We start from the raw sequence: 72089 nt of genomic DNA on the forward strand, positions 1-72089 counted from the left end.
TACACTATAGCAAAATACACCATGAGAATACACTAATAGGGGGTTCGGAAAAAAGCAGTATATAAAATAAATAGGTAAAATCATCATCCAGATAACAAACAAAACCATGTTTAATGAAGCATAAACCTAACCTATAAAATGGAAGTAACATTTAGCTGCTTTAGTTGCAAAGACATGTAACTAATCTCAATCAATTGCTTACCTAAATTTGTGGAGTTCTTTTGCAGGTTCAACTTAAGTAACTGATCAATTGTGAGTGGTTGTCTCTCTATTTGTATGTCTGAAACCAATCTAAAGTTTTGTGTCACTCCCCTTAGTTAACAAACAGACCGGTTTTGTGAACAATGGGTGGATCAATTCAATTATCAAAATGTTAATGCCTAACACGTAAGCGCCTTGCTAAAATGTTTTACTTTTACCTGTAATAAAATAAAAATTTTTACTTTAGGTCTGTGTTGGTATATTACTAATGAAGAATATAAAGGTACAACAATTGGTAATATATTGGTATTTGTAGCAACATTCCATAGTTTGCATTTTCTCCAAAATACGACTTGGAATAGGGATGGAAAATGTTGGAAAGCGAGTTAACCAAACAGGAAGCACTTACTACATTTTAAATTAAAGTGAGTGCTTTGGTTTGGCCATCCCGTTTCCACTAAGTTACTTGCCATGTTCAATCGAGGTAGAAGTTTTATAATATGATATCCGCACTGAAGAAGATCCATGGTAAAAGTGCTAATACACAGAAAGCACTTACCTAATTTTAAATAAAAGTGAGTGCCTTAGTTTGGCCTGCCCGTTTCTGTTTTACTCTTATAAATATTTTCAAAATATCATAGAAAAATAGGGAAGCTCAGGATGGTGATGTATCGGTGCTAATATATGGCTTTCAAATGAACTAAACAGGAAGCACTTACTGATATTGATAATGCAAGGAAATGCCTTAGTTTAGTCTGCCTGTTGCCACTGAATATCTTTTTTTCTCTCGTTACACTATAGCAAAATACACCATGAGAATACACTAATAGGGGGTTCGGAAAAAAGCAGTATATAAAATAAATAGGTAAAATCATTATCCAGATAACAAACAAAACCATGTTAAATGAAGCATAAACCTAACCTATAAAATGGAAGTAACATTTAGCTGCTTTAGTTGCAAAGACATGTAACTAATCTCAATCAATTGCTTACCCAAATTTGTGGAGTTCTTTTGCAGGTTCAACTTAAGTAACTGATCAATTGTGAGTGGTTGTCTCTCTATTTGTATGTCTGAAACCAATCTAAAGTTTTGTGTCACTCCCCTTATTTACCAAACAGACCGGTTTTGTGAACAATGGGTGGATCAATTAAATTATCAAAATGTTAATGCCTAACACGTAAGCGCCTTGCTAAAATGTTTTACTTTTACCTGTAATAAAATAAAATTTTTTACTTTAGGTCTGTGTTGGTATATTACTAATGAAGAATATAAAGGTACAACAATTGGTAATATATTGGTATTTGTAGCAACATTCCATAGTTTGCATTTTCTCCAAAATACGACTTGGAATAGGGATGGAAAATGTTGGAAAGCAAGTTAACCAAACAGGAAGCACTTACTACATTTTAAATTAAAGTGAGTGCTTTGGTTTGGCCATCCCGTTTCCACTAAGTTACTTGCCATGTTCAATCGAGGTAGAAGTTTTATAATATGATATCCGCACTGAAGAAGATCCATGGTAAAAGTGCTAATACACAGAAAGCACTTACCTAATTTTAAATAAAAGTGAGTGCCTTAGTTTGGCCTGCCCGTTTCTGTTTTACTCTTATAAATATTTTCAAAATATCATAGAAAAATAGGGAAGCTCAGGATGGTGATGTATCGGTGCTAATATATGGCTTTCAAATGAACTAAACAGGAAGCACTTACTGATATTGATAATGCAAGGAAATGCCTTAGTTTAGTCTGCCTGTTGCCACTGAATATCTTTTTTTCTCTCGTTACACTATAGCAAAATACACCATGAGAATACACTAATAGGGGGTTCGGAAAAAAGCAGTATATAAAATAAATAGGTAAAATCATCATCCAGATAACAAACAAAACCATGTTAAATGAAGCATAAACCTAACCTATAAAATGGAAGTAACATTTAGCTGCTTTAGTTGCAAAGACATGTAACTAATCTCAATCAATTGCTTACCCAAATTTGTGGAGTTCTTTTGCAGGTTCAACTTAAGTAACTGATCAATTGTGAGTGGTTGTCTCTCTATTTGTATGTCTGAAACCAATCTAAAGTTTTGTGTCACTCCCCTTATTTACCAAACAGACCGGTTTTGTGAACAATGGGTGGATCAATTAAATTATCAAAATGTTAATGCCTAACACGTAAGCACCTTGCTAAAATGTTTTACTTTTACCTGTAATAAACTTCCAATTTTTTACTTTAGGTCTGTGTTGGTATATTACTAATGAAGAATATAAATGTACAATAATTGGTAATATATTAGTATTTGTAGCAACATTCCATAGTTAGCAATTTCTCCAAAATATGACATGGAATACGGATAAAAAATGATGGAAAGCGGGTTAACCAAACGGGAAGCACTTACTACATTTTGAATGAAAGTGAGTGCTTCGGTTTGGCCATCCCATTTCCACTAAGTTACTTGCCATTTTCAATCGAGGTAGAAGTTTTAAAATATGATATCCGCATTGAAGAAGATTCATGGTGAACGAGCTAACCACACAGAAAGCACTTACCTAATTTTAAATAAAAGTGAGTGCCTTAGTTTGGCCTACCCGTTTCCATTTTACTCTTATAAATGTTTTCAAAATATCATAGAAAAAAAGAGAAGCTCAGCATAGTGATGTATCGATGCTAATTTATGGCTTTCAAATGAACTAAACAGGAAGCACTTACTGATATTGGAAATGCAAGGAAATGCCTTAGTTTAGTCTGCCTGTTGCCACTGAATATCTTTTTTTTTCACATTACACTATAGCAAAATACACCATGAGAATACACTAACAGGGGGTTTGGAAAAAAGCAGTATATAAAATAAATAGGTAAAATCATCATCCAGATAACAAACAAAACCATGTTTAATGAACCATAAACCTAACCTATAAAATGGAAGTAACATTTAGCTGCTTTAGGCTGGGTCCACACTACGTTTTGTCCCATACGGGAGCGCATACGGCAGGGGGGAGCTAAAAGCTCGCGCTCCCGTATGTTACCGTATGCGCTCCCGTATGTCATTCATTTCAATGAGCCGACCGGAGTGAAACGTTCGGTCCGGTCGGCTCATTTTTGCGCCGTATGCGCTTTTACAACCGGACCTAAAACCGTGGTTGACCACAGTTTTAGGTCCGGTTGTAAAAGCGCATACGGCGCAAAAATGAGCCGACCGGACCGAACGTTTCACTCCGGTCGGCTCATTGAAATGAATGACATACGGGAGCGCATACGGTAACATACGGGAGCGCGAGCTTTTAGCTCCCCCTGCCGTATGCGCTCCCGTATGGGACAAAACGTAGTGTGGACCCAGCCTTAGTTGCAAAGACATGTAGCTAATCTCAATCAATTGCTTACCTAAATTTGTGGAGTTCTTTTGCAGGTTCAACTTAAGTAACTGATCAATTGTGAGTGGTTGTCTCTCTATCTGTATGTCTGAAACCAATCTAAAGTTTGTGTCACACCCCTTATTTACCAAACAGACCGGTTTTGTGAACAATGGGTGGATCAATTCAATTATCAAAATGTTAATGCCTAACACGTAAGCGCCTTGCTAAAATGTTTTACTTGTACCTGTAATAAAATTAAATTTTTTACTTTAGGTCTGTGTTGGTATATTACTAATGAAGAATATAAATGTACAATAATTGGTAATATATTAGCATTTGTAGCAACATTCCATAGTTTGCATTTTCTCAAAAATACAACTTGGAATAGGGATGGAAAATGTTGGAAAGCAAGTTAACCAAACAGGAAGCACTTACTTCATTTTAAATTAAAGTGAGTGCTTTGGTTTGGCCATCCCGTTTCCACTAAGTTACTTGCCATGTTCAATCGAGGTAGAAGTTTTATAATATGATATCCGCACTGAAGAAGATCCATGGTAAAAGTGCTAATACACAGAAAGCACTTTCCTAATTTTAAATAAAAGTGAGTGCCTTAGTTTGGCCTGCCCGTTTCTGTTTCACTCTTATAAATATTTTCAAAATATCATAGAAAAATAGGGAAGCTCAGGATAGTGATGTATCGGTGCTAATATATGGCTTTCAAATGAACTAAACAGGAAGCACTTACTGATATTGATAATGCAAGGAAATGCCTTAGTTTAGTCTGCCTGTTGCCACTGAATATATTTTTTTCTCTCGTTACACTATAGCAAAATACACCATGAGAATACACTAATAGGGGGTTCGGAAAAAAGCAGTATATAAAATAAATAGGTAAAATCATCATCCAGATAACAAACAAAACCATTTTAAATGAAGCATAAACCTAACCTATAAAATGGAAGTAACATTTAGCTGCTTTAGTTGCAAAGACATGTAACTAATCTCAATCAATTGCTTACCTAAATTTGTGGAGTTCTTTTGCAGGTTCAACTTAAGTAACTGATCAATTGTGAGTGGTTGTCTCTCTATTTGTATGTCTGAAACCAATCTAAAGTTTTGTGTCACTCCCCTTATTTACCAAACAGACCGGTTTTGTGAACAATGGGTGGATCAATTAAATTATCAAAATGTTAATGCCTAACACGTAAGCGCCTTGCTAAAATGTTTTACTTTTACCTGTAATAAACTTCCACTTTTTTACTTTAGGTCTATGTTGGTATATTACTAATGAAGAATATAAATGTACAATAATTGGTAATATATTAGTATTTGTAGCAACATTCCATAGTTAGCAATTTCTCCAAAATATGACATGGAATACGGATAAAAAATGATGGAAAGCGGGTTAACCAAACGGGAAGCACTTACTACATTTTGAATGAAAGTGAGTGCTTCGGTTTGGCCATCCCATTTCCACTAAGTTACTTGCCATGTTCAATCGAGGTAGAAGTTTTAAAATATGATATCCGCATTGAAGAAGATTCATGGTGAACGAGCTAACCACACAGAAAGCACTTACCTAATTTTAAATAAAAGTGAGTGCCTTAGTTTGGCCTGCCCGTTTCCATTTTACTCTTATAAATGTTTTCAAAATATCATAGAAAAAAAGAGAAGCTCAGCATAGTGATGTATCGGTGCTAATTTATGGCTTTCAAATGAACTAAACAGGAAGCACTTACTGATATTGGAAATGCAAGGAAATGCCTTAGTTTAGTCTGCCTGTTGCCACTGAATATCTTTTTTTTTTCACATTACACTATAGCAAAATACACCATGAGAATACACTAACAGGGGGTTCGGGAAAAAAGCAGTATATAAAATAAATAGGTAAAATCATCATCCAGATAACAAACAAAACCATGTTTAATGAACCATAAACCTAACCTATAAAATGGAAGTAACATTTAGCTGCTTTAGGCTGGGTCCACACTACGTTTTGTCCCATACGGGAGCGCATACGGCAGGGGGGAGCTAAAAGCTCGCGCTCCCGTATGTTACCGTATGCGCTCCCGTATGTCATTCATTTCAATGAGCCGACCGGAGTGAAACGTTCGGTCCGGTCGGCTCATTTTTGCGCCGTATGCGCTTTTACAACCGGACCTAAAACCGTGGTTGACCACAGTTTTAGGTCCGGTTGTAAAAGCGCATACGGCGCAAAAATGAGCCGACCGGACCGAACGTTTCACTCCGGTCGGCTCATTGAAATGAATGACATACGGGAGCGCATACGGTAACATACGGGAGCGCGAGCTTTTAGCTCCCCCCTGCCGTATGCGCTCCCGTATGGGACAAAACGTAGTGTGCACCCAGCCTTAGTTGCAAAGACATGTAACTAATCTCAATCAATTGCTTACCTAAATTTGTGGAGTTCTTTTGCAGGTTCAACTTAAGTAACTGATCAATTGTGAGTGGTTGTCTCTCTATCTGTATGTCTGAAACCAATCTAAAGTTTGTGTCACACCCCTTATTTACCAAACAGACCGGTTTTGTGAACAATGGGTGGATCAATTCAATTATCAAAATGTTAATGCCTAACACGTAAGCGCCTTGCTAAAATGTTTTACTTGTACCTGTAAGAAAATTACATTTTTTACTTTAGGTCTGTGTTGGTATATTACTAATGAAGAATATAAATGTACAATAATTGGTAATATATTAGCATTTGTAGCAACATTCCATAGTTTGCATTTTCTCCAAAATACGACTTGGAATAGGGATGGAAAATGTTGGAAAGCAAGTTAACCAAACAGGAAGCACTTACTTCATTTTAAATTAAAGTGAGTGCTTTGGTTTGGCCATCCCGTTTCCACTAAGTTACTTGCCATGTTCAATCGAGGTAGAAGTTTTATAATATGATATCCGCACTGAAGAAGATCCATGGTAAAAGTGCTAATACACAGAAAGCACTTACCTAATTTTAAATAAAAGTGAGTGCCTTAGTTTGGCCTGCCCGTTTCTGTTTTACTCTTATAAATGTTTTCAAAATATCATAGAAAAATAGGAAAGCTCAGGATAGTGATGTATCGGTGCTAATATATGGCTTTCAAATGAACTAAACAGGAAGCACTTACTGATATTAATAATGCAAGGAAATGCCTTAGTTTAGTCTGCCTGTTGCCACTGAATATCTTTTTTTTCACGTTACACTATAGCAAAATACACCATGAGAATACACTAATAGGGGGTTCGGAAAAAAGCAGTATATAAAATAAATAGGTAAAATCATCATCCAGATAACAAACAAAACCATGTTTAATGAAGCATAAACCTAACCTATAAAATGGAAGTAACATTTAGCTGCTTTAGTTGCAAAGACATGTAACTAATTTCAATCAATTGCTTACCTAAATTTGTGGAGTTCTTTTGCAGGTTCAACTTAAGTAACTGATCAATTGTGAGTGGTTTTCTCTCTATTTGTATGTCTGAAACCAATCTAAAGTCTTGTGTCACTCCCCTTAGTTACCAAACAGACCGGTTTTGTGAACAATGGGTGAATCAATTCAATTATCAAAATGTTAATGCCTAACACGTAAGCGCCTTGCTAAAATGTTTTACTTTTACCTGTAATAAAATTAAATTTTTTACTTTAGGTCTGTGTTGGTATATTACTAATGAAGAATATAAAGGTACAACAATTGGTAATATATTGGTATTTGTAGCAACATTCCATAGTTTGCATTTTCTCCAAAATACGACTTGGAATAGGGATGGAAAATGTTGGAAAGCAAGTTAACCAAACAGGAAGCACTTACTACATTTTAAATTAAAGTGAGTGCTTTGGTTTGGCCATCCCGTTTCCACTAAGTTACTTGCCATGTTCAATCAAGGTAGAAGTTTTATAATATGATATCCGCACTGAAGAAGATCCATGGTAAAAGTGCTAATACACAGAAAGCACTTACCTAATTTTAAATAAAAGTGAGTGCCTTAGTTTGGCCTGCCCGTTTCTGTTTTACTCTTATAAATATTTTCAAAATATCATAGAAAAATAGGGAAGCTCAGGATAGTGATGTATTGGTGCTAATATATGGCTTTCAAATGAACTAAACAGGAAGCACTTACTGATATTGATAATGCAAGGAAATGCCTTAGTTTAGTCTGCCTGTTGCCACTGAATATATTTTTTTCTCTCGTTACACTATAGCAAAATACACCATGAGAATACACTAATAGGGGGTTCGGAAAAAAGCAGTATATAAAATAAATAGGTAAAATCATCATCCAGATAACAAACAAAACCATGTTAAATGAAGCATAAACCTAACCTATAAAATGGAAGTAACATTTAGCTGCTTTAGTTGCAAAGACATGTAACTAATCTCAATCAATTGCTTACCTAAATTTGTGGAGTTCTTTTGCAGGTTCAACTTAAGTAACTGATCAATTGTGAGTGGTTGTCTCTCTATTTGTATGTCTGAAACCAATCTAAAGTTTTGTGTCACTCCCCTTATTTACCAAACAGACCGGTTTTGTGAACAATGGGTGGATCAATTAAATTATCAAAATGTTAATGCGTAACACGTAAGCGCCTTGCTAAAATGTTTTACTTTTACCTGTAATAAACTTCCACTTTTTTACTTTAGGTCTGTGTTGGTATATTACTAATGAAGAATATAAATGTACAATAATTGGTAATATATTAGTATTTGTAGCAACATTCCATAGTTAGCAATTTCTCCAAAATATGACATGGAATACGGATAAAAAATGATGGAAAGCGGGTTAACCAAACGGGAAGCACTTACTACATTTTGAATGAAAGTGAGTGCTTCGGTTTGGCCATCCCATTTCCACTAAGTTACTTTCCATGTTCAATCGAGGTAGAAGTTTTAAAATATGATATCCGCATTGAAGAAGATTCATGGTGAACGAGCTAACCACTCAGAAAGCACTTACCTAATTTTAAATAAAAGTGAGTGCCTTAGTTTGGCCTGCCCGTTTCCATTTTACTCTTATAAATGTTTTCAAAATATCATAGAAAAAAAGAGAAGCTCAGCATAGTGATGTATCGGTGCTAATTTATGGCTTTCAAATGAACTAAACAGGAAGCACTTACTGATATTGGAAATGCAAGGAAATGCCTTAGTTTAGTCTGCCTGTTGCCACTGAATATCTTTTTTTTTCACATTACACTATAGCAAAATACACCATGAGAATACACTAACAGGGGGTTCGGAAAAAAGCAGTATATAAAATAAATAGGTAAAATCATCATCCAGATAACAAACAAAACCATGTTTAATGAACCATAAACCTAACCTATAAAATGGAAGTAACATTTAGCTGCTTTAGGCTGGGTCCACACTACGTTTTGTCCCATACGGGAGCGCATACGGCAGGGGGGAGCTAAAAGCTCGCGCTCCCGTATGTTACCGTATGCGCTCCCGTATGTCATTCATTTCAATGAGCCGACCGGAGTGAAACGTTCCGTCCGGTCGGCTCATTTTTGCGCCGTATGCGCTTTTACAACCGGACCTAAAACCGTGGTTGACCACAGTTTTAGGTCCGGTTGTAAAAGCGCATACGGCGCAAAAATGAGCCGACCAGAACGAACGTTTCACTCCGGTCGGCTCATTGAAATGAATGACATACGGGAGCGCATACGGTAACATACGGGAGCGCGAGCTTTTAGCTCCCCCCTGCCGTATGCGCTCCCGTATGGAACAAAACGTAGTGTGGACCCAACCTTAGTTGCAAAGACATGTAACTAATCTCAATCAATTGCTTACCTAAATTTGTGGAGTTCTTTTGCAGGTTCAACTTAAGTAACTGATCAATTGTGAGTGGTTGCCTCTCTATTTGTATGTCTGAAACCAATCTAAAGTTTGTGTCACACCCCTTATTTACCAAACAGACCGGTTTTGTGAACAATGGGTGGATCAATTCAATTATCAAAATGTTAATGCCTAACACGTAAGCGCCTTGCTAAAATGTTTTACTTGTACCTGTAAGAAAATTAAATTTTTTACTTTAGGTCTGTGTTGGTATATTACTAATGAAGAATATAAATGTACAATAATTGGTAATATATTAGCATTTGTAGCAACATTCCATAGTTTGCATTTTCTCCAAAATACGACTTGGAATAGGGATGGAAAATGTTGGAAAGCAAGTTAACCAAACAGGAAGCACTTACTTCATTTTAAATTAAAGTGAGTGCTTTGGTTTGGCCATCCCGTTTCCACTAAGTTACTTGCCATGTTCAATCGAGGTAGAAGTTTTATAATATGATATCCGCACTGAAGAAGATCCATGGTAAAAGTGCTAATACACAGAAAGCACTTACCTAATTTTAAATAAAAGTGAGTGCCTTAGTTTGGCCTGCCCGTTTCTGTTTTACTCTTATAAATGTTTTCAAAATATCATAGAAAAATAGGAAAGCTCAGGATAGTGATGTATCGGTGCTAATATATGGCTTTCAAATGAACTAAACAGGAAGCACTTACTGATATTAATAATGCAAGGAAATGCCTTAGTTTAGTCTGCCTGTTGCCACTGAATATCTTTTTTTTCACGTTACACTATAGCAAAATACACCATGAGAATACACTAATAGGGGGTTCGGAAAAAAGCAGTATATAAAATAAATAGGTAAAATCATCATCCAGATAACAAACAAAACCATGTTTAATGAAGCATAAACCTAACCTATAAAATGGAAGTAACATTTAGCTGCTTTAGTTGCAAAGACATGTAACTAATCTCAATCAATTGCTTACCTAAATTTGTGGAGTTCTTTTGCAGGTTCAACTTAAGTAACTGATCAATTGTGAGTGGTTGTCTCTCTATTTGTATGTCTGAAACCAATCTAAAGTTTTGTGTCACTCCCCTTAGTTAACAAACAGACCGGTTTTGTGAACAATGGGTGGATCAATTCAATTATCAAAATGTTAATGCCTAACACGTAAGCGCCTTGCTAAAATGTTTTACTTTTACCTGTAATAAAATAAAAATTTTTACTTTAGGTCTGTGTTGGTATATTACTAATGAAGAATATAAAGGTACAACAATTGGTAATATATTGGTATTTGTAGCAACATTCCATAGTTTGCATTTTCTCCAAAATACGACTTGGAATAGGGATGGAAAATGTTGGAAAGCGAGTTAACCAAACAGGAAGCACTTACTACATTTTAAATTAAAGTGAGTGCTTTGGTTTGGCCATCCCGTTTCCACTAAGTTACTTGCCATGTTCAATCGAGGTAGAAGTTTTATAATATGATATCCGCACTGAAGAAGATCCATGGTAAAAGTGCTAATACACAGAAAGCACTTACCTAATTTTAAATAAAAGTGAGTGCCTTAGTTTGGCCTGCCCGTTTCTGTTTTACTCTTATAAATATTTTCAAAATATCATAGAAAAATAGGGAAGCTCAGGATGGTGATGTATCGGTGCTAATATATGGCTTTCAAATGAACTAAACAGGAAGCACTTACTGATATTGATAATGCAAGGAAATGCCTTAGTTTAGTCTGCCTGTTGCCACTGAATATCTTTTTTTCTCTCGTTACACTATAGCAAAATACACCATGAGAATACACTAATAGGGGGTTCGGAAAAAAGCAGTATATAAAATAAATAGGTAAAATCATCATCCAGATAACAAACAAAACCATGTTAAATGAAGCATAAACCTAACCTATAAAATGGAAGTAACATTTAGCTGCTTTAGTTGCAAAGACATGTAACTAATCTCAATCAATTGCTTACCCAAATTTGTGGAGTTCTTTTGCAGGTTCAACTTAAGTAACTGATCAATTGTGAGTGGTTGTCTCTCTATTTGTATGTCTGAAACCAATCTAAAGTTTTGTGTCACTCCCCTTATTTACCAAACAGACCGGTTTTGTGAACAATGGGTGGATCAATTAAATTATCAAAATGTTAATGCCTAACACGTAAGCGCCTTGCTAAAATGTTTTACTTTTACCTGTAATAAAATAAATTTTTTTACTTTAGGTCTGTGTTGGTATATTACTAATGAAGAATATAAAGGTACAACAATTGGTAATATATTGGTATTTGTAGCAACATTCCATAGTTTGCATTTTCTCCAAAATACGACTTGGAATAGGGATGGAAAATGTTGGAAAGCAAGTTAACCAAACAGGAAGCACTTACTACATTTTAAATTAAAGTGAGTGCTTTGGTTTGGCCATCCCGTTTCCACTAAGTTACTTGCCATGTTCAATCGAGGTAGAAGTTTTATAATATGATATCCGCACTGAAGAAGATCCATGGTAAAAGTGCTAATACACAGAAAGCACTTACCTAATTTTAAATAAAAGTGAGTGCCTTAGTTTGGCCTGCCCGTTTCTGTTTTAAATTAAAGTGAGTGCTTTGGTTTGGCCATCCCGTTTCCACTAAGTTACTTGCCATGTTCAATCGAGGTAGAAGTTTTATAATATGATATCCGCACTGAAGAAGATCCATGGTAAAAGTGCTAATACACAGAAAGCACTTACCTAATTTTAAATAAAAGTGAGTGCCTTAGTTTGGCCTGCCCGTTTCTGTTTTACTCTTATAAATATTTTCAAAATATCATAGAAAAATAGGGAAGCTCAGGATGGTGATGTATCGGTGCTAATATATGGCTTTCAAATGAACTAAACAGGAAGCACTTACTGATATTGATAATGCAAGGAAATGCCTTAGTTTAGTCTGCCTGTTGCCACTGAATATCTTTTTTTCTCTCGTTACACTATAGCAAAATACACCATGAGAATACACTAATAGGGGGTTCGGAAAAAAGCAGTATATAAAATAAATAGGTAAAATCATCATCCAGATAACAAACAAAACCATGTTAAATGAAGCATAAACCTAACCTATAAAATGGAAGTAACATTTAGCTGCTTTAGTTGCAAAGACATGTAACTAATCTCAATCAATTGCTTACCCAAATTTGTGGAGTTCTTTTGCAGGTTCAACTTAAGTAACTGATCAATTGTGAGTGGTTGTCTCTCTATTTGTATGTCTGAAACCAATCTAAAGTTTTGTGTCACTCCCCTTATTTACCAAACAGACCGGTTTTGTGAACAATGGGTGGATCAATTAAATTATCAAAATGTTAATGCCTAACACGTAAGCGCCTTGCTAAAATGTTTTACTTTTACCTGTAATAAAATAAATTTTTTTACTTTAGGTCTGTGTTGGTATATTACTAATGAAGAATATAAAGGTACAACAATTGGTAATATATTGGTATTTGTAGCAACATTCCATAGTTTGCATTTTCTCCAAAATACGACTTGGAATAGGGATGGAAAATGTTGGAAAGCAAGTTAACCAAACAGGAAGCACTTACTACATTTTAAATTAAAGTGAGTGCTTTGGTTTGGCCATCCCGTTTCCACTAAGTTACTTGCCATGTTCAATCGAGGTAGAAGTTTTATAATATGATATCCGCACTGAAGAAGATCCATGGTAAAAGTGCTAATACACAGAAAGCACTTACCTAATTTTAAATAAAAGTGAGTGCCTTAGTTTGGCCTGCCCGTTTCTGTTTTAAATTAAAGTGAGTGCTTTGGTTTGGCCATCCCGTTTCCACTAAGTTACTTGCCATGTTCAATCGAGGTAGAAGTTTTATAATATGATATCCGCACTGAAGAAGATCCATGGTAAAAGTGCTAATACACAGAAAGCACTTACCTAATTTTAAATAAAAGTGAGTGCCTTAGTTTGGCCTGCCCGTTTCTGTTTTACTCTTATAAATGTTTTCAAAATATCATAGAAAAATAGGGAAGCTCAGGATAGTGATGTTTCGGTGCTAATATATGGCTTTCAAATGAACTAAACAGGAAGCACTTACTGATATTGATAATGCAAGGAAATGCCTTAGTTTAGTCTGCCTGTTGCCACTGAATATCTTTTTTTTCTCACGTTACACTATAGCAAAATACACCATGAGAATACACTAATAGGGGGTTCGGAAAAAAGCAGTATATAAAATAAATAGGTAAAATCATCATCCAGATAACAAACAAAACCATGTTTAATGAAGCATAAACCTAACCTATAAAATGGAAGTAACATTTAGCTGCTTTAGTTGCAAAGACATGTAACTAATCTCAATCAATTGCTAACCTAAATTTGTGGAGTTCTTTTGCAGGTTCAACTTAATTAACTGATCAATTGTGAGTGGTTGTCTCTCTATTTGTATGTCTGAAACCAATCTAAAGTTTTGTGTCACTCCCCTTATTTACCAAACAGACCGGTTTTGTGAACAATGGGTGGATCAATTCAATTATCAAAATGTTAATCCCTAACACGAAAGCGCCTTGCTAAAATGTTTTACTTTTACCTGTAATAAACTTCCACTTTTTTACTTTAGGTCTGTGTTGGTATATTACTAATGAAGAATATAAATGTACAATAATTGGTAATATATTAGTATTTGTAGCAACATTCCATAGTTTGCAATTTCTCCAAAATATGACATGGAATAAGGATAAAAAATGATGGAAAGCGGGTTAACCAAACGGGAAGCACTTACTACATTTTGAATTAAAGTGAGTGCTTCGGTTTGGCCATCCCATTTCCACTAAGTTACTTGCCATGTTCAATCGAGGTAGAAGTTTTAAAATATGATATCCGCATTGAAGAAGATTCATGGTGAACGAGCTAACCACACAGAAAGCACTTACCTAATTTTAAATAAAAGTGAGTGCCTTAGTTTGGCCTGCCCGTTTCCATTTTACTCTTATAAATGTTTTCAAAATATCATAGAAAAAAAGAGAAGCTCAGCATAGTGATGTATCGGTGCTAATTTATGGCTTTCAAATGAACTAAACAGGAAGCACTTACTGATATTGGAAATGCAAGGAAATGCCTTAGTTTAGTCTGCCTGTTGCCACTGAATATCTTTTTTTTTCACATTACACTATAGCAAAATACACCATGAGAATACACTAACAGGGGGTTCGGAAAAAAGCAGTATATAAAATAAATAGGTAAAATCATCATCCAGATAACAAACAAAACCATGTTTAATGAACCATAAACCTAACCTATAAAATGGAAGTAACATTTAGCTGCTTTAGGCTGGGTCCACACTACGTTTTGTCCCATACGGGAGCGCATACGGCAGGGGGGAGCTAAAAGCTCGCGCTCCCGTATGTTACCGTATGCGCTCCCGTATGTCATTCATTTCAATGAGCCGACCGGAGTGAAACGTTCGGTCCGGTCGGCTCATTTTTGCGCCGTATGCGCTTTTACAACCGGACCTAAAACCGTGGTTGACCACAGTTTTAGGTCCGGTTGTAAAAGCGCATACGGCGCAAAAATGAGCCGACCGGACCGAACGTTTCACTCCGGTCGGCTCATTGAAATGAATGACATACGGGAGCGCATACGGTAACATACGGGAGCGCGAGCTTTTAGCTCCCCCTGCCGTATGCGCTCCCGTATGGGACAAAACGTAGTGTGGACCCAGCCTTAGTTGCAAAGACATGTAGCTAATCTCAATCAATTGCTTACCTAAATTTGTGGAGTTCTTTTGCAGGTTCAACTTAAGTAACTGATCAATTGTGAGTGGTTGTCTCTCTATCTGTATGTCTGAAACCAATCTAAAGTTTGTGTCACACCCCTTATTTACCAAACAGACCGGTTTTGTGAACAATGGGTGGATCAATTCAATTATCAAAATGTTAATGCCTAACACGTAAGCGCCTTGCTAAAATGTTTTACTTGTACCTGTAATAAAATTAAATTTTTTACTTTAGGTCTGTGTTGGTATATTACTAATGAAGAATATAAATGTACAATAATTGGTAATATATTAGCATTTGTAGCAACATTCCATAGTTTGCATTTTCTCAAAAATACAACTTGGAATAGGGATGGAAAATGTTGGAAAGCAAGTTAACCAAACAGGAAGCACTTACTTCATTTTAAATTAAAGTGAGTGCTTTGGTTTGGCCATCCCGTTTCCACTAAGTTACTTGCCATGTTCAATCGAGGTAGAAGTTTTATAATATGATATCCGCACTGAAGAAGATCCATGGTAAAAGTGCTAATACACAGAAAGCACTTACCTAATTTTAAATAAAAGTGAGTGCCTTAGTTTGGCCTGCCCGTTTCTGTTTTACTCTTATAAATGTTTTCAAAATATCATAGAAAAATAGGGAAGCTCAGGATAGTGATGTATCGGTGCTAATATATGGCTTTCAAATGAACTAAACAGGAAGCACTTACTGATATTGATAATGCAAGGAAATGCCTTAGTTTAGTCTGCCTGTTGCCACTGAATATCTTTTTTTCTCTCGTTACACTATAGCAAAATACACCATGAGAATACACTAATAGGGGGTTCGGAAAAAAGCAGTATATAAAATAAATAGGTAAAATCATCATCCAGATAACAAACAAAACCTTGTTTAATGAAGCATAAACCTAACCTATAAAATGGAAGTAACATTTAGCTGCTTTAGTTGCAAAGACATGTAACTAATCTCAATCAATTGCTTACCTAAATTTGTGGAGTTCTTTTGCAGGTTCAACTTAAGTAACTGATCAATTGTGAGTGGTTGTCTCTCTATTTGTATGTCTGAAACCAATCTAAAGTTTTGTGTCACTCCCCTTAGTTAACAAACAGACCGGTTTTGTGAACAATGGGTGGATCAATTCAATTATCAAAATGTTAATGCCTAACACGTAAGCTCCTTGCTAAAATGTTTTACTTTTACCTGTAATAAAATAAAATTTTTTACTTTAGGTCTGTGTTGGTATATTACTAATGAAGAATATAAAGGTACAACAATTGGTAATATATTGGTATTTGTAGCAACATTTCATAGTTTGCATTTTCTCCAAAATACGACTTGGAATAGGGATGGAAAATGTTGGAAAGCGAGTTAACCAAACAGGAAGCACTTACTACATTTTAAATTAAAGTGAGTGCTTTGGTTTGGCCATCCCGTTTCCACTAAGTTACTTGCCATGTTCAATCGAGGTAGAAGTTTTATAATATGATATCCGCACTGAAGAAGATCCATGGTAAAAGTGCTAATACACAGAAAGCACTTACCTAATTTTAAATAAAAGTGAGTGCCTTAGTTTGGCCTGCCCGTTTCTGTTTTAAATTAAAGTGAGTGCTTTGGTTTGGCCATCCCGTTTCCACTAAGTTACTTGCCATGTTCAATCGAGGTAGAAGTTTTATAATATGATATCCGCACTGAAGAAGATCCATGGTAAAAGTGCTAATACACAGAAAGCACTTACCTAATTTTAAATAAAAGTGAGTGCCTTAGTTTGGCCTGCCCGTTTCTGTTTTACTCTTATAAATGTTTTCAAAATATCATAGAAAAATAGGGAAGCTCAGGATAGTGATGTTTCGGTGCTAATATATGGCTTTCAAATGAACTAAACAGGAAGCACTTACTGATATTGATAATGCAAGGAAATGCCTTAGTTTAGTCTGCCTGTTGCCACTGAATATCTTTTTTTTCTCACGTTACACTATAGCAAAATACACCATGAGAATACACTAATAGGGGGTTCGGAAAAAAGCAGTATATAAAATAAATAGGTAAAATCATCATCCAGATAACAAACAAAACCATGTTTAATGAAGCATAAACCTAACCTATAAAATGGAAGTAACATTTAGCTGCTTTAGTTGCAAAGACATGTAACTAATCTCAATCAATTGCTAACCTAAATTTGTGGAGTTCTTTTGCAGGTTCAACTTAATTAACTGATCAATTGTGAGTGGTTGTCTCTCTATTTGTATGTCTGAAACCAATCTAAAGTTTTGTGTCACTCCCCTTATTTACCAAACAGACCGGTTTTGTGAACAATGGGTTGATCAATTCAATTATCAAAATGTTAATCCCTAACACGAAAGCGCCTTGCTAAAATGTTTTACTTTTACCTGTAATAAAATAAAATTTTTTACTTTAGGTCTGTGTTGGTATATTACTAATGAAGAATATAAAGGTACAACAATTGGTAATATATTGGTATTTGTAGCAACATTTCATAGTTTGCATTTTCTCCAAAATACGACTTGGAATAGGGATGGAAAATGTTGGAAAGCGAGTTAACCAAACAGGAAGCACTTACTACATTTTAAATTAAAGTGAGTGCTTTGGTTTGGCCATCCCGTTTCCACTAAGTTACTTGCCATGTTCAATCGAGGTAGAAGTTTTATAATATGATATCCGCACTGAAGAAGATCCATGGTAAAAGTGCTAATACACAGAAAGCACTTACCTAATTTTAAATAAAAGTGAGTGCCTTAGTTTGGCCTGCCCGTTTCTGTTTTAAATTAAAGTGAGTGCTTTGGTTTGGCCATCCCGTTTCCACTAAGTTACTTGCCATGTTCAATCGAGGTAGAAGTTTTATAATATGATATCCGCACTGAAGAAGATCCATGGTAAAAGTGCTAATACACAGAAAGCACTTACCTAATTTTAAATAAAAGTGAGTGCCTTAGTTTGGCCTGCCCGTTTCTGTTTTACTCTTATAAATGTTTTCAAAATATCATAGAAAAATAGGGAAGCTCAGGATAGTGATGTTTCGGTGCTAATATATGGCTTTCAAATGAACTAAACAGGAAGCACTTACTGATATTGATAATGCAAGGAAATGCCTTAGTTTAGTCTGCCTGTTGCCACTGAATATCTTTTTTTTCTCACGTTACACTATAGCAAAATACACCATGAGAATACACTAATAGGGGGTTCGGAAAAAAGCAGTATATAAAATAAATAGGTAAAATCATCATCCAGATAACAAACAAAACCATGTTTAATGAAGCATAAACCTAACCTATAAAATGGAAGTAACATTTAGCTGCTTTAGTTGCAAAGACATGTAACTAATCTCAATCAATTGCTAACCTAAATTTGTGGAGTTCTTTTGCAGGTTCAACTTAATTAACTGATCAATTGTGAGTGGTTGTCTCTCTATTTGTATGTCTGAAACCAATCTAAAGTTTTGTGTCACTCCCCTTATTTACCAAACAGACCGGTTTTGTGAACAATGGGTGGATCAATTCAATTATCAAAATGTTAATCCCTAACACGAAAGCGCCTTGCTAAAATGTTTTACTTTTACCTGTAATAAACTTCCACTTTTTTACTTTAGGTCTGTGTTGGTATATTACTAATGAAGAATATAAATGTACAATAATTGGTAATATATTAGTATTTGTAGCAACATTCCATAGTTTGCAATTTCTCCAAAATATGACATGGAATAAGGATAAAAAATGATGGAAAGCGGGTTAACCAAACGGGAAGCACTTACTACATTTTGAATTAAAGTGAGTGCTTCGGTTTGGCCATCCCATTTCCACTAAGTTACTTGCCATGTTCAATCGAGGTAGAAGTTTTAAAATATGATATCCGCATTGAAGAAGATTCATGGTGAACGAGCTAACCACACAGAAAGCACTTACCTAATTTTAAATAAAAGTGAGTGCCTTAGTTTGGCCTGCCCGTTTCCATTTTACTCTTATAAATGTTTTCAAAATATCATAGAAAAAAAGAGAAGCTCAGCATAGTGATGTATCGGTGCTAATTTATGGCTTTCAAATGAACTAAACAGGAAGCACTTACTGATATTGGAAATGCAAGGAAATGCCTTAGTTTAGTCTGCCTGTTGCCACTGAATATCTTTTTTTTTCACGTTACACTATAGCAAAATACACCATGAGAATACACTAATAGGGGGTTCGGAAAAAAGCAGTATATAAAATAAATAGGTAAAATCATCATCCAGATAACCAACAAAACCATGTTTAATGAACCATAAACCTAAACTATAAAATGGAAGGAACATTTAGCTGCTTTAGTTGCAAAGACATGTAACTAATCTCAATCAATTGCTTACCTAAATTTGTGGAGTTCTTTTGCAGGTTCAACTTAAGTAACTGATCAATTGTGAGTGGTTGTCTCTCTATTTGTATGTCTGAAACCAATCTAAAGTTTTGTGTCACTCCCCTTATTTACCAAACAGACCGGTTTTGTGAACAATGGGTGGATCAATTCAATTATCAAAATGTTAATGCCTAACACGTAAGCGCCTTGCTAAAATGTTTTACTTGTACCTGTAATAAAATTAAATTTTTTACTTTAGGTCTGTGTTGGTATATTACTAATGAAGAATATAAAGGTACAACAATTGGTAATATATTGGTATTTGTAGCAACATTTCATAGTTTGCATTTTCTCCAAAATACGACTTGGAATAGGGATGGAAAATGTTGGAAAGCGAGTTAACCAAACAGGAAGCACTTACTACATTTTAAATTAAAGTGAGTGCTTTGGTTTGGCCATCCCGTTTCCACTAAGTTACTTGCCATGTTCAATCGAGGTAGAAGTTTTATAATATGATATCCGCACTGAAGAAGATCCATGGTAAAAGTGCTAATACACAGAAAGCACTTACCTAATTTTAAATAAAAGTGAGTGCCTTAGTTTGGCCTGCCCGTTTCTGTTTTAAATTAAAGTGAGTGCTTTGGTTTGGCCATCCCGTTTCCACTAAGTTACTTGCCATGTTCAATCGAGGTAGAAGTTTTATAATATGATATCCGCACTGAAGAAGATCCATGGTAAAAGTGCTAATACACAGAAAGCACTTACCTAATTTTAAATAAAAGTGAGTGCCTTAGTTTGGCCTGCCCGTTTCTGTTTTACTCTTATAAATGTTTTCAAAATATCATAGAAAAATAGGGAAGCTCAGGATAGTGATGTTTCGGTGCTAATATATGGCTTTCAAATGAACTAAACAGGAAGCACTTACTGATATTGATAATGCAAGGAAATGCCTTAGTTTAGTCTGCCTGTTGCCACTGAATATCTTTTTTTTCTCACGTTACACTATAGCAAAATACACCATGAGAATACACTAATAGGGGGTTCGGAAAAAAGCAGTATATAAAATAAATAGGTAAAATCATCATCCAGATAACAAACAAAACCATGTTTAATGAAGCATAAACCTAACCTATAAAATGGAAGTAACATTTAGCTGCTTTAGTTGCAAAGACATGTAACTAATCTCAATCAATTGCTAACCTAAATTTGTGGAGTTCTTTTGCAGGTTCAACTTAATTAACTGATCAATTGTGAGTGGTTGTCTCTCTATTTGTATGTCTGAAACCAATCTAAAGTTTTGTGTCACTCCCCTTATTTACCAAACAGACCGGTTTTGTGAACAATGGGTGGATCAATTCAATTATCAAAATGTTAATCCCTAACACGAAAGCGCCTTGCTAAAATGTTTTACTTTTACCTGTAATAAACTTCCACTTTTTTACTTTAGGTCTGTGTTGGTATATTACTAATGAAGAATATAAATGTACAATAATTGGTAATATATTAGTATTTGTAGCAACATTCCATAGTTTGCAATTTCTCCAAAATATGACATGGAATAAGGATAAAAAATGATGGAAAGCGGGTTAACCAAACGGGAAGCACTTACTACATTTTGAATTAAAGTGAGTGCTTCGGTTTGGCCATCCCATTTCCACTAAGTTACTTGCCATGTTCAATCGAGGTAGAAGTTTTAAAATATGATATCCGCATTGAAGAAGATTCATGGTGAACGAGCTAACCACACAGAAAGCACTTACCTAATTTTAAATAAAAGTGAGTGCCTTAGTTTGGCCTGCCCGTTTCCATTTTACTCTTATAAATGTTTTCAAAATATCATAGAAAAAAAGAGAAGCTCAGCATAGTGATGTATCGGTGCTAATTTATGGCTTTCAAATGAACTAAACAGGAAGCACTTACTGATATTGGAAATGCAAGGAAATGCCTTAGTTTAGTCTGCCTGTTGCCACTGAATATCTTTTTTTTTCACATTACACTATAGCAAAATACACCATGAGAATACACTAACAGGGGGTTCGGAAAAAAGCAGTATATAAAATAAATAGGTAAAATCATCATCCAGATAACAAACAAAACCATGTTTAATGAACCATAAACCTAACCTATAAAATGGAAGTAACATTTAGCTGCTTTAGGCTGGGTCCACACTACGTTTTGTCCCATACGGGAGCGCATACGGCAGGGGGGAGCTAAAAGCTCGCGCTCCCGTATGTTACCGTATGCGCTCCCGTATGTCATTCATTTCAATGAGCCGACCGGAGTGAAACGTTCGGTCCGGTCGGCTCATTTTTGCGCCGTATGCGCTTTTACAACCGGACCTAAAACCGTGGTTGACCACAGTTTTAGGTCCGGTTGTAAAAGCGCATACGGCGCAAAAATGAGCCGACCAGAACGAACGTTTCACTCCGGTCGGCTCATTGAAATGAATGACATACGGGAGCGCATACGGTAACATACGGGAGCGCGAGCTTTTAGCTCCCCCCTGCCGTATGCGCTCCCGTATGGAACAAAACGTAGTGTGGACCCAACCTTAGTTGCAAAGACATGTAACTAATCTCAATCAATTGCTTACCTAAATTTGTGGAGTTCTTTTGCAGGTTCAACTTAAGTAACTGATCAATTGTGAGTGGTTGCCTCTCTATTTGTATGTCTGAAACCAATCTAAAGTTTGTGTCACACCCCTTATTTACCAAACAGACCGGTTTTGTGAACAATGGGTGGATCAATTCAATTATCAAAATGTTAATGCCTAACACGTAAGCGCCTTGCTAAAATGTTTTACTTGTACCTGTAAGAAAATTAAATTTTTTACTTTAGGTCTGTGTTGGTATATTACTAATGAAGAATATAAATGTACAATAATTGGTAATATATTAGCATTTGTAGCAACATTCCATAGTTTGCATTTTCTCCAAAATACGACTTGGAATAGGGATGGAAAATGTTGGAAAGCAAGTTAACCAAACAGGAAGCACTTACTTCATTTTAAATTAAAGTGAGTGCTTTGGTTTGGCCATCCCGTTTCCACTAAGTTACTTGCCATGTTCAATCGAGGTAGAAGTTTTATAATATGATATCCGCACTGAAGAAGATCCATGGTAAAAGTGCTAATACACAGAAAGCACTTACCTAATTTTAAATAAAAGTGAGTGCCTTAGTTTGGCCTGCCCGTTTCTGTTTTACTCTTATAAATGTTTTCAAAATATCATAGAAAAATAGGAAAGCTCAGGATAGTGATGTATCGGTGCTAATATATGGCTTTCAAATGAACTAAACAGGAAGCACTTACTGATATTAATAATGCAAGGAAATGCCTTAGTTTAGTCTGCCTGTTGCCACTGAATATCTTTTTTTTCACGTTACACTATAGCAAAATACACCATGAGAATACACTAATAGGGGGTTCGGAAAAAAGCAGTATATAAAATAAATAGGTAAAATCATCATCCAGATAACAAACAAAACCATGTTTAATGAAGCATAAACCTAACCTATAAAATGGAAGTAACATTTAGCTGCTTTAGTTGCAAAGACATGTAACTAATCTCAATCAATTGCTTACCTAAATTTGTGGAGTTCTTTTGCAGGTTCAACTTAAGTAACTGATCAATTGTGAGTGGTTGTCTCTCTATTTGTATGTCTGAAACCAATCTAAAGTTTTGTGTCACTCCCCTTAGTTAACAAACAGACCGGTTTTGTGAACAATGGGTGGATCAATTCAATTATCAAAATGTTAATGCCTAACACGTAAGCGCCTTGCTAAAATGTTTTACTTTTACCTGTAATAAAATAAAAATTTTTACTTTAGGTCTGTGTTGGTATATTACTAATGAAGAATATAAAGGTACAACAATTGGTAATATATTGGTATTTGTAGCAACATTCCATAGTTTGCATTTTCTCCAAAATACGACTTGGAATAGGGATGGAAAATGTTGGAAAGCGAGTTAACCAAACAGGAAGCACTTACTACATTTTAAATTAAAGTGAGTGCTTTGGTTTGGCCATCCCGTTTCCACTAAGTTACTTGCCATGTTCAATCGAGGTAGAAGTTTTTGTCACGATGCCGGCTGGCAGGTAGTGGATCCTCTGTGCCAGAGAGGGATGGCGAGGACCGCGCTAGTGGACCGGTTCTAAGCCACTACAGGTTTTCACCAGAGCCCGCCGCAAAGCGGGATGGTCTTGCTGCGGCGGTAGTGACCAGGTCGTATCCACTAGCAACGGCTCACCTCTCTGGCTGCTGAAGATGCTGAAGATAGGTGAGGTACAAGGGAGTAGGCAGAAGCAAAGTCGGACGTAGCAGAAGGTCGGGGGCAGGCGGCAAGATTCGTAGTCAGGGGAGATAGCAGGAGATCTGGTACACAGGTTATAAACACACAAAACGCTTTCACTGGCACTAAGGCAACAAGATCCGGCAAGGAAGTGCAAGGGAGGAGGATAGATATAGTCAGGGACCAGGTGGGAGCCAATTAAGCTAATTGGGCCAGGCACCAATCATTGGTGCACTGGCCCTTTAAGTCTCAGGGAGCTGGCGCGCGCGCGCCCTAGAGAGCGGAGCCGCGCGCGCCAGCACATGACCGCAGGAGACGGGAACGGGTAAGTGACCTGGGATGCGATTCGCGAGCGGGCGCGTCCCGCTGTGCGAATCGCATCCCCAACGGCCATGAGAGAGCAGCGCTCCCGGTCAGCGGGACTGACCGGGGAGCTGCAGGGAAAGAGACGCCGTGAGCGCTCCGGGGAGGAGCGGGGACCCGGAGCGCTAGGCGTAACAGTACCCCCCCCCTTAGGGCTCCCCTTCTCTTTATCGGGTAACTGCCTCCCCTGGGATGAGGACACCGGGAAAGGATGGAGGGATTCCTCAACGGCAGGCAGAACCGCAGGAGTAGGAATGGGGAGAGAGGGCAGAGGGCGGGACCTGGCACGGGGCAGTGTGACACCAGGAGGAGGGCCATGAGGGGACACAGAAGCTTGCCTGATGGAACTGGGAGGGGGGGAGGGGCATTTCCTGTGGCAGGCAGAGTCCTTAATGACCTTAGGGGGACCAGATACAGGAGGAACCACAGAGTTACGGCAAGGGTTACTGGGAACCGGTTTTAGACAGTTCTTGGAACAAGAGGACCCCCAACTCTTGATCTCCCCAGTGGACCAATCCAGGGTTGGGGAATGAAGTTGAAGCCAGGGAAGTCCAAGGAGAATTTCCGAGGTGCAATTGGGGAGGACCAAAAGTTCAATCCTCTCGTGGTGAGATCCGATGCTCATAAGAAGGGGCTCCGTGCGGAAACGTATGGTACAGTCCAACCTGGCTCCGTTGACCGCGGAGATGCGGAGTGGCTTGACAAGACGGGTCACCGGAATATGGAATTTATTCACAAAGGACTCCCGAATAAAATTTCCAGAAGCTCCAGAGTCCAGACAGGCCACGGCTGAGAGGGGAGAGCAGGCTGAAGTGGAAATCCGAACAGGTACCGTGAGACGTGGAGAAGCCGACTTGGCATCAAGAGACGCCACACCCACGAGAGCTGAGTGTGAGCGTGCGTTTCCCAAACGTGGAGGACGGATTGGGCAATCCACCAGAAAATGTTCAGTACTGGCACAGTACAAACAAAGATTCTCTTCCTTACGGCGATTCCTCTCTTCCAGGGTCAGGCGAGACCGATCCACTTGCATGGCCTCCTCGGCGGGAGGCCTAGGCGCAGATTGCAGTGGAGACTGTGGGAGAGGTGGCCAGAGATCTAAGTCTTTTTCCTGGCGGAGCTCTTGATGCCTCTCAGAAAAACGCATGTCAATGCGAGTGGCTAGATGAATGAGTTCATGCAGGCTAGCAGGAGTCTCTCGTGCGGCCAGAACATCTTTAATGTTGCTGGATAGGCCTTTTTTAAAGGTCGCGCAGAGAGCCTCATTATTCCAGGAAAGTTCAGAAGCAAGAGTACGGAATTGTATGGCGTACTCGCCAACGGAGGAATTACCCTGGACCAGGTTCAGCAGGGCAGTCTCAGCAGAAGAGGCTCGGGCAGGTTCCTCAAAGACACTTCGAATTTCCGAGAAGAAGGAGTGCACCGAGGCGGTGACGGGGTCATTGCGGTCCCAGAGCGGTGTGGCCCATGACAGAGCTTTTCCAGACAGAAGGCTGACTACGAAAGCCACCTTAGACCTTTCAGTGGGAAACAGGTCCGACATCATCTCCAAGTGCAATGAACATTGCGAAAGAAAGCCACGGCAAAACTTAGAGTCCCCATTAAATTTGTCCGGCAAGGACAAGCGGAGGCTAGGAGTGGCCACTCGCTGCGGAGGAGGTGCAGGAGCTGGCGGAGGAGATGATTGCTGAAGAAGTTGCGAATGTTGGTGCACAATGGTGGACACTTCCGACAGCTGGTGGGTTAGATGGGCGATCTGTCGGGCGATATCAGAGACAACTGGCAGGGGAACCTCAGCGGGATCCATGGCCGGATCTACTGTCACGATGCCGGCTGGCAGGTAGTGGATCCTCTGTGCCAGAGAGGGATGGCGAGGACCGCGCTAGTGGACCGGTTCTAAGCCACTACAGGTTTTCACCAGAGCCCGCCGCAAAGCGGGATGGTCTTGCTGCGGCGGTAGTGACCAGGTCGTATCCACTAGCAACGGCTCACCTCTCTGGCTGCTGAAGATGCTGAAGATAGGTGAGGTACAAGGGAGTAGGCAGAAGCAAAGTCGGACGTAGCAGAAGGTCGGGGGCAGGCGGCAAGATTCGTAGTCAGGGGAGATAGCAGGAGATCTGGTACACAGGTTATAAACACACAAAACGCTTTCACTGGCACTAAGGCAACAAGATCCGGCAAGGAAGTGCAAGGGAGGAGGATAGATATAGTCAGGGACCAGGTGGGAGCCAATTAAGCTAATTGGGCCAGGCACCAATCATTGGTGCACTGGCCCTTTAAGTCTCAGGGAGCTGGCGCGCGCGCGCCCTAGAGAGCGGAGCCGCGCGCGCCAGCACATGACCGCAGGAGACGGGAACGGGTAAGTGACCTGGGATGCGATTCGCGAGCGGGCGCGTCCCGCTGTGCGAATCGCATCCCCAACGGCCATGAGAGAGCAGCGCTCCCGGTCAGCGGGACTGACCGGGGAGCTGCAGGGAAAGAGACGCCGTGAGCGCTCCGGGGAGGAGCGGGGACCCGGAGCGCTAGGCGTAACAGTTTTATAATATGATATCCGCACTGAAGAAGATCCATGGTAAAAGTGCTAATACACAGAAAGCACTTACCTAATTTTAAATAAAAGTGAGTGCCTTAGTTTGGCCTGCCCGTTTCTGTTTTACTCTTATAAATATTTTCAAAATATCATAGAAAAATAGGGAAGCTCAGGATGGTGATGTATCGGTGCTAATATATGGCTTTCAAATGAACTAAACAGGAAGCACTTACTGATATTGATAATGCAAGGAAATGCCTTAGTTTAGTCTGCCTGTTGCCACTGAATATCTTTTTTTCTCTCGTTACACTATAGCAAAATACACCATGAGAATACACTAATAGGGGGTTCGGAAAAAAGCAGTATATAAAATAAATAGGTAAAATCATCATCCAGATAACAAACAAAACCATGTTAAATGAAGCATAAACCTAACCTATAAAATGGAAGTAACATTTAGCTGCTTTAGTTGCAAAGACATGTAACTAATCTCAATCAATTGCTTACCCAAATTTGTGGAGTTCTTTTGCAGGTTCAACTTAAGTAACTGATCAATTGTGAGTGGTTGTCTCTCTATTTGTATGTCTGAAACCAATCTAAAGTTTTGTGTCACTCCCCTTATTTACCAAACAGACCGGTTTTGTGAACAATGGGTGGATCAATTAAATTATCAAAATGTTAATGCCTAACACGTAAGCGCCTTGCTAAAATGTTTTACTTTTACCTGTAATAAAATAAAATTTTTTACTTTAGGTCTGTGTTGGTATATTACTAATGAAGAATATAAAGGTACAACAATTGGTAATATATTGGTATTTGTAGCAACATTCCATAGTTTGCATTTTCTCCAAAATACGACTTGGAATAGGGATGGAAAATGTTGGAAAGCAAGTTAACCAAACAGGAAGCACTTACTACATTTTAAATTAAAGTGAGTGCTTTGGTTTGGCCATCCCATTTCCACTAAGTTACTTGCCATGTTCAATCGAGGTAGAAGTTTTATAATATGATATCCGCACTGAAGAAGATCCATGGTAAAAGTGCTAATACACAGAAAGCACTTACCTAATTTTAAATAAAAGTGAGTGCCTTAGTTTGGCCTGCCCGTTTCTGTTTTAAATTAAAGTGAGTGCTTTGGTTTGGCCATCCCGTTTCCACTAAGTTACTTGCCATGTTCAATCGAGGTAGAAGTTTTATAATATGATATCCGCACTGAAGAAGATCCATGGTAAAAGTGCTAATACACAGAAAGCACTTACCTAATTTTAAATAAAAGTGAGTGCCTTAGTTTGGCCTGCCCGTTTCTGTTTTACTCTTATAAATGTTTTCAAAATATCATAGAAAAATAGGGAAGCTCAGGATAGTGATGTTTCGGTGCTAATATATGGCTTTCAAATGAACTAAACAGGAAGCACTTACTGATATTGATAATGCAAGGAAATGCCTTAGTTTAGTCTGCCTGTTGCCACTGAATATCTTTTTTTTCTCACGTTACACTATAGCAAAATACACCATGAGAATACACTAATAGGGGGTTCGGAAAAAAGCAGTATATAAAATAAATAGGTAAAATCATCATCCAGATAACAAACAAAACCATGTTTAATGAAGCATAAACCTAACCTATAAAATGGAAGTAACATTTAGCTGCTTTAGTTGCAAAGACATGTAACTAATCTCAATCAATTGCTAACCTAAATTTGTGGAGTTCTTTTGCAGGTTCAACTTAATTAACTGATCAATTGTGAGTGGTTGTCTCTCTATTTGTATGTCTGAAACCAATCTAAAGTTTTGTGTCACTCCCCTTATTTACCAAACAGACCGGTTTTGTGAACAATGGGTGGATCAATTCAATTATCAAAATGTTAATCCCTAACACGAAAGCGCCTTGCTAAAATGTTTTACTTTTACCTGTAATAAACTTCCACTTTTTTACTTTAGGTCTGTGTTGGTATATTACTAATGAAGAATATAAATGTACAATAATTGGTAATATATTAGTATTTGTAGCAACATTCCATAGTTTGCAATTTCTCCAAAATATGACATGGAATAAGGATAAAAAATGATGGAAAGCGGGTTAACCAAACGGGAAGCACTTACTACATTTTGAATTAAAGTGAGTGCTTCGGTTTGGCCATCCCATTTCCACTAAGTTACTTGCCATGTTCAATCGAGGTAGAAGTTTTAAAATATGATATCCGCATTGAAGAAGATTCATGGTGAACGAGCTAACCACACAGAAAGCACTTACCTAATTTTAAATAAAAGTGAGTGCCTTAGTTTGGCCTGCCCGTTTCCATTTTACTCTTATAAATGTTTTCAAAATATCATAGAAAAAAAGAGAAGCTCAGCATAGTGATGTATCGGTGCTAATTTATGGCTTTCAAATGAACTAAACAGGAAGCACTTACTGATATTGGAAATGCAAGGAAATGCCTTAGTTTAGTCTGCCTGTTGCCACTGAATATCTTTTTTTTTCACATTACACTATAGCAAAATACACCATGAGAATACACTAACAGGGGGTTCGGAAAAAAGCAGTATATAAAATAAATAGGTAAAATCATCATCCAGATAACAAACAAAACCATGTTTAATGAACCATAAACCTAACCTATAAAATGGAAGTAACATTTAGCTGCTTTAGGCTGGGTCCACACTACGTTTTGTCCCATACGGGAGCGCATACGGCAGGGGGGAGCTAAAAGCTCGCGCTCCCGTATGTTACCGTATGCGCTCCCGTATGTCATTCATTTCAATGAGCCGACCGGAGTGAAACGTTCGGTCCGGTCGGCTCATTTTTGCGCCGTATGCGCTTTTACAACCGGACCTAAAACCGTGGTTGACCACAGTTTTAGGTCCGGTTGTAAAAGCGCATACGGCGCAAAAATGAGCCGACCGGACCGAACGTTTCACTCCGGTCGGCTCATTGAAATGAATGACATACGGGAGCGCATACGGTAACATACGGGAGCGCGAGCTTTTAGCTCCCCCTGCCGTATGCGCTCCCGTATGGGACAAAACGTAGTGTGGACCCAGCCTTAGTTGCAAAGACATGTAGCTAATCTCAATCAATTGCTTACCTAAATTTGTGGAGTTCTTTTGCAGGTTCAACTTAAGTAACTGATCAATTGTGAGTGGTTGTCTCTCTATCTGTATGTCTGAAACCAATCTAAAGTTTGTGTCACACCCCTTATTTACCAAACAGACCGGTTTTGTGAACAATGGGTGGATCAATTCAATTATCAAAATGTTAATGCCTAACACGTAAGCGCCTTGCTAAAATATTTTACTTGTACCTGTAATAAAATTAAATTTTTTACTTTAGGTCTGTGTTGGTATATTACTAATGAAGAATATAAATGTACAATAATTGGTAATATATTAGCATTTGTAGCAACATTCCATAGTTTGCATTTTCTCAAAAATACAACTTGGAATAGGGATGGAAAATGTTGGAAAGCAAGTTAACCAAACAGGAAGCACTTACTTCATTTTAAATTAAAGTGAGTGCTTTGGTTTGGCCATCCCGTTTCCACTAAGTTACTTGCCATGTTCAATCGAGGTAGAAGTTTTATAATATGATATCCGCACTGAAGAAGATCCATGGTAAAAGTGCTAATACACAGAAAGCACTTACCTAATTTTAAATAAAAGTGAGTGCCTTAGTTTGGCCTGCCCGTTTCTGTTTTACTCTTATAAATGTTTTCAAAATATCATAGAAAAATAGGGAAGCTCAGGATAGTGATGTATCGGTGCTAATATATGGCTTTCAAATGAACTAAACAGGAAGCACTTACTGATATTGATAATGCAAGGAAATGCCTTAGTTTAGTCTGCCTGTTGCCACTGAATATCTTTTTTTCTCTCGTTACACTATAGCAAAATACACCATGAGAATACACTAATAGGGGGTTCGGAAAAAAGCAGTATATAAAATAAATAGGTAAAATCATCATCCAGATAACAAACAAAACCTTGTTTAATGAAGCATAAACCTAACCTATAAAATGGAAGTAACATTTAGCTGCTTTAGTTGCAAAGACATGTAACTAATCTCAATCAATTGCTTACCTAAATTTGTGGAGTTCTTTTGCAGGTTCAACTTAAGTAACTGATCAATTGTGAGTGGTTGTCTCTCTATTTGTATGTCTGAAACCAATCTAAAGTTTTGTGTCACTCCCCTTAGTTAACAAACAGACCGGTTTTGTGAACAATGGGTGGATCAATTCAATTATCAAAATGTTAATGCCTAACACGTAAGCTCCTTGCTAAAATGTTTTACTTTTACCTGTAATAAAATAAAATTTTTTACTTTAGGTCTGTGTTGGTATATTACTAATGAAGAATATAAAGGTACAACAATTGGTAATATATTGGTATTTGTAGCAACATTTCATAGTTTGCATTTTCTCCAAAATACGACTTGGAATAGGGATGGAAAATTTTGGAAAGCGAGTTAACCAAACAGGAAGCACTTACTACATTTTAAATTAAAGTGAGTGCTTTGGTTTGGCCATCCCGTTTCCACTAAGTTACTTGCCATGTTCAATCGAGGTAGAAGTTTTATAATATGATATCCGCACTGAAGAAGATCCATGGTAAAAGTGCTAATACACAGAAAGCACTTACCTAATTTTAAATAAAAGTGAGTGCCTTAGTTTGGCCTGCCCGTTTCTGTTTTAAATTAAAGTGAGTGCTTTGGTTTGGCCATCCCGTTTCCACTAAGTTACTTGCCATGTTCAATCGAGGTAGAAGTTTTATAATATGATATCCGCACTGAAGAAGATCCATGGTAAAAGTGCTAATACACAGAAAGCACTTACCTAATTTTAAATAAAAGTGAGTGCCTTAGTTTGGCCTGCCCGTTTCTGTTTTACTCTTATAAATGTTTTCAAAATATCATAGAAAAATAGGGAAGCTCAGGATAGTGATGTTTCGGTGCTAATATATGGCTTTCAAATGAACTAAACAGGAAGCACTTACTGATATTGATAATGCAAGGAAATGCCTTAGTTTAGTCTGCCTGTTGCCACTGAATATCTTTTTTTTCTCACGTTACACTATAGCAAAATACACCATGAGAATACACTAATAGGGGGTTCGGAAAAAAGCAGTATATAAAATAAATAGGTAAAATCATCATCCAGATAACAAACAAAACCATGTTTAATGAAGCATAAACCTAACCTATAAAATGGAAGTAACATTTAGCTGCTTTAGTTGCAAAGACATGTAACTAATCTCAATCAATTGCTAACCTAAATTTGTGGAGTTCTTTTGCAGGTTCAACTTAATTAACTGATCAATTGTGAGTGGTTGTCTCTCTATTTGTATGTCTGAAACCAATCTAAAGTTTTGTGTCACTCCCCTTATTTACCAAACAGACCGGTTTTGTGAACAATGGGTTGATCAATTCAATTATCAAAATGTTAATCCCTAACACGAAAGCGCCTTGCTAAAATGTTTTACTTTTACCTGTAATAAAATAAAATTTTTTACTTTAGGTCTGTGTTGGTATATTACTAATGAAGAATATAAAGGTACAACAATTGGTAATATATTGGTATTTGTAGCAACATTTCATAGTTTGCATTTTCTCCAAAATACGACTTGGAATAGGGATGGAAAATGTTGGAAAGCGAGTTAACCAAACAGGAAGCACTTACTACATTTTAAATTAAAGTGAGTGCTTTGGTTTGGCCATCCCGTTTCCACTAAGTTACTTGCCATGTTCAATCGAGGTAGAAGTTTTATAATATGATATCCGCACTGAAGAAGATCCATGGTAAAAGTGCTAATACACAGAAAGCACTTACCTAATTTTAAATAAAAGTGAGTGCCTTAGTTTGGCCTGCCCGTTTCTGTTTTAAATTAAAGTGAGTGCTTTGGTTTGGCCATCCCGTTTCCACTAAGTTACTTGCCATGTTCAATCGAGGTAGAAGTTTTATAATATGATATCCGCACTGAAGAAGATCCATGGTAAAAGTGCTAATACACAGAAAGCACTTACCTAATTTTAAATAAAAGTGAGTGCCTTAGTTTGGCCTGCCCGTTTCTGTTTTACTCTTATAAATGTTTTCAAAATATCATAGAAAAATAGGGAAGCTCAGGATAGTGATGTTTCGGTGCTAATATATGGCTTTCAAATGAACTAAACAGGAAGCACTTACTGATATTGATAATGCAAGGAAATGCCTTAGTTTAGTCTGCCTGTTGCCACTGAATATCTTTTTTTTCTCACGTTACACTATAGCAAAATACACCATGAGAATACACTAATAGGGGGTTCGGAAAAAAGCAGTATATAAAATAAATAGGTAAAATCATCATCCAGATAACAAACAAAACCATGTTTAATGAAGCATAAACCTAACCTATAAAATGGAAGTAACATTTAGCTGCTTTAGTTGCAAAGACATGTAACTAATCTCAATCAATTGCTAACCTAAATTTGTGGAGTTCTTTTGCAGGTTCAACTTAATTAACTGATCAATTGTGAGTGGTTGTCTCTCTATTTGTATGTCTGAAACCAATCTAAAGTTTTGTGTCACTCCCCTTATTTACCAAACAGACCGGTTTTGTGAACAATGGGTGGATCAATTCAATTATCAAAATGTTAATCCCTAACACGAAAGCGCCTTGCTAAAATGTTTTACTTTTACCTGTAATAAACTTCCACTTTTTTACTTTAGGTCTGTGTTGGTATATTACTAATGAAGAATATAAATGTACAATAATTGGTAATATATTAGTATTTGTAGCAACATTCCATAGTTTGCAATTTCTCCAAAATATGACATGGAATAAGGATAAAAAATGATGGAAAGCGGGTTAACCAAACGGGAAGCACTTACTACATTTTGAATTAAAGTGAGTGCTTCGGTTTGGCCATCCCATTTCCACTAAGTTACTTGCCATGTTCAATCGAGGTAGAAGTTTTAAAATATGATATCCGCATTGAAGAAGATTCATGGTGAACGAGCTAACCACACAGAAAGCACTTACCTAATTTTAAATAAAAGTGAGTGCCTTAGTTTGGCCTGCCCGTTTCCATTTTACTCTTATAAATGTTTTCAAAATATCATAGAAAAAAAGAGAAGCTCAGCATAGTGATGTATCGGTGCTAATTTATGGCTTTCAAATGAACTAAACAGGAAGCACTTACTGATATTGGAAATGCAAGGAAATGCCTTAGTTTAGTCTGCCTGTTGCCACTGAATATCTTTTTTTTTCACGTTACACTATAGCAAAATACACCATGAGAATACACTAATAGGGGGTTCGGAAAAAAGCAGTATATAAAATAAATAGGTAAAATCATCATCCAGATAACCAACAAAACCATGTTTAATGAACCATAAACCTAAACTATAAAATGGAAGGAACATTTAGCTGCTTTAGTTGCAAAGACATGTAACTAATCTCAATCAATTGCTTACCTAAATTTGTGGAGTTCTTTTGCAGGTTCAACTTAAGTAACTGATCAATTGTGAGTGGTTGTCTCTCTATTTGTATGTCTGAAACCAATCTAAAGTTTTGTGTCACTCCCCTTATTTACCAAACAGACCGGTTTTGTGAACAATGGGTGGATCAATTCAATTATCAAAATGTTAATGCCTAACACGTAAGCGCCTTGCTAAAATGTTTTACTTGTACCTGTAATAAAATTAAATTTTTTACTTTAGGTCTGTGTTGGTATATTACTAATGAAGAATATAAAGGTACAACAATTGGTAATATATTGGTATTTGTAGCAACATTTCATAGTTTGCATTTTCTCCAAAATACGACTTGGAATAGGGATGGAAAATGTTGGAAAGCGAGTTAACCAAACAGGAAGCACTTACTACATTTTAAATTAAAGTGAGTGCTTTGGTTTGGCCATCCCGTTTCCACTAAGTTACTTGCCATGTTCAATCGAGGTAGAAGTTTTATAATATGATATCCGCACTGAAGAAGATCCATGGTAAAAGTGCTAATACACAGAAAGCACTTACCTAATTTTAAATAAAAGTGAGTGCCTTAGTTTGGCCTGCCCGTTTCTGTTTTAAATTAAAGTGAGTGCTTTGGTTTGGCCATCCCGTTTCCACTAAGTTACTTGCCATGTTCAATCGAGGTAGAAGTTTTATAATATGATATCCGCACTGAAGAAGATCCATGGTAAAAGTGCTAATACACAGAAAGCACTTACCTAATTTTAAATAAAAGTGAGTGCCTTAGTTTGGCCTGCCCGTTTCTGTTTTACTCTTATAAATGTTTTCAAAATATCATAGAAAAATAGGGAAGCTCAGGATAGTGATGTTTCGGTGCTAATATATGGCTTTCAAATGAACTAAACAGGAAGCACTTACTGATATTGATAATGCAAGGAAATGCCTTAGTTTAGTCTGCCTGTTGCCACTGAATATCTTTTTTTTCTCACGTTACACTATAGCAAAATACACCATGAGAATACACTAATAGGGGGTTCGGAAAAAAGCAGTATATAAAATAAATAGGTAAAATCATCATCCAGATAACAAACAAAACCATGTTTAATGAAGCATAAACCTAACCTATAAAATGGAAGTAACATTTAGCTGCTTTAGTTGCAAAGACATGTAACTAATCTCAATCAATTGCTAACCTAAATTTGTGGAGTTCTTTTGCAGGTTCAACTTAATTAACTGATCAATTGTGAGTGGTTGTCTCTCTATTTGTATGTCTGAAACCAATCTAAAGTTTTGTGTCACTCCCCTTATTTACCAAACAGACCGGTTTTGTGAACAATGGGTGGATCAATTCAATTATCAAAATGTTAATCCCTAACACGAAAGCGCCTTGCTAAAATGTTTTACTTTTACCTGTAATAAACTTCCACTTTTTTACTTTAGGTCTGTGTTGGTATATTACTAATGAAGAATATAAATGTACAATAATTGGTAATATATTAGTATTTGTAGCAACATTCCATAGTTTGCAATTTCTCCAAAATATGACATGGAATAAGGATAAAAAATGATGGAAAGCGGGTTAACCAAACGGGAAGCACTTACTACATTTTGAATTAAAGTGAGTGCTTCGGTTTGGCCATCCCATTTCCACTAAGTTACTTGCCATGTTCAATCGAGGTAGAAGTTTTAAAATATGATATCCGCATTGAAGAAGATTCATGGTGAACGAGCTAACCACACAGAAAGCACTTACCTAATTTTAAATAAAAGTGAGTGCCTTAGTTTGGCCTGCCCGTTTCCATTTTACTCTTATAAATGTTTTCAAAATATCATAGAAAAAAAGAGAAGCTCAGCATAGTGATGTATCGGTGCTAATTTATGGCTTTCAAATGAACTAAACAGGAAGCACTTACTGATATTGGAAATGCAAGGAAATGCCTTAGTTTAGTCTGCCTGTTGCCACTGAATATCTTTTTTTTTCACATTACACTATAGCAAAATACACCATGAGAATACACTAACAGGGGGTTCGGAAAAAAGCAGTATATAAAATAAATAGGTAAAATCATCATCCAGATAACAAACAAAACCATGTTTAATGAACCATAAACCTAACCTATAAAATGGAAGTAACATTTAGCTGCTTTAGGCTGGGTCCACACTACGTTTTGTCCCATACGGGAGCGCATACGGCAGGGGGGAGCTAAAAGCTCGCGCTCCCGTATGTTACCGTATGCGCTCCCGTATGTCATTCATTTCAATGAGCCGACCGGAGTGAAACGTTCGGTCCGGTCGGCTCATTTTTGCGCCGTATGCGCTTTTACAACCGGACCTAAAACCGTGGTTGACCACAGTTTTAGGTCCGGTTGTAAAAGCGCATACGGCGCAAAAATGAGCCGACCGGACCGAACGTTTCACTCCGGTCGGCTCATTGAAATGAATGACATACGGGAGCGCATACGGTAACATACGGGAGCGCGAGCTTTTAGCTCCCCCTGCCGTATGCGCTCCCGTATGGGACAAAACGTAGTGTGGACCCAGCCTTAGTTGCAAAGACATGTAGCTAATCTCAATCAATTGCTTACCTAAATTTGTGGAGTTCTTTTGCAGGTTCAACTTAAGTAACTGATCAATTGTGAGTGGTTGTCTCTCTATCTGTATGTCTGAAACCAATCTAAAGTTTGTGTCACACCCCTTATTTACCAAACAGACCGGTTTTGTGAACAATGGGTGGATCAATTCAATTATCAAAATGTTAATGCCTAACACGTAAGCGCCTTGCTAAAATGTTTTACTTGTACCTGTAATAAAATTAAATTTTTTACTTTAGGTCTGTGTTGGTATATTACTAATGAAGAATATAAATGTACAATAATTGGTAATATATTAGCATTTGTAGCAACATTCCATAGTTTGCATTTTCTCAAAAATACAACTTGGAATAGGGATGGAAAATGTTGGAAAGCAAGTTAACCAAACAGGAAGCACTTACTTCATTTTAAATTAAAGTGAGTGCTTTGGTTTGGCCATCCCGTTTCCACTAAGTTACTTGCCATGTTCAATCGAGGTAGAAGTTTTATAATATGATATCCGCACTGAAGAAGATCCATGGTAAAAGTGCTAATACACAGAAAGCACTTACCTAATTTTAAATAAAAGTGAGTGCCTTAGTTTGGCCTGCCCGTTTCTGTTTTACTCTTATAAATGTTTTCAAAATATCATAGAAAAATAGGGAAGCTCAGGATAGTGATGTATCGGTGCTAATATATGGCTTTCAAATGAACTAAACAGGAAGCACTTACTGATATTGATAATGCAAGGAAATGCCTTAGTTTAGTCTGCCTGTTGCCACTGAATATCTTTTTTTCTCTCGTTACACTATAGCAAAATACACCATGAGAATACACTAATAGGGGGTTCGGAAAAAAGCAGTATATAAAATAAATAGGTAAAATCATCATCCAGATAACAAACAAAACCTTGTTTAATGAAGCATAAACCTAACCTATAAAATGGAAGTAACATTTAGCTGCTTTAGTTGCAAAGACATGTAACTAATCTCAATCAATTGCTTACCTAAATTTGTGGAGTTCTTTTGCAGGTTCAACTTAAGTAACTGATCAATTGTGAGTGGTTGTCTCTCTATTTGTATGTCTGAAACCAATCTAAAGTTTTGTGTCACTCCCCTTAGTTAACAAACAGACCGGTTTTGTGAACAATGGGTGGATCAATTCAATTATCAAAATGTTAATGCCTAACACGTAAGCTCCTTGCTAAAATGTTTTACTTTTACCTGTAATAAAATAAAATTTTTTACTTTAGGTCTGTGTTGGTATATTACTAATGAAGAATATAAAGGTACAACAATTGGTAATATATTGGTATTTGTAGCAACATTTCATAGTTTGCATTTTCTCCAAAATACGACTTGGAATAGGGATGGAAAATGTTGGAAAGCGAGTTAACCAAACAGGAAGCACTTACTACATTTTAAATTAAAGTGAGTGCTTTGGTTTGGCCATCCCGTTTCCACTAAGTTACTTGCCATGTTCAATCGAGGTAGAAGTTTTATAATATGATATCCGCACTGAAGAAGATCCATGGTAAAAGTGCTAATACACAGAAAGCACTTACCTAATTTTAAATAAAAGTGAGTGCCTTAGTTTGGCCTGCCCGTTTCTGTTTTAAATTAAAGTGAGTGCTTTGGTTTGGCCATCCCGTTTCCACTAAGTTACTTGCCATGTTCAATCGAGGTAGAAGTTTTATAATATGATATCCGCACTGAAGAAGATCCATGGTAAAAGTGCTAATACACAGAAAGCACTTACCTAATTTTAAATAAAAGTGAGTGCCTTAGTTTGGCCTGCCCGTTTCTGTTTTACTCTTATAAATGTTTTCAAAATATCATAGAAAAATAGGGAAGCTCAGGATAGTGATGTTTCGGTGCTAATATATGGCTTTCAAATGAACTAAACAGGAAGCACTTACTGATATTGATAATGCAAGGAAATGCCTTAGTTTAGTCTGCCTGTTGCCACTGAATATCTTTTTTTTCTCACGTTACACTATAGCAAAATACACCATGAGAATACACTAATAGGGGGTTCGGAAAAAAGCAGTATATAAAATAAATAGGTAAAATCATCATCCAGATAACAAACAAAACCATGTTTAATGAAGCATAAACCTAACCTATAAAATGGAAGTAACATTTAGCTGCTTTAGTTGCAAAGACATGTAACTAATCTCAATCAATTGCTAACCTAAATTTGTGGAGTTCTTTTGCAGGTTCAACTTAATTAACTGATCAATTGTGAGTGGTTGTCTCTCTATTTGTATGTCTGAAACCAATCTAAAGTTTTGTGTCACTCCCCTTATTTACCAAACAGACCGGTTTTGTGAACAATGGGTTGATCAATTCAATTATCAAAATGTTAATCCCTAACACGAAAGCGCCTTGCTAAAATGTTTTACTTTTACCTGTAATAAACTTCCACTTTTTTACTTTAGGTCTGTGTTGGTATATTACTAATGAAGAATATAAATGTACAATAATTGGTAATATATTAGTATTTGTAGCAACATTCCATAGTTTGCAATTTCTCCAAAATATGACATGGAATAAGGATAAAAAATGATGGAAAGCGGGTTAACCAAACGGGAAGCACTTACTACATTTTGAATTAAAGTGAGTGCTTCGGTTTGGCCATCCCATTTCCACTAAGTTACTTGCCATGTTCAATCGAGGTAGAAGTTTTAAAATATGATATCCGCATTGAAGAAGATTCATGGTGAACGAGCTAACCACACAGAAAGCACTTACCTAATTTTAAATAAAAGTGAGTGCCTTAGTTTGGCCTGCCCGTTTCCATTTTACTCTTATAAATGTTTTCAAAATATCATAGAAAAAAAGAGAAGCTCAGCATAGTGATGTATCGGTGCTAATTTATGGCTTTCAAATGAACTAAACAGGAAGCACTTACTGATATTGGAAATGCAAGGAAATGCCTTAGTTTAGTCTGCCTGTTGCCACTGAATATCTTTTTTTTTCACATTACACTATAGCAAAATACACCATGAGAATACACTAACAGGGGGTTCGGAAAAAAGCAGTATATAAAATAAATAGGTAAAATCATCATCCAGATAACAAACAAAACCATGTTTAATGAACCATAAACCTAACCTATAAAATGGAAGTAACATTTAGCTGCTTTAGGCTGGGTCCACACTACGTTTTGTCCCATACGGGAGCGCATACGGCAGGGGGGAGCTAAAAGCTCGCGCTCCCGTATGTTACCGTATGCGCTCCCGTATGTCATTCATTTCAATGAGCCGACCGGAGTGAAACGTTCGGTCCGGTCGGCTCATTTTTGCGCCGTATGCGCTTTTACAACCGGACCTAAAACCGTGGTTGACCACAGTTTTAGGTCCGGTTGTAAAAGCGCATACGGCGCAAAAATGAGCCGACCGGACCGAACGTTTCACTCCGGTCGGCTCATTGAAATGAATGACATACGGGAGCGCATACGGTAACATACGGGAGCGCGAGCTTTTAGCTCCCCCTGCCGTATGCGCTCCCGTATGGGACAAAACGTAGTGTGGACCCAGCCTTAGTTGCAAAGACATGTAGCTAATCTCAATCAATTGCTTACCTAAATTTGTGGAGTTCTTTTGCAGGTTCAACTTAAGTAACTGATCAATTGTGAGTGGTTGTCTCTCTATCTGTATGTCTGAAACCAATCTAAAGTTTGTGTCACACCCCTTATTTACCAAACAGACCGGTTTTGTGAACAATGGGTGGATCAATTCAATTATCAAAATGTTAATGCCTAACACGTAAGCGCCTTGCTAAAATGTTTTACTTGTACCTGTAATAAAATTAAATTTTTTACTTTAGGTCTGTGTTGGTATATTACTAATGAAGAATATAAATGTACAATAATTGGTAATATATTAGCATTTGTAGCAACATTCCATAGTTTGCATTTTCTCAAAAATACAACTTGGAATAGGGATGGAAAATGTTGGAAAGCAAGTTAACCAAACAGGAAGCACTTACTTCATTTTAAATTAAAGTGAGTGCTTTGGTTTGGCCATCCCGTTTCCACTAAGTTACTTGCCATGTTCAATCGAGGTAGAAGTTTTATAATATGATATCCGCACTGAAGAAGATCCATGGTAAAAGTGCTAATACACAGAAAGCACTTACCTAATTTTAAATAAAAGTGAGTGCCTTAGTTTGGCCTGCCCGTTTCTGTTTTACTCTTATAAATGTTTTCAAAATATCATAGAAAAATAGGGAAGCTCAGGATAGTGATGTATCGGTGCTAATATATGGCTTTCAAATGAACTAAACAGGAAGCACTTACTGATATTGATAATGCAAGGAAATGCCTTAGTTTAGTCTGCCTGTTGCCACTGAATATCTTTTTTTCTCTCGTTACACTATAGCAAAATACACCATGAGAATACACTAATAGGGGGTTCGGAAAAAAGCAGTATATAAAATAAATAGGTAAAATCATCATCCAGATAACAAACAAAACCTTGTTTAATGAAGCATAAACCTAACCTATAAAATGGAAGTAACATTTAGCTGCTTTAGTTGCAAAGACATGTAACTAATCTCAATCAATTGCTTACCTAAATTTGTGGAGTTCTTTTGCAGGTTCAACTTAAGTAACTGATCAATTGTGAGTGGTTGTCTCTCTATTTGTATGTCTGAAACCAATCTAAAGTTTTGTGTCACTCCCCTTAGTTAACAAACAGACCGGTTTTGTGAACAATGGGTGGATCAATTCAATTATCAAAATGTTAATGCCTAACAAGTAAGCTCCTTGCTAAAATGTTTTACTTTTACCTGTAATAAAATAAAAATTTTTACTTTAGGTCTGTGTTGGTATATTACTAATGAAGAATATAAAGGTACAACAATTGGTAATATATTGGTATTTGTAGCAACATTTCATAGTTTGCATTTTCTCCAAAATACGACTTGGAATAGGGATGGAAAATGTTGGAAAGCGAGTTAACCAAACAGGAAGCACTTACTACATTTTAAATTAAAGTGAGTGCTTTGGTTTGGCCATCCCGTTTCCACTAAGTTACTTGCCATGTTCAATCGAGGTAGAAGTTTTATAATATGATATCCGCACTGAAGAAGATCCATGGTAAAAGTGCTAATACACAGAAAGCACTTACCTAATTTTAAATAAAAGTGAGTGCCTTAGTTTGGCCTGCCCGTTTCTGTTTTAAATTAAAGTGAGTGCTTTGGTTTGGCCATCCCGTTTCCACTAAGTTACTTGCCATGTTCAATCGAGGTAGAAGTTTTATAATATAATATCCGCACTGAAGAAGATCCATGGTAAAAGTGCTAATACACAGAAAGCACTTACCTAATTTTAAATAAAAGTGAGTGCCTTAGTTTGGCCTGCCCGTTTCTGTTTTACTCTTATAAATGTTTTCAAAATATCATAGAAAAATAGGGAAGCTCAGGATAGTGATGTTTCGGTGCTAATATATGGCTTTCAAATGAACTAAACAGGAAGCACTTACTGATATTGATAATGCAAGGAAATGCCTTAGTTTAGTCTGCCTGTTGCCACTGAATATCTTTTTTTTCTCACGTTACACTATAGCAAAATACACCATGAGAATACACTAATAGGGGGTTCGGAAAAAAGCAGTATATAAAATAAATAGGTAAAATCATCATCCAGATAACAAACAAAACCATGTTTAATGAAGCATAAACCTAACCTATAAAATGGAAGTAACATTTAGCTGCTTTAGTTGCAAAGACATGTAACTAATCTCAATCAATTGCTAACCTAAATTTGTGGAGTTCTTTTGCAGGTTCAACTTAATTAACTGATCAATTGTGAGTGGTTGTCTCTCTATTTGTATGTCTGAAACCAATCTAAAGTTTTGTGTCACTCCCCTTATTTACCAAACAGACCGGTTTTGTGAACAATGGGTGGATCAATTCAATTATCAAAATGTTAATCCCTAACACGAAAGCGCCTTGCTAAAATGTTTTACTTTTACCTGTAATAAACTTCCACTTTTTTACTTTAGGTCTGTGTTGGTATATTACTAATGAAGAATATAAATGTACAATAATTGGTAATATATTAGTATTTGTAGCAACATTCCATAGTTTGCAATTTCTCCAAAATATGACATGGAATAAGGATAAAAAATGATGGAAAGCGGGTTAACCAAACGGGAAGCACTTACTACATTTTGAATTAAAGTGAGTGCTTCGGTTTGGCCATCCCATTTCCACTAAGTTACTTGCCATGTTCAATCGAGGTAGAAGTTTTAAAATATGATATCCGCATTGAAGAAGATTCATGGTGAACGAGCTAACCACACAGAAAGCACTTACCTAATTTTAAATAAAAGTGAGTGCCTTAGTTTGGCCTGCTCGTTTCCATTTTACTCTTATAAATGTTTTCAAAATATCATAGAAAAAAAGAGAAGCTCAGCATAGTGATGTATCGGTGCTAATTTATGGCTTTCAAATGAACTAAACAGGAAGCACTTACTGATATTGGAAATGCAAGGAAATGCCTTAGTTTAGTCTGCCTGTTGCCACTGAATATCTTTTTTTTTCACGTTACACTATAGCAAAATACACCATGAGAATACACTAATAGGGGGTTCGGAAAAAAGCAGTATATAAAATAAATAGGTAAAATCATCATCCAGATAACCAACAAAACCATGTTTAATGAACCATAAACCTAAACTATAAAATGGAAGGAACATTTAGCTGCTTTAGTTGCAAAGACATGTAACTAATCTCAATCAATTGCTTACCTAAATTTGTGGAGTTCTTTTGCAGGTTCAACTTAAGTAACTGATCAATTGTGAGTGGTTGTCTCTCTATTTGTATGTCTGAAACCAATCTAAAGTTTTGTGTCACTCCCCTTATTTACCAAACAGACCGGTTTTGTGAACAATGGGTGGATCAATTCAATTATCAAAATGTTAATGCCTAACACGTAAGCGCCTTGCTAAAATGTTTTACTTGTACCTGTAATAAAATTAAATTTTTTACTTTAGGTCTGTGTTGGTATATTACTAATGAAGAATATAAAGGTACAACAATTGGTAATATATTGGTATTTGTAGCAACATTTCATAGTTTGCATTTTCTCCAAAATACGACTTGGAATAGGGATGGAAAATGTTGGAAAGCGAGTTAACCAAACAGGAAGCACTTACTACATTTTAAATTAAAGTGAGTGCTTTGGTTTGGCCATCCCGTTTCCACTAAGTTACTTGCCATGTTCAATCGAGGTAGAAGTTTTATAATATGATATCCGCACTGAAGAAGATCCATGGTAAAAGTGCTAATACACAGAAAGCACTTACCTAATTTTAAATAAAAGTGAGTGCCTTAGTTTGGCCTGCCCGTTTCTGTTTTAAATTAAAGTGAGTGCTTTGGTTTGGCCATCCCGTTTCCACTAAGTTACTTGCCATGTTCAATCGAGGTAGAAGTTTTATAATATGATATCCGCACTGAAGAAGATCCATGGTAAAAGTGCTAATACACAGAAAGCACTTACCTAATTTTAAATAAAAGTGAGTGCCTTAGTTTGGCCTGCCCGTTTCTGTTTTACTCTTATAAATGTTTTCAAAATATCATAGAAAAATAGGGAAGCTCAGGATAGTGATGTTTCGGTGCTAATATATGGCTTTCAAATGAACTAAACAGGAAGCACTTACTGATATTGATAATGCAAGGAAATGCCTTAGTTTAGTCTGCCTGTTGCCACTGAATATCTTTTTTTTCTCACGTTACACTATAGCAAAATACACCATGAGAATACACTAATAGGGGGTTCGGAAAAAAGCAGTATATAAAATAAATAGGTAAAATCATCATCCAGATAACAAACAAAACCATGTTTAATGAAGCATAAACCTAACCTATAAAATGGAAGTAACATTTAGCTGCTTTAGTTGCAAAGACATGTAACTAATCTCAATCAATTGCTAACCTAAATTTGTGGAGTTCTTTTGCAGGTTCAACTTAATTAACTGATCAATTGTGAGTGGTTGTCTCTCTATTTGTATGTCTGAAACCAATCTAAAGTTTTGTGTCACTCCCCTTATTTACCAAACAGACCGGTTTTGTGAACAATGGGTGGATCAATTCAATTATCAAAATGTTAATCCCTAACACGAAAGCGCCTTGCTAAAATGTTTTACTTTTACCTGTAATAAACTTCCACTTTTTTACTTTAGGTCTGTGTTGGTATATTACTAATGAAGAATATAAATGTACAATAATTGGTAATATATTAGTATTTGTAGCAACATTCCATAGTTTGCAATTTCTCCAAAATATGACATGGAATAAGGATAAAAAATGATGGAAAGCGGGTTAACCAAACGGGAAGCACTTACTACATTTTGAATTAAAGTGAGTGCTTCGGTTTGGCCATCCCATTTCCACTAAGTTACTTGCCATGTTCAATCGAGGTAGAAGTTTTAAAATATGATATCCGCATTGAAGAAGATTCATGGTGAACGAGCTAACCACACAGAAAGCACTTACCTAATTTTAAATAAAAGTGAGTGCCTTAGTTTGGCCTGCCCGTTTCCATTTTACTCTTATAAATGTTTTCAAAATATCATAGAAAAAAAGAGAAGCTCAGCATAGTGATGTATCGGTGCTAATTTATGGCTTTCAAATGAACTAAACAGGAAGCACTTACTGATATTGGAAATGCAAGGAAATGCCTTAGTTTAGTCTGCCTGTTGCCACTGAATATCTTTTTTTTTCACATTACACTATAGCAAAATACACCATGAGAATACACTAACAGGGGGTTCGGAAAAAAGCAGTATATAAAATAAATAGGTAAAATCATCATCCAGATAACAAACAAAACCATGTTTAATGAACCATAAACCTAACCTATAAAATGGAAGTAACATTTAGCTGCTTTAGGCTGGGTCCACACTACGTTTTGTCCCATACGGGAGCGCATACGGCAGGGGGGAGCTAAAAGCTCGCGCTCCCGTATGTTACCGTATGCGCTCCCGTATGTCATTCATTTCAATGAGCCGACCGGAGTGAAACGTTCGGTCCGGTCGGCTCATTTTTGTGCCGTATGCGCTTTTACAACCGGACCTAAAACCGTGGTTGACCACAGTTTTAGGTCCGGTTGTAAAAGCGCATACGGCGCAAAAATGAGCCGACCGGACCGAACGTTTCACTCCGGTCGGCTCATTGAAATGAATGACATACGGGAGCGCATACGGTAACATACGGGAGCGCGAGCTTTTAGCTCCCCCTGCCGTATGCGCTCCCGTATGGGACAAAACGTAGTGTGGACCCAGCCTTAGTTGCAAAGACATGTAGCTAATCTCAATCAATTGCTTACCTAAATTTGTGGAGTTCTTTTGCAGGTTCAACTTAAGTAACTGATCAATTGTGAGTGGTTGTCTCTCTATCTGTATGTCTGAAACCAATCTAAAGTTTGTGTCACACCCCTTATTTACCAAACAGACCGGTTTTGTGAACAATGGGTGGATCAATTCAATTATCAAAATGTTAATGCCTAACACGTAAGCGCCTTGCTAAAATGTTTTACTTGTACCTGTAATAAAATTAAATTTTTTACTTTAGGTCTGTGTTGGTATATTACTAATGAAGAATATAAATGTACAATAATTGGTAATATATTAGCATTTGTAGCAACATTCCATAGTTTGCATTTTCTCAAAAATACAACTTGGAATAGGGATGGAAAATGTTGGAAAGCAAGTTAACCAAACAGGAAGCACTTACTTCATTTTAAATTAAAGTGAGTGCTTTGGTTTGGCCATCCCGTTTCCACTAAGTTACTTGCCATGTTCAATCGAGGTAGAAGTTTTATAATATGATATCCGCACTGAAGAAGATCCATGGTAAAAGTGCTAATACACAGAAAGCACTTACCTAATTTTAAATAAAAGTGAGTGCCTTAGTTTGGCCTGCCCGTTTCTGTTTTACTCTTATAAATGTTTTCAAAATATCATAGAAAAATAGGGAAGCTCAGGATAGTGATGTATCGGTGCTAATATATGGCTTTCAAATGAACTAAACAGGAAGCACTTACTGATATTGATAATGCAAGGAAATGCCTTAGTTTAGTCTGCCTGTTGCCACTGAATATCTTTTTTTCTCTCGTTACACTATAGCAAAATACACCATGAGAATACACTAATAGGGGGTTCGGAAAAAAGCAGTATATAAAATAAATAGGTAAAATCATCATCCAGATAACAAACAAAACCTTGTTTAATGAAGCATAAACCTAACCTATAAAATGGAAGTAACATTTAGCTGCTTTAGTTGCAAAGACATGTAACTAATCTCAATCAATTGCTTACCTAAATTTGTGGAGTTCTTTTGCAGGTTCAACTTAAGTAACTGATCAATTGTGAGTGGTTGTCTCTCTATTTGTATGTCTGAAACCAATCTAAAGTTTTGTGTCACTCCCCTTAGTTAACAAACAGACCGGTTTTGTGAACAATGGGTGGATCAATTCAATTATCAAAATGTTAATGCCTAACACGTAAGCGCCTTGCTAAAATGTTTTACTTTTACCTGTAATAAAATAAAATTTTTTACTTTAGGTCTGTGTTGGTATATTACTAATGAAGAATATAAAGGTACAACAATTGGTAATATATTGGTATTTGTAGCAACATTTCATAGTTTGCATTTTCTCCAAAATACGACTTGGAATAGGGATGGAAAATGTTGGAAAGCGAGTTAACCAAACAGGAAGCACTTACTACATTTTAAATTAAAGTGAGTGCTTTGGTTTGGCCATCCCGTTTCCACTAAGTTACTTGCCATGTTCAATCGAGGTAGAAGTTTTATAATATGATATCCGCACTGAAGAAGATCCATGGTAAAAGTGCTAATACACAGAAAGCACTTACCTAATTTTAAATAAAAGTGAGTGCCTTAGTTTGGCCTGCCCGTTTCTGTTTTAAATTAAAGTGAGTGCTTTGGTTTGGCCATCCCGTTTCCACTAAGTTACTTGCCATGTTCAATCGAGGTAGAAGTTTTATAATATGATATCCGCACTGAAGAAGATCCATGGTAAAAGTGCTAATACACAGAAAGCACTTACCTAATTTTAAATAAAAGTGAGTGCCTTAGTTTGGCCTGCCCGTTTCTGTTTTACTCTTATAAATGTTTTCAAAATATCATAGAAAAATAGGGAAGCTCAGGATAGTGATGTTTCGGTGCTAATATATGGCTTTCAAATGAACTAAACAGGAAGCACTTACTGATATTGATAATGCAAGGAAATGCCTTAGTTTAGTCTGCCTGTTGCCACTGAATATCTTTTTTTTCTCACGTTACACTATAGCAAAATACACCATGAGAATACACTAATAGGGGGTTCGGAAAAAAGCAGTATATAAAATAAATAGGTAAAATCATCATCCAGATAACAAACAAAACCATGTTTAATGAAGCATAAACCTAACCTATAAAATGGAAGTAACATTTAGCTGCTTTAGTTGCAAAGACATGTAACTAATCTCAATCAATTGCTAACCTAAATTTGTGGAGTTCTTTTGCAGGTTCAACTTAATTAACTGATCAATTGTGAGTGGTTGTCTCTCTATTTGTATGTCTGAAACCAATCTAAAGTTTTGTGTCACTCCCCTTATTTACCAAACAGACCGGTTTTGTGAACAATGGGTGGATCAATTCAATTATCAAAATGTTAATCCCTAACACGAAAGCGCCTTGCTAAAATGTTTTACTTTTACCTGTAATAAACTTCCACTTTTTTACTTTAGGTCTGTGTTGGTATATTACTAATGAAGAATATAAATGTACAATAATTGGTAATATATTAGTATTTGTAGCAACATTCCATAGTTTGCAATTTCTCCAAAATATGACATGGAATAAGGATAAAAAATGATGGAAAGCGGGTTAACCAAACGGGAAGCACTTACTACATTTTGAATTAAAGTGAGTGCTTCGGTTTGGCCATCCCATTTCCACTAAGTTACTTGCCATGTTCAATCGAGGTAGAAGTTTTAAAATATGATATCCGCATTGAAGAAGATTCATGGTGAACGAGCTAACCACACAGAAAGCACTTACCTAATTTTAAATAAAAGTGAGTGCCTTAGTTTGGCCTGCCCGTTTCCATTTTACTCTTATAAATGTTTTCAAAATATCATAGAAAAAAAGAGAAGCTCAGCATAGTGATGTATCGGTGCTAATTTATGGCTTTCAAATGAACTAAACAGGAAGCACTTACTGATATTGGAAATGCAAGGAAATGCCTTAGTTTAGTCTGCCTGTTGCCACTGAATATCTTTTTTTTTCACGTTACACTATAGCAAAATACACCATGAGAATACACTAATAGGGGGTTCGGAAAAAAGCAGTATATAAAATAAATAGGTAAAATCATCATCCAGATAACCAACAAAACCATGTTTAATGAACCATAAACCTAAACTATAAAATGGAAGGAACATTTAGCTGCTTTAGTTGCAAAGACATGTAACTAATCTCAATCAATTGCTTACCTAAATTTGTGGAGTTCTTTTGCAGGTTCAACTTAAGTAACTGATCAATTGTGAGTGGTTGTCTCTCTATTTGTATGTCTGAAACCAATCTAAAGTTTTGTGTCACTCCCCTTATTTACCAAACAGACCGGTTTTGTGAACAATGGGTGGATCAATTCAATTATCAAAATGTTAATGCCTAACACGTAAGCGCCTTGCTTAAATGTTTTACTTGTACCTGTTATAAAATTTAATTTTTTACTTTAGGTCTGTGTTGGTATATTACTAATGAAGAATATAAATGTACAATAATTGGTAATATATTAGCATTTGTAGCAACATTCCATAGTTTGCATTTTCTCCAAAATACGACTTGGAATAGGGATGGAAAATGTTGGAAAGCAAGTTAACCAAACAGGAAGCACTTACTACATTTTAAATTAAAGTGAGTGCTTTGGTTTGGCCATCCCGTTTCCACTAAGTTACTTGCCATGTTCAATCGAGGTAGAAGTTTTATAATATGATATCCGCACTGAAGAAGATCCATGGTAAAAGTGCTAATACAAAGAAAGCACTTACCTAATTTTAAATAAAAGTGAGTGCCTTAGTTTGGCCTGCCCGTGTCTGTTTTACTCTTATAAATGTTTTCAAAATATCATAGAAAAATAGGGAAGCTCAGGATAGTGATGTATCGGTGCTAATACATGGCTTTCAAATGAACTAAACAGGAAGCACTTACTGATATTGATGAAGCAAAGAAATGCCTTAGTTTAGTCTGCTTGTTGCCACTGAATATCTTTTTTTACACGTTACACTATAGCAAAATACACCATGAGAATACACTAATAGGGGGTTCAGAAAAAAGCAGTATATAAAATAAATAGGTAAAATCATCATCCAGATAACAAACAAAACCATGTTTAATGAAGCATAAACCTAAACTATAAAATGGAAGTAACATTTAGCTGCTTTAGTTGCAAAGACATGTAACTAATCTCAATCAATTGCTAACCTTAATTTGTGGAGTTCTTTTGCAGGTTCAACTTAAGTAACTGATCAGTTGTGAGTGGTTGTCTCTCTATTTGTATGTCTGAAACCAATCTAAAGTTTTGTGTCACTCCCCTTATTTACCAAACAGACCGGTTTTGTGAACAATGGGTGGATCAATTCAATTATCAAAATGTTAATGCCTAACACGTAAGCGCCGTGCTAAAATGTTTTACTTTTACCGTTAATAAAATTCAATTTATTACTTTAGGTCTGTCTTGGTATATTACTAATGAAGAATATAAATGTACAATAATTGGTAATATTTTAGCATTTGTGTCAACATTCCATAGTTTGCATTTTCTCCAAAATACGACTTGGAATAGGGATGGAAAATGTTGGAAAGCGAGTTAACCAAACAGGAAGCACTTACTACATTTTAAATTAAAGTGAGTGCTTTGGTTTGGCCATCCCGTTTCCACTAAGTTACTTGCCATGTTCAATCGAGGTAGAAGTTTTATAATATGATATCCGCACTGAAGAAGATCCATGGTAAAAGTGCTAATACACAGAAAGCACTTACCTAATTTTAAATAAAAGTGAGTGCCTTAGTTTGGCCTGCCCGTTTCTGTTTTTCTCTTATAAATGTTTTCAAAATATCATAGAAAAATAGGGAAGCTCAGGATAGTGATGTATCGGTGCTAATATATGGCTTTCAAATGAACTAAACAGGAAGCACTTACTGATATTGATAATACAAGGAAATGCCTTAGTTTAGTCTGCCTTTTGCCACTGAATATCTTTTTTTTTTCACGTTACACTATAGCAAAATACACCATGAGAATACACTAATAAGGGGTTCGGAAAAAAGCAGTATATAAAATAAATAGGTAAAATCATCATCCAGATAACAAACAAAACCATGTTTAATGAAGCATAAACCTAACCTATAGAATGGAAGTAACATTTAGCTGCTTTAGTTGCAAAGACATGTAACTAATCTCAATCAATTGCTAACCTTAATTTGTGGAGTTCTTTTGCAGGTTCAACTTAAGTAACTGATCAATTGTGAGTGGTTGTCTCTCTATTTGTATGTCTGAAACCAATCTAAAGTTTTGTGTCACTCCCCTTATTTACCAAACAGACCGGTTTTGTGAACAATGGGTGGATCAATTCAATTATCAAAATGTTAATGCCTAACATGTAAGCGCCGTGCTAAAATGTTTTACTTTTACAGTTAATAAAATTAAATTTATTACTTTAGGTCTGTCTTGGTATATTACTAATGAAGAATATAAATGTACAATAATTGGTAATATATTAGCATTTGTGGCAACATTCCATAGTTTGCATTTTCTCCAAAATACAACTTGGAATAGGGATGGAAAATGTTGGAAAGCGAGTTAACCAAACAGGAAGCACTTACTACATTTTAAATTAAAGTGAGTGCTTTGGTTTGGCCATCCTGTTTCCACTAAGTTACTTGCCATGTTCAATCGAGGTAGAAGTTTTATAATATGATATCCGCACTGAAGAAGATCCATGGTAAAAGTGCTAATACACAGAAAGCACTTACCTAATTTTAAATAAAAGTGAGTGCCTTAGTTTGGCCTGCCCGTTTCTGTTTTTCTCTTATAAATGTTTTCAAAATATCATAGAAAAATAGGGAAGCTCAGGATAGTGATGTATCTGTGCTAATATATGGCTTTCAAATGAACTAAACAGGAAGCACTTACTGATATTGATAATGCAAGGAAATGCCTTAGTTTAGTCTGCCTTTTGCCACTGAATATCTTTTTTTTTCACATTACACTATAGCAAAATACACCATGAGAATACACTAATAGGGGTTCGGAAAAAAGCAGTATATAAAATAAATAGGTAAAATCATCATCCAGATAACAAACAAAACCATGTTTAATGAAGCATAAACCTAACCTATAAAATGGAAGTAACATTTAGCTGCTTTAGTTGCAAAGACATGTAACTAATCTCAATCAATTGCTAACCTTAATTTGTGGAGTTCTTTTGCAGGTTCAACTTAAGTAACTGATCAATTGTGAGTGGTTGTCTCTCTATTTGTATGTCTGAAACCAATCTAAAGTTTTGTGTCACTCCCCTTATTTACCAAACAGACCGGTTTTGTGAACAATGGGTGGATCAATTAAATTATCAAAATGTTAATGCCTAACAAGTAAGCGCCGTGCTAAAATGTTTTACTTTTACCTGTAATAAACTTCCATTTTTTACTTTAGGTGTGTGTTGGTATATTACTAATGAAGAATATAAATGTACAATTATTGGTAATATATTAGTATTTGTAGCAACATTCCATAATTTGCAATTTCTCCAAAATATGACATGGAATACGGATGAAAAATGATGGAAAGCGGGTTAACCAAACGGGAAGCACTTACTACATTTTGAATTAAAGTGAGTGCTTCGGTTTGGCCATCCCATTTCCACTAAGTTACTTGCCATGTTCAATCGAGGTAGAAGTTTTAAAATATGATATCCGCATTGAAGAAGATTCATGGTGAATGAGCTAACCACACAGAAAGCACTTACCTAATTTTAAATAAAAGTGAGTGCCTTAGTTTGGCCTGCCCGTTTCCATTTTACTCTTATAAATGTTTTCAAAATATCATAGAAAAAAAGAGAGGCTCAGCATAGTGATGTATCGGTGCTAATTAATGGCTTTCAAATGAACTAAACAGGAAGCACTTACTGATATTGGAAATGCAAGGAAATGCCTTAGTTTAGTCTGCCTGTTGCCACTGAATATCTTTTTTTTTCACGTTACACTATAGCAAAATACACCATGAGAATACACTAATAGGGGGTTCGGAAAAAAGCAGTATATAAAATAAATAGGTAAAATCATCATCCAGATAACAAACAAAACCATGTTTAATGAAGCATAAACCTAACCTATAAAATGGAAGTAACATTTAGCTGCTTTAGTTGCAAAGACATGTAACTAATCTCAATCAATTGCTTACCTAAATTTGTGGAGTTTTTTTGCAGGTTCAACTTAAGTAACTGATCAATTGTGAGTGGTTGTCTCTCTATTTGTATGTCTGAAACCAATCTAAAGTTTTGTGTCACTCCCCTTATTTACCAAACAGACCGGTTTTGTAAACAATGGGTGGATCAATTAAAATATCAAAATGTCAATGCCTAACACGTAAGCGCCTTGTTAAAATGTTTTACTTTTACCTGTAATAAACTTCCATTTTTTACTTTAGGTCTGTGTTGGTATATTACTAATGAAGAATATAAATGTACAATAATTGGTAATATATTAGCATTTGTAGCAACATTCCATAGTTTGCATTTTCTCCAAAATATGACATGGAATAGGGATGAAAAATTATGGAAAGCGGGTTAACCAATCGGGAAGCACTTACTACATTTTGAATTAAAGTGAGTGCTTCGGTTTGGCCATCCCATTTCCACTAAGTTACTTGCCATGTTCAATCGAGGTAGAAGTTTTAAAATATGATATCCGCATTGAAGAAGATTCTTGGTGAATGAGATAACCACACAGAAAGCACTTCCCTAATTTAAAATAAAAGTGAGTGCCTTAGTTTGGCCTGCCCGTTTCTGTTTTACTTTTATAAATGTTTTCAAAATATCATAGAAAAAAAGAGAAGCTCAGCATAGTGATGTATTGGTGCTAATTTATGGCTTTCAAATGAACTAAACAGGAAGCACTTACTGATATTGGAAATGCAAGGAAATGCCTTAGTTTAGTCTGCCTGTTGCCACTGAATATCTTTTTTTTTCACGTTACACTATAGCAAAATACACCATGAGAATACACTAATAGGGGGTTCGGAAAAAAGCAGTATATAAAATAAATAGGTAAAATCATCATCCAGATAACAAACAAAACCATGTTTAATGAACCATAAACCTAACCTATAAAATGGAAGTACCATTTAGCTGCTTTAGTTGCAAAGACATGTAACTAATCTCAATCAATTGCTTACCTAAATTTGTGGAGTTTTTTTGCAGGTTCAACTTAAGTAACTGATCAATTGTGAGTGGTTGTCTCTCTATTTGTATGTCTGAAACCAATCTAAAGTTTTGTGTCAATCCCCTTATTTACCAAACAGACCGGTTTTGTAAACAATGGGTGGATCAATTAAAATATCAAAATGTTAATGCCTAACACGTAAGCGCCTTGTTAAAATGTTTTACTTTTACCTGTAATAAACTTCCATTTTTTACTTTAGGTCTGTGTTGGTATATTGCTAATGAAGAATATAAATGTACAATAATTGGTAATATATTGGTATTTGTAGCAACATTCCATAGTTTGCATTTTATCCAAAATATGACATGGAATAGGGATGAAAAATGATGGAAAGCGGGTTAACCAAACGGAAAGCACTTACTACATTTTGAATTAAAGTGAGTTCTTTGGTTTGGCCATCCCATTTCCACTAAGTTACTTGCCATGTTCAATCGAGGTACAAGTTTTAAAATATGATATCCGCATTGAAGAAGATTCTTGGTGAATGAGATAACCACACAGAAAGCACTTCCCTAATTTTAAATAAAAGTGAGTGCCTTAGTTTGGCCTGCCGTTTCCATTTTACTCTTATAAATGTTTTCAAAATATCATAGAAAAAAAGAGAAGCTCAGCATAGTGATGTATCGGTGCTAATTTATGGCTTTCAAATGAACTAAACAGGAAGCACTTACTGATATTGGAAATGCAAGGAAATGCCTTAGTTTAGTCTGCCTGTTGCCACTGAATATCTTTTTTTTCACGTTACACTATAGCAAAATACACCATGAGAATACACTAATAGGGGGTTCGGAAAAAAGCAGTATATAAAATAAATAGGTAAAATCATCATCCAGATAACAAACAAAACCATGTTTAATGAACCATAAACCTAACCTATAAAATGGAAGCAACATTTAGCTGCTTTAGTTGCAAAGACATGTAACTAATCTCAATCAATTGCTTACCTAAATTTGTGGAGTTCTTTTGCAGGTTCAACTTAAGTAACTGATCAATTGTGAGTGGTTGTCTCTCTATTTGTATGTCTGAAACTAATTTAAAGTTTTGTGTCACTCCCCTTATTTACCAAACAGACCGGTTTTGTAAACAATGGGTGGATTAATTAAATTATCAAAATGTTAATGCCTAACACGTAAGCGCCTTGCTAAAATGTTTTACTTTTACCTGTAATAAACTTCCACTTTTTTACTTTAGGTGTGTGTTGGTATATTACTAAAGAAGAATATAAATGTACAATAATTGGTAATATATTAGCATTTGTAGCAACATTCCATAGTTTGCATTTTCTCCAAAATATGACATGGAATAGGGATGAAAAATTATGGAAAGCGGGTTAACCAATCGGGAAGCACTTACTACATTTTGAATTAAAGTGAGTGCTTCGGTTTGGCCATCCCATTTCCACTAAGTTACTTGCCATGTTCAATCGAGGTAGAAGTTTTAAAATATGATATCCGCATTGAAGAAGATTCTTGGTGAATGAGATAACCACACAGAAAGCACTTCCCTAATTTAAAATAAAAGTGAGTGCCTTAGTTTGGCCTGCCCGTTTCTGTTTTACTTTTATAAATGTTTTCAAAATATCATAGAAAAAAAGAGAAGCTCAGCATAGTGATGTATTGGTGCTAATTTATGGCTTTCAAATGAACTAAACAGGAAGCACTTACTGATATTGGAAATGCAAGGAAATGCCTTAGTTTAGTCTGCCTGTTGCCACTGAATATCTTTTTTTTTCACGTTACACTATAGCAAAATACACCATGAGAATACACTAATAGGGGGTTCGGAAAAAAGCAGTATATAAAATAAATAGGTAAAATCATCATCCAGATAACAAACAAAACCATGTTTAATGAACCATAAACCTAACCTATAAAATGGAAGTACCATTTAGCTGCTTTAGTTGCAAAGACATGTAACTAATCTCAATCAATTGCTTACCTAAATTTGTGGAGTTTTTTTGCAGGTTCAACTTAAGTAACTGATCAATTGTGAGTGGTTGTCTCTCTATTTGTATGTCTGAAACCAATCTAAAGTTTTGTGTCAATCCCCTTATTTACCAAACAGACCGGTTTTGTAAACAATGGGTGGATCAATTAAAATATCAAAATGTTAATGCCTAACACGTAAGCGCCTTGTTAAAATGTTTTACTTTTACCTGTAATAAACTTCCATTTTTTACTTTAGGTCTGTGTTGGTATATTGCTAATGAAGAATATAAATGTACAATAATTGGTAATATATTGGTATTTGTAGCAACATTCCATAGTTTGCATTTTATCCAAAATATGACATGGAATAGGGATGAAAAATGATGGAAAGCGGGTTAACCAAACGGAAAGCACTTACTACATTTTGAATTAAAGTGAGTTCTTTGGTTTGGCCATCCCATTTCCACTAAGTTACTTGCCATGTTCAATCGAGGTACAAGTTTTAAAATATGATATCCGCATTGAAGAAGATTCTTGGTGAATGAGATAACCACACAGAAAGCACTTCCCTAATTTTAAATAAAAGTGAGTGCCTTAGTTTGGCCTGCCGTTTCCATTTTACTCTTATAAATGTTTTCAAAATATCATAGAAAAAAAGAGAAGCTCAGCATAGTGATGTATCGGTGCTAATTTATGGCTTTCAAATGAACTAAACAGGAAGCACTTACTGATATTGGAAATGCAAGGAAATGCCTTAGTTTAGTCTGCCTGTTGCCACTGAATATCTTTTTTTTCACGTTACACTATAGCAAAATACACCATGAGAATACACTAATAGGGGGTTCGGAAAAAAGCAGTATATAAAATAAATAGGTAAAATCATCATCCAGATAACAAACAAAACCATGTTTAATGAACCATAAACCTAACCTATAAAATGGAAGCAACATTTAGCTGCTTTAGTTGCAAAGACATGTAACTAATCTCAATCAATTGCTTACCTAAATTTGTGGAGTTCTTTTGCAGGTTCAACTTAAGTAACTGATCAATTGTGAGTGGTTGTCTCTCTATTTGTATGTCTGAAACTAATTTAAAGTTTTGTGTCACTCCCCTTATTTACCAAACAGACCGGTTTTGTAAACAATGGGTGGATCAATTAAATTATCAAAATGTTAATGCCTAACACGTAAGCGCCTTGCTAAAATGTTTTACTTTTACCTGTAATAAACTTCCACTTTTTTACTTTAGGTGTGTGTTGGTATATTACTAAAGAAGAATATAAATGTACAATAATTGGTAATATATTAGTATTTGTAGCAACATTCCATAGTTTGCAATTTCTCCAAAATATGACATGAAATACGGATGAAAAATGATGGAAAGCGGGTTAACCAAACGGGAAGCACTTACTACATTTTGAATTACAGTGAGTGCTTTGGATTGGCCATCCCATTTCCACTAAGTTACTTGCCATGTTCAATCGAGGTAGAAGTTTTAAAATATGATATCCGCATTGAAGAAGATTCATGGTGAACGAGCTAACCACACAGAAAGCACTTACCTAATTTTAAATAAAAGTGAGTGCCTTAGTTTGGCCTGCCCGTTTCCATTTTACTCTTATAAATGTTTTTAAAATATCATAGAAAAAAAGAGAAGCACAGCATAGTGATGTATCGGTGCTAATTTATGGCTTTCAAATTAACTAAACAGGAAGCACTTACTGATATTGGAAATGCAAGGAAATGCCTTAGTTTAGTCTGCCTGTTGCCACTGAATATCTTTTTTTTTCACGTTACACTATAGCAAAATACACCATGAGAATACACTAATAGGGGGTTCGGAAAAAAGCAGTATATAAAATAAATAGGTAAAATCATCATCCAGATAACAAACAAAACCATGTTTAATGAAGCATAAACCTAACCTATAAAATGGAAGTAACATTTAGCTGCTTTAGTTGCAAAGACATGTAACTAATCTCAATCAATTGCTTACCTAAATTTGTGGAGTTTTTTTGCAGGTTCAACTTAAGTAACTGATCAATTGTGAGTGGTTGTCTCTCTATTTGTATGTCTGAAACCAATCTAAAGTTTTGTGTAACTCCCCTTAGTTACAAAACAGAACGGTTTTGTGAACAATGGGTGGATCAATTCAATTATCAAAATGTTAATGCCTAACACGTAAGCGCCTTGCTAAAATGTTTTACTTTTACCTGTAATAAAATTAAATTTTTTACTTTAGGTCTGTGTTGGTATATTACTAATGAAGAATATAAAGGTACAATAAATGGTAATATATTGGTATTTGTAGCAACATTCCATAGTTTGCATTTTCTCCAAAATACGACTTGGAATAGGGATGGAAAACGTTGGAAAGCGAGTTAACCAAACAGGAAGCACTTACTATATTTTAAATTAAAGTGAGTGCTTTGGTTTGGCCATCCCGTTTCCACTAAGTTACTTGCCATGTTCAATCGAGGTAGAAGTTTTATAATATGATATCCGCACTGAAGAAGATCCATGGTAAAAGTGCTAATACACAGAAAGCACTTACCTAATTTTAAATAAAAGTGAGTGCCTTAGTTTGGCCTGCCCGTTTCTGTTTTTCTCTTATAAATGTTTTCAAAATATCATAGAAAAATAGGGAAGCTCAGGATAGTGATGTATCGGTGCTAATATATGGCTTTCAAATGAACTAAACAGGAAGCACTTACTGATATTGATAATGCAAGGAAATGCCTTAGTTTAGTCTGCCTTTTGCCACTGAATATCTTCTTTTTTTCACGTTACACTATAGCAAAATACACCATGAGAATACACTAATAGGGGGTTCGGAAAAAAGCAGTATATAAAATAAATAGGTAAAATCATCATCCAGATAACAAACAAAACCATGTTTAATGAAGCATAAACCTAACCTATAAAATGGAAGTAACATTTAGCTGCTTTAGTTGCAAAGACATGTAACTAATCTCAATCAATTGCTTACCTAAATTTGTGGAGTTCTTTTGCAGGTTCAACTTAAGTAACTGATCAATTGTGAGTGGTTGTCTCTCTATTTGTATGTCTGAAACCAATCTAAAGTTTTATGTCACTCCCCTTATTTACCAAACAGACCGGTTTTGTGAACAATGGGTGGATCAATTAAATTATCAAAATGTTAATGCCTAACATGTAAGTGCCTTGCTAAAATGTTTTACTTTTACCTGTAATAAACTTCCATTTTTTACTTTAGGTCTGTGTTGGTATCTTACTAATGAAGAATATAAATGTACAATAATTGGTTATACATTGGTATTTGTAGCAACATTCCATAGTTTGCGTTTTCTCCAAAATATGACATGGAATACGGATGAAAAATGATGGAAAGCGGGTTAACCAAACGGGAAGCACTTACTACATTTTGAATTAAAGTGAGTGCTTCGGTTTGGCCATCCCATTTCCACTAAGTTACTTGCCATGTTCAATCGAGGTACAAGTTTTAAAATATGATATCCGCATTGAAGAAGATTCTTGGTGAATGAGATAACCACACAGAAAGCACTTCCCTAATTTTAAATAAAAGTGAGTGCCTTAGTTTGGCCTGCCGTTTCCATTTTACTCTTATAAATGTTTTCAAAATATCATAGAAAAAAAGAGAAGCTCAGCATAGTGATGTATCGGTGCTAATTTATGGCTTTCAAATGAACTAAACAGGAAGCACTTACTGATATTGGAAATGCAAGGAAATGCCTTAGTTTAGTCTGCCTGTTGCCACTGAATATCTTTTTTTTCACGTTACACTATAGCAAAATACACCATGAGAATACACTAATAGGGGGTTCGGAAAAAAGCAGTATATAAAATAAATAGGTAAAATCATCATCCAGATAACAAACAAAACCATGTTTAATGAACCATAAACCTAACCTATAAAATGGAAGCAACATTTAGCTGCTTTAGTTGCAAAGACATGTAACTAATCTCAATCAATTGCTTACCTAAATTTGTGGAGTTCTTTTGCAGGTTCAACTTAAGTAACTGATCAATTGTGAGTGGTTGTCTCTCTATTTGTATGTCTGAAACTAATTTAAAGTTTTGTGTCACTCCCCTTATTTACCAAACAGACCGGTTTTGTAAACAATGGGTGGATCAATTAAATTATCAAAATGTTAATGCCTAACACGTAAGCGCCTTGCTAAAATGTTTTACTTTTACCTGTAATAAACTTCCACTTTTTTACTTTAGGTGTGTGTTGGTATATTACTAAAGAAGAATATAAATGTACAATAATTGGTAATATATTAGTATTTGTAGCAACATTCCATAGTTTGCAATTTCTCCAAAATATGACATGAAATACGGATGAAAAATGATGGAAAGCGGGTTAACCAAACGGGAAGCACTTACTACATTTTGAATTACAGTGAGTGCTTTGGATTGGCCATCCCATTTCCACTAAGTTACTTGCCATGTTCAATCGAGGTAGAAGTTTTAAAATATGATATCCGCATTGAAGAAGATTCATGGTGAACGAGCTAACCACACAGAAAGCACTTACCTAATTTTAAATAAAAGTGAGTGCCTTAGTTTGGCCTGCCCGTTTCCATTTTACTCTTATAAATGTTTTTAAAATATCATAGAAAAAAAGAGAAGCACAGCATAGTGATGTATCGGTGCTAATTTATGGCTTTCAAATTAACTAAACAGGAAGCACTTACTGATATTGGAAATGCAAGGAAATGCCTTAGTTTAGTCTGCCTGTTGCCACTGAATATCTTTTTTTTTCACGTTACACTATAGCAAAATACACCATGAGAATACACTAATAGGGGGTTCGGAAAAAAGCAGTATATAAAATAAATAGGTAAAATCATCATCCAGATAACAAACAAAACCATGTTTAATGAAGCATAAACCTAACCTATAAAATGGAAGTAACATTTAGCTGCTTTAGTTGCAAAGACATGTAACTAATCTCAATCAATTGCTTACCTAAATTTGTGGAGTTTTTTTGCAGGTTCAACTTAAGTAACTGATCAATTGTGAGTGGTTGTCTCTCTATTTGTATGTCTGAAACCAATCTAAAGTTTTGTGTAACTCCCCTTAGTTACAAAACAGAACGGTTTTGTGAACAATGGGTGGATCAATTCAATTATCAAAATGTTAATGCCTAACACGTAAGCGCCTTGCTAAAATGTTTTACTTTTACCTGTAATAAAATTAAATTTTTTACTTTAGGTCTGTGTTGGTATATTACTAATGAAGAATATAAAGGTACAATAAATGGTAATATATTGGTATTTGTAGCAACATTCCATAGTTTGCATTTTCTCCAAAATACGACTTGGAATAGGGATGGAAAACGTTGGAAAGCGAGTTAACCAAACAGGAAGCACTTACTATATTTTAAATTAAAGTGAGTGCTTTGGTTTGGCCATCCCGTTTCCACTAAGTTACTTGCCATGTTCAATCGAGGTAGAAGTTTTATAATATGATATCCGCACTGAAGAAGATCCATGGTAAAAGTGCTAATACACAGAAAGCACTTACCTAATTTTAAATAAAAGTGAGTGCCTTAGTTTGGCCTGCCCGTTTCTGTTTTTCTCTTATAAATGTTTTCAAAATATCATAGAAAAATAGGGAAGCTCAGGATAGTGATGTATCGGTGCTAATATATGGCTTTCAAATGAACTAAACAGGAAGCACTTACTGATATTGATAATGCAAGGAAATGCCTTAGTTTAGTCTGCCTTTTGCCACTGAATATCTTCTTTTTTTCACGTTACACTATAGCAAAATACACCATGAGAATACACTAATAGGGGGTTCGGAAAAAAGCAGTATATAAAATAAATAGGTAAAATCATCATCCAGATAACAAACAAAACCATGTTTAATGAAGCATAAACCTAACCTATAAAATGGAAGTAACATTTAGCTGCTTTAGTTGCAAAGACATGTAACTAATCTCAATCAATTGCTTACCTAAATTTGTGGAGTTCTTTTGCAGGTTCAACTTAAGTAACTGATCAATTGTGAGTGGTTGTCTCTCTATTTGTATGTCTGAAACCAATCTAAAGTTTTATGTCACTCCCCTTATTTACCAAACAGACCGGTTTTGTGAACAATGGGTGGATCAATTAAATTATCAAAATGTTAATGCATAACATGTAAGTGCCTTGCTAAAATGTTTTACTTTTACCTGTAATAAACTTCCATTTTTTACTTTAGGTCTGTGTTGGTATCTTACTAATGAAGAATATAAATGTACAATAATTGGTTATACATTGGTATTTGTAGCAACATTCCATAGTTTGCGTTTTCTCCAAAATATGACATGGAATACGGATGAAAAATGATGGAAAGCGGGTTAACCAAACGGGAAGCACTTACTACATTTTGAATTAAAGTGAGTGCTTCGGTTTGGCCATCCCATTTCCACTAAGTTACTTGCCATGTTCAATCGAGGTAGAAGTTTTAAAATATGATATCCGCATTGAAGAAGATTCATGGTGAACGAGCTAACCACACAGAAAGCACTTACCTAATTTGAAATAAAAGTGAGTGCCTTAGTTTGGCCTGCCCATTTCCATTTTACTCGTATAAATGTTTTCAAAATATCATAGAAAAAAAGAGAAGCTCGGCATAGTGATGTAGAGGTGCTAATTTATGGCTTTCAAATGAACTAAACAGGAAGCACTTACTGATATTGGAAATGCAAGGAAATGCCTTAGTTTAGTCTGCCTGCTGCCACTGAATATCTTTTTTTTTCACGTTACACTATAGCAAAATACACCATGAGAATACACTAATAGGGGGTTTGGAAAAAAGCAGTATATAAAATAAATAGGTAAAATCATCATCCAGATAACCAACAAAACCATGTTTAATGAAGCATAAACCTAATCTATAAAATGGAAGTAACATTTAGCTGCTTTAGTTGCAAAGACATGTAACTAATCTCAATCAATTGCTTACCTAAATTTGTGGAGTTCTTTTGCAGGTTCAACTTAAGTAATTGATCAATTGTGAGTGGTTGTCTCTCTATTTGTATGTCTGAAACCAATCTAAAGTTTTGTGTCACTCCCCTTATTTACCAAACAGACCGGTTTTGTGAACAATGGGTGGATCAATTAAATTATCAAAATGTTAATGCCTAACACGTAAGCGCCTTGCTAAAATGTTTTACATTTACCTGTAATAAACTTCCACTTTTTTTACTTTAGGTCTGTGTTGGTATATTACTAATGAAGAATATAAATGTACAATAATTGGTAATATATTAGTATTTGTAGCAACATTCCATAGTTTGCAATTTCTCCAAAATATGACATGGAATACGGATAAAAAATGATGGAAAGCGGGTTAACCAAACGGGAAGCACTTACTACATTTTGAATTAAAGTGAGTGCTTCGGTTTGGCCATCCCATTTCCACTAAGTTACTTGCCATGTTCAATCGAGGTAGAAGTTTTAAAATATGATATCCGCATTGAAGAAGATTCATGGTGAACAAGCTAACCACACAGAAAGCACTTACCTAATTTTAAATAATAGTGAGTGCCTTAGTTTGGCCTGCCCGTTTCCACTTTACTCTTATAAATGTTTTCAAAATAGCATAGAAAAAAAGAGAAGCTCAGCATAGTGATGTATCGGTGCTAATTTATGGCTTTCAAATGAACTAAACAGGAAGCACTTACTAATATTGGAAATGCAAGGAAATGCCTTAGTTTAGTCTGCCTGTTGCCACTGAATATCTTTTTTTTTCACGTTACACTATAGCAAAATACACCATGAGAATACACTAATAGGGGGTTCGGAAAAAAGCAGTATATAAAATAAATAGGTAAAATCATCATCCAGATAACCAACAAAACCATGTTTAATGAACCATAAACCTAACCTATAAAATGGAAGTAACATTTAGCTGCTTTAGTTGCAAAGACATGTAACTAATCTCAATCAATTGCTTACCTAAATTTGTGGAGTTCTTTTGCAAGTTCAACTTAAGTAACTGATCAATTGTGAGTGGTTGTCTCTCTATTTGTATGTCTGAAACCAATCTAAAGTTTTGTGTCACTCCCCTTATTTACCAAACAGACCGGTTTTGTGAACAATGGGTGGATCAATTCAATTATCAAAATGTTAATGCCTAACACGTAAGCACCTTGCTAAAATGTTTTACTTGTACCTGTAATAAAATTTAATTTTTTACTTTAGGTCTGTGTTGGTATATTACTAATGAAGAATATAAATGTACAATAATTGGTAATATATTAGCATTTGTAGCAACATTCCATAGTTTGCATTTTCTCCAAAATATGACATGGAATAGGGATGAAAAATTATGGAAAGCGGGTTAACCAATCGGGAAGCACTTACTACATTTTAAATTAAGGTAAGTGCTTTGGTTTGGCCCTCCCGTTTCCACTAAGTTACTTGCCATGTTCAATCGAGGTAGAAGTTTTAAAATATGATATCCGCATTGAAGAAGATTCTTGGTGAATGAGATAACCACACAGAAAGCACTACCCTAATTTTAAATAAAAGTGAGTGCCTTAGTTTGGCCTGCCCGTTTCTGTTTTACTTTTATAAATGTTTTCAAAATATCATAGAAAAATAGGGAAGCTCAGGATAGTGATGTATCGGTGCTAATATATGGCTTTCAAATGAACTAAACAGGAAGCATTTACTGATATTGATAATGCAAGGAAATGCCTTAGTTTAGTCTGCCTTTTGCCACTGAATATCTTTTTTTTTCACGTTACACTATAGCAAAATACACCATGAGAATACACTAATAGGGGGTTCGGAAAAAAGCAGTATAGAAAATAAATAGGTAAAATCATCATCCAGATAACAAACAAAACCATGTTTAATGAAGCATAAACCTAACCTATAAAATGGAAGTAACATTTAGCTGCTTTAGTTGCAAAGACATGTAACTAATCTCAATCAATTGCTAACCTTAATTTGTGGAGTTCTTTTGCAGGTTCAACTTAAGTAAATGATCAATTGTGAGTGGTTGTCTCTCTATTTGTATGTCTGAAACCAATCTAAAGTTTTGTGTCACTCCCCTTATTTACCAAACAGACCGGTTTTGTAAACAATGGGTGGATCAATTAAAATATCAAAATGTTAATGCCTAACACGTAAGCGCCTTCTTAAAATGTTTTACTTTTACCTGTAATAAACTTCCATTTTTTACTTTAGGCCTGTGTTGGTATATTACTAATGAAGAATATAAATGTACAATAATTGGTAATATATTAGCATTTGTAGCAACATTCCATAGTTTGCATTTTCTCCAAAATATGACATGAAATAGGGATGAAAAATTATGGAAAGCGGGTTAACCAATCGGGAAGCACTTACTACATTTTGAATTAAAGTGAGTGCTTCGGTTTGGCCATCCCATTTCCACTAAGTTACTTGCCATGTTCAATCGAGGTACAAGTTTTAAAATATGATATCCGCATTGAAGAAGATTCTTGGTGAATGAGATAACCACACAGAAAGCACTTCCCTAATTTTAAATAAAAGTGAGTGCCTTAGTTTGGCCTGCCCGTTTCCATTTTACTCTTATAAATGTTTTCAAAATATCATAGAAAAAAAGAGAAGCTCAGCATAGTGATGTATCGGTGCTAATTTATGGCTTTCAAATGAACTAAACAGGAAGCACTTACTGATATTGGAAATGCAAGGAAATGCCTTAGTTTAGTCTGCCTGTTGCCACTGAATATCTTTTTTTTTCACGTTACACTATAGCAAAATACACCATGAGAATACACTAATAGGGGGTTCGGAAAAAAGCAGTATATAAAATAAATAGGTAAAATCATCATCCAGATAACAAACAAAACCATGTTTAATGAACCATAAACCTAACCTATAAAATGGAAGTACCATTTAGCTGCTTTAGTTGCAAAGACATGTAACTAATCTCAATCAATTGCTTACCTAAATTTGTGGAGTTTTTTTGCAGATTCAACTTAAGTAACTGATCAATTGTGAGTGGTTGTCTCTCTATTTGTATGTCTGAAACCAATCTAAAGTTTTGTGTCACTCCCCTTATTTACCAAACAGACCGGTTTTGTAAACAATGGGTGGATCAATTAAAATATCAAAATGTTAATGCCTAACACGTAAGCGCCTTGCTAAAATGTTTTACTTTTACCTGTAATAAACTTCCATTTTTTACTTTAGGTGTGTGTTGGTATATTTCTAATGAAGAATATAAATGTACAATAATTGGTAATATATTAGTATTTGTAGCAACATTCCATAGTTTGCAATTTCTCCAAAATATGACATGGAATACGAATGAAAAATGATGGAAAGCGGGTTAACCAAACGGGAAGCACTTACTACATTTTGAATTAAAGTGAGTGCTTCGGTTTGGCCATCCCATTTCCACTTAGTTACTTGCAATGTTCAATCGAGGTAGAAGTTTTAAAATATGATATCCGCATTGAAGAAGATTCATGGTGAACGAGCTAACCACACAGAAAGCACTTACCTAATTTTAAATAAAAGTGAGTGCCTTAGTTTGGCCTGCCCGTTTCCATTTTACTCTTATAAATGTTTTCAAAATATCATAGAAAAATAGGGAAGCTCAGGATAGTGATGTATCGGTGCTAATATATGGCTTTCAAATGAACTAAACAGGAAGCACTTACTGATATTGATAATGCAAGGAAATGCCTTAGTTTAGTCTGCCTTTTGCCACTGAATATCTTTTTTTTTCACGTTACACTATAGCAAAATACACCATGAGAATATACTAATAGGGGGTTCGGAAAAAAGCAGTATATAAAATAAATAGGTAAAATCATCATCCAGATAACAAACAGAACCATGTTTAATGAAGCATAAACCTAACCTATAAAATGGAAGTAACATTTAGCTGCTTTAGTTGCAAAGACATGTAACTAATCTCAATCAATTGCTTACCTAAATTTGTGGAGTTCTTTTGCAGGTTCAACTTAAGTAACTGATCAATTGTGAGTGGTTGTCTCTCTATTTGTATGTCTGAAACCAATCTGAAGTTTTATGTCACTCCCCTTATTTACCAAACAGACCGGTTTTGTGAACGATGGGTGGATCAATTAAATTATCAAGATGTTAATGCCTAACACGTAAGCGCCTTGCTAAAATGTTTTACTTTTACCTGTAATAAACTTCCATTTTTTACTTTAGGTCTGTGTTGGTATATTACTAATGAAGAATATAAATGTACAATAATTGGTAATATATTGGTATTTGTAGCAACATTCCATAGTTTGCGTTTTCTCCAATATATGACATGGAATAGGGATGAAAAATGATGGAAAGCGGGTTAACCAAACGGGAAGCACTTACTACATTTTGAATTAAAATGAGTGCTTTGGTTTGGCCATCCCATTTCCACTAAGTTACTTGCCATGTTCAATCGAGGTAGAAGTTTTAAAATATGATATCCGCATTGAAGAAGATTCTTGGTGAATTAGCTAACCACACAGAAAGCACTTCCCTAATTTTAAATAAAAGTGAGTGCCTTAGTTTGGCCTGCCCGTTTCCATTTTACTCTTATAAATGTTTTCAAAATATCACAGAAAAAAAAGAGAAGCTCAGCATAGTGATGTATCGGTGCTAATTTATGGCTTTCAAATGAACTAAACAGGAAGCACTTACTGATATTGGAAATGCAAGGAAATGCCTTAGTTTAGTCTGCCTGTTGCCACTGAATATCTTTTTTTTTTCACGTTACACTATAGCAAAATACACCATGAGAATACACTAATAGGGGGTTCGGAAAAAAGCAGTATATAAAATAAATAGGTAAAATCATCATCCAGAAAACAAACAAAACCATGTTTAATGAAGCATAAACCTAACCTATAAAATGGAAGTAACATTTAGCTGCTTTAGTTGCAAAGACATGTAACTAATCTCAATCAATTGCTTACCTAAATTTGTGGAGTTCTTTTGCAGGTTCAACTTAAGTAACTGATCAATTGTGAGTGGTTGTCTCTCTATTTGTATGTCTGAAACCAATCTAAAGTTTTATATCACTTCCCTTATTTACCAAACAGACCGGTTTTGTGAACAATTGGTGGATCAATTAAATTATCAAAATGTTAATTTCTAACACGTAAGCGCCTTGCTAAAATGTTTTACTTTTACCTGTAATAAACTTCCATTTTTTACTTTAGGTCTGTGTTGGTATATTACTAATGAAGAATATAAATGTACAATAATTGGTAATATATTAGCATTTGTAGCAACATTCCATAGTTTGCATTTTCTCCAAAATACGACTTGGAATAGGGATTGAAAATGTTGGAAAGCGAGTTAACCAAACAGGAAGCACTTACTACATTTTAAATTACAGTGAGTGCTTTGGTTTGGCCATCCCGTTTCCACTAAGTTACTTGCCATGTTCAATCGAGGTAGAAGTTTTATAATATGATATCCGCACTGAAGAAGATCCATGGTAAAAGTGCTAATACACACAAAGCACTTACCTAATTTTAAATAAAAGTGAGTGCCTTAGTTTGGCCTGCCCGTTTCTGTTTTACTCTTATAAATGTTTTCAAAATATCATAGAAAAATAGGGAAGCTCAGGATAGTGATGTATCGGTGCTAATATATGACTTTCAAATGAACTAAACAGGAAGCACTTACTGATATTGATAATGCAAGGAAATGCCTTAGTTTAGTCTGCCTGTTGCCACTGAATATCTTTTTTTTTCACGTTACACTATAGCAAAATACACCATGAGAATACACTAATAGGGGGTTCGGAAAAAAGCAGTATATAAAATAAATAGGTAAAATTATCATCCAGATAACAAACAAAACCATGTTTAATGAAGCATAAACCTAACCTATAAAATGGAAGTAACATTTAGCTGCTTTAGTTGCAAAGACATTTAACTAATCTCAATCAATTGCTTACCTAAATTTGTGGAGTTCTTTTGCAGGTTCAACTTAAGTAACTGATCAATTGTGAGTGGTTGTCTCTATTTATATGTCTGAAACCAATATAAAGTTTTGTGCCACTCCCCTTATTTACCAAACAGACCGGTTTCGTGAACAATGGGTGTAGCAATTCAATTATCAAAATGTTAATGCCCAACAATTATCGCCTTGCTAAAATGTTTTACTTTTACCTGTACTAAACTTCCAATTTTTACTTTAGGTCTGTTTTGGTATATTTCTAATGAAGAATATGAATGCACAATAATTGGTTATATATTAGTGATTGTAGCAACATTCCATAGTTTGCATTTTCTCCAAAATACAACACGGAATAGGGATGAAAAATGTTGGAAAGTGGGTTAACAAAACAAGAAGCACTTACTACATTTTAAATTAAAGTGAGTGCTTTGGTTTGGCCATCCCATTTCCACTAAGTTAATTTTCATGTTCAATTGAGGTAGCAGTTTTATAATATGGTATCTGCATTGAAGAAGATTCATGGTAAACGAGCGAATCCACACAAAAAGCACTTACCTTATTTTAAACAAAAAGTGAGCGCCTTAGTTTGGCCTGCCCGTTTCCATTTTTCTCTTAGAAATGATTTCAAAATATCATAGAAAAATAGGGAAGCTCAGGATAGTGATGGTATCGGTGCTAATTTATGGCTTTCAAATGAACTAAACAGGAAGCACTTACTGATATTGGAAATGCAAGGAAATGCCTCAGTTTAGTCTGCCTGTTGCCACTGAATATCTTGTTTTTTCACATTACACAATAGCAAAATACACCATGAAAATACACTAATAGGGGGTTAGGAAGAAAGCAGTATAGATAATAAATAGTTGGGGCGTGGCCTGGACGGGCTGGAGATGAGTCGCACCTATTGTGAGCTCCGTACTGGACAGAAATTTGAGGGCTTTATCCACCTGCTATTTGAGGCAATAAGCGGGGAAAGAAGAAGAGAACGACTCCTAACAACTCTGAGATCCTCCAGACAGACATTACAAATTACTTTCAGCTCCCGTTCGCTCAGACCGTTCAGCTACAGACTCCGGCCTTGCTCCCACCAGCGCTGCAAGACGCTGCTCTCCTCACAGTACAGCCGACTCCTCCTCCTGCCTCGCAAGTGATAATGGCCGCTGCTCTGAACTCCCGGGCAGACGGAGCTGCGCACGGCATCGCTCAACCACCCATCCCGGCTAAGACTACCGGAGACGTCTCTGTAGGAGATCGCATGATGCAGTCTCGATCGCACATTGCTTCGGAAGTGACCGCGACCATGCGCACCGCAGGTAACCAGGGGTGCGTGACCTCCTCTCTGTCGCCAACACCTGTGGCGGGGAGTAGAGGCCCCCCTGACCCTGCGCCTCTACCCTCCACACCGCTGGACCCAGTGACAGCATATGAAGACTTGGGCCGGGGGAGATCGTCCTCCTCCCTACTTGCTCCACCCATGGTAGGGAGTGGAGGCCCCCCTGACCCTTCATGCAAGCTCCATCTACAAGCAGAGACCGGGACACCACGGTATATAACAGCACAGGGGACTATAACCCCCTCCCTACTTTTATCACCTGTGACAGTGACTGGGAGCCCCCCTGCTACATCCAACTCTACCTCTGCTGTACCTAACTCCCGGATCAAGATTGACCCCTGTGCTCACCCTCCCTCCTCATCAGGGCCCTGCGCCTATAACACTACCACGCAGGTGGAGCGCTCACCCTCCCACCTCATCCAAATTGACTCAGGGAACACCCTGCCTTCTCCTCCTGCCTGTTCAAATAACATAGGCCTCCACCCTGTGTCTGATGATGCCTCCTATGCACAGGCTACTATGATGCCTCCCCTGGAGAAAAGACAGAGAGACACTATATGCCGCATTTCTTCCAAAACTACTGCTAAGTTGCAGTGCTCTCCTGCTCCCCTGAACCCTCCATCACCAGTCTCTCCGCAACCTGTCCCAGGTCCACCTCCTCAAGATGTCACGGATTGGTCTGTTGCTATGGACTCGGGTTCTGAAGGTGACCCTGAAAACTCTAATGTGGACAGCGACTCCCCTGAATATTGGAGTGCCAGTCCACCGGCGAAAAATACTCTTCATTTAGGTCTGATCACTCCTCTTCTAATGACACCTTGACAGACTCTAAACGCCCCATATGGCGTTCTCAGGCGGCAGCCTTTGCTTCCTCCCCTACCCCGCCTCAGCCGACATCTAATCTATCTACACCTGAGGCTGCGGCCACTACATTGCAGAACTTTCCAGAACTACAGGCTTTACTCGCCCTGTTACCTACTAAACTGGACATGCAATCGCTATCCTCTGACCTCAAAGCTGCCTAGAGACAGGACCTTAAACCTGTAAAAGCTAAATGATCGTGTACAGAACCTTGAAGAATTCCGCACGTCAATTACCTCACAGGTACACGCCTTGAGAGACTCGACAACTGCCTTACAATCACAACAACTACGGGATATGGAGCATTTAGATGATTTGGGCAACAGGAATCGGAGGAACAATATACGGGTCAAAGGCCTTCCAGAATCGGTCTTGCCCAAAGACATCCCTGCTACCTTACAAAGACTTTTCAATGAGATACTCCAGAAACCCCAGGACGCTCCTCTAGAACTGGATAGAGCCCATCGTGCATTAAAAGCTAGAGATCCTGACCCTAAAAAGCCACGCGACATCATCTGCAGAGTCCACCACTACCTAGTGAAAGACAAAATTATGAGAAAAGCGAGGGATCTCAAAAATATATCCTACAATGGCTCTCCTGTGTTTCTGTACCCAGATCTGTCATTACGCACACTCAGATTGAGAACTGCCCTGAAGCCTCTTCTTCATCTGCTGCAAAATGCCCGAATTGTCTATAGATGGGGCTTCCCTTTCTGCCTTCACGCCAAGCATGGTACTACTTCAGCTTCGCTCAGACGTCCTGATGACTTACAGTCCTTTCTTCAGACTTTCAAATTACCCCGGGTGCCGCTTCCTGACTGGGAACATTTGTTTCATCCTCCACGCCCGGCCCCCATGATGACACCTGCTCAGCGCCCTCGCTCTGGGGATATCGGACCCGCC

Source organism: Hyla sarda, chromosome 4 (assembly GCF_029499605.1).
Source record: "Hyla sarda isolate aHylSar1 chromosome 4, aHylSar1.hap1, whole genome shotgun sequence".
Classification (NCBI taxonomy): domain Eukaryota; kingdom Metazoa; phylum Chordata; class Amphibia; order Anura; family Hylidae; genus Hyla; species Hyla sarda.